General features: G+C 31.5%; 7 protein-coding genes across 9 annotated transcripts in view; 6 read left to right on the forward strand and 1 right to left on the reverse strand.

Annotated features, from left to right (window-relative positions):
- LOC132758432 (uncharacterized) overlaps positions 1-534 on the reverse strand; it is a 1336-nt gene extending 802 nt beyond the window's left edge. Inside the window, exon 1 of the mRNA XM_060750107.1 lies at positions 26-534. Coding sequence (XP_060606090.1) covers positions 26-386 — 361 coding nt within the window. The 5' untranslated portion in view covers positions 387-534. The remainder of the gene's footprint in view (positions 1-25) is intronic.
- A 17050-nt stretch (positions 535-17584) lies between these two features.
- Positions 17585-22288, forward strand: LOC132758423 (uncharacterized). Its single transcript, XM_060750099.1, has 3 exons — positions 17585-18064; positions 18845-21139; positions 21553-22288. The coding sequence occupies exons 2-3, from the start codon at positions 20701-20703 to the stop codon at positions 21963-21965; spliced, it is 852 nt and encodes a 283-aa protein (XP_060606082.1). The 5' UTR covers positions 17585-18064; positions 18845-20700; the 3' UTR covers positions 21966-22288.
- Positions 17833-19248, forward strand: LOC132758412 (uncharacterized). The gene is made up of 2 exons (XM_060750084.1): positions 17833-18064; positions 18845-19248. The coding sequence occupies exons 1-2, from the start codon at positions 17833-17835 to the stop codon at positions 19246-19248; spliced, it is 636 nt and encodes a 211-aa protein (XP_060606067.1).
- A 2242-nt stretch (positions 22289-24530) lies between the features above and the next one.
- On the forward strand, positions 24531-25825 carry LOC132758413 (uncharacterized). The gene is made up of 2 exons (XM_060750085.1): positions 24531-24705; positions 25422-25825. The coding sequence occupies exons 1-2, from the start codon at positions 24531-24533 to the stop codon at positions 25823-25825; spliced, it is 579 nt and encodes a 192-aa protein (XP_060606068.1).
- A 3383-nt stretch (positions 25826-29208) lies between these two features.
- Positions 29209-39165, forward strand: LOC132758424 (uncharacterized). The gene is made up of 2 exons (XM_060750100.1): positions 29209-29662; positions 36881-39165. Exons 1-2 carry the CDS (start codon positions 29347-29349, stop codon positions 37303-37305), a joined length of 741 nt encoding a protein of 246 aa, XP_060606083.1. The 5' UTR covers positions 29209-29346; the 3' UTR covers positions 37306-39165.
- A 1324-nt stretch (positions 39166-40489) lies between these two features.
- Positions 40490-53220, forward strand: LOC132758433 (heavy metal-binding protein HIP-like). 3 transcript variants are annotated; one of them, XM_060750110.1, is made up of 2 exons: positions 40490-40883; positions 42375-43270. In XM_060750110.1, the coding sequence occupies exons 1-2, from the start codon at positions 40571-40573 to the stop codon at positions 42416-42418; spliced, it is 357 nt and encodes a 118-aa protein (XP_060606093.1). In that variant the 5' UTR covers positions 40490-40570; the 3' UTR covers positions 42419-43270. The 3 variants fall into 3 exon arrangements, with proteins under 3 accessions (XP_060606093.1, XP_060606092.1, XP_060606091.1); XM_060750109.1 differs by lacking the exon at positions 42375-43270 and adding an exon at positions 52401-53220 and having other exon boundaries at positions 40496-40883; XM_060750108.1 differs by lacking the exons at positions 40490-40883; positions 42375-43270 and adding exons at positions 49726-50150; positions 52401-53220.
- Positions 53221-71822: 18602 nt separating this feature from the next.
- The window catches only part of LOC132758425 (heavy metal-binding protein HIP-like), a 5530-nt gene continuing 5263 nt past the window's right edge, over positions 71823-72089 (forward strand). The window contains exon 1 of the mRNA XM_060750101.1: positions 71823-72089. This exon is cut by the window's right edge and continues 119 nt beyond it. Within this exon, the coding sequence (XP_060606084.1) occupies positions 71854-72089 (236 nt within the window). The 5' untranslated portion in view covers positions 71823-71853.

Below are 72089 nucleotides of genomic sequence, written 5' to 3' on the forward strand. Positions count from 1 at the left end.
CTCAACACATAATAGTAAAACCTACCATGATTAATGTCTCCGTTCAGCACTTTATATTTATGAACTTTTAGTCTAATATCCGTTCTGTCATCTTTTAGTTTATGAATCATTCCCCCAACCTCTCTCTCTGCTTCTTTCAAAACTTTATTTTCCTTTGGTGGAATTTTTCTCTTTAGTCCAAAGTAATGTTGCAGCCAGTCGAATTCTTTACTTTTCAAATCTTGGAGATTTTTTTCCACTTTATTTCTCACTTTGATCATTTCTTGCTTCACTGTCTTTGCTAAATATTCAAGTTGTGTCACTGTGCCTATAAAATCCTCCTCTTGATTCGCAAAGGAACAGTCACAGACACATAATACAAGCAAAAGTGTCACGCAATACATCATTTTTAATTTGTGGACGGGCACATTGTCTAAACAAATTCATATATTTTGACTAGTAAATATTCAGATCTAAAAACGTCTTTCTTTTTCAAGTTGTAAATGTACTGTTATTTGCCTATTTTTGTTTTGGTTTTTGGGAACATTAAAACATAACATAACACAATGTATCTATTACATGTCAAGTGTAAAGTAGTCGCAATATGGTAACAAAAATAAGCAGAGCTGAATAAATAATACCTACTTTGTAAATGTATACGGATCGCTCTTAAACAATTGTCGACAAATCTTTAAAAATAAGTTCTTCTTCTTAATGTCATAAGTTTTGCTTGCGGTTTTAAATTTTTTATTTAATATCAATTTGAGTTTCAGCTAATGTTAAACCAAACAAGTTGTCTTTATTTTTTAACCTTTAAAACTTTTAATGACCATAATAATGTTTAAAAAAGAATATTAGAATAAGAAATCTCATGAAAACAGGAGACGTTTCCATATTAAGTAATGTATTTCAACTGCTACTTGACAAGATCACTGTAAACTAACAGAAATTATTTACTTTAAATCATCAATGCTATGTAAAACGTATAGATTGAAAATATATCAAACATGCAGTATAAGCTTATGGGTGATGATTTCTATAAATGGTTTATCATTGTTACTCGAACAGTTCATCTCAAATTAATACAATCTAATGTGACATCAAATAAAAAAAATTGATAATATCTCCTCACTTTTTGTGTAATGTTAATTTCCCACAGGCTACTGAAAGTTATTAATAATATTATCATTGTTAATGCAAGTGTATCAAGTGACTAAGAAATTTGTACTGCTACATGGTAACAGTAGTTTTTAACATTATAAGATCTTGTCACATGGTCTATTTCCTTAGGAAAGAATATAAAATCACCATTAAATGATAATAATAAAATAAATAACACATGGGTTTGTGAGTAACAGTAAAAATATCATCCCTCGTAAAAATACTGTTACCTCGGGTAACAGTAAATTTATCATCCCGAGGAAAATACTGTATTTTCCTCGGGATGATATTTTTACTGTTACCTACAAACCTATATGTTATTTATATACTGCTATTAATTTATAATGATAGAGTATGCCTCCAGATTCATGCTAATTTTCATGAAAATTTTGAAAATGTATTTAAAAGTAAAATACTATGAAGTATACAAAGATAATAATTTACACAATGCAAACGGCCCTTACAATCCACATAAATTACCAAAAAGAGGTCAAAATATACATAAATACCTCTTACTGCGTTAGTAAAACAGTAGAATGCTATTGATTGATACTGCAAAATCAGTCATAAATCGCACATTACATGTAAATATTTAATTAAATATTGAATCTTTTTACTTTTCTTATGTTCTAAAATATTTTCTAAAGATTGAATTACTTGAATATTTTGGCTCATTTGTAGGCGTGCAGCTTTAAACGTTTAAGAATCCTACATGTACAATATTAACGTATATCAAATTACATAGACATTCTATGTTATAAGTCTTTTTCAGACGTAAATGTTATGAAAACAGTTTAATTTACTGTTTTTTTTTATAGTTCATCACTGTTTTTAGATTTTTATAGTTCATCAGATATAGCTTTATACACATTCATTCAATGGTTAGCTGTTATCAAATCAAGAAACAATGTGAATCTAGTTTCAAAATACATGTCTATTTACCATAGATAGCAGTTTAGAACAAATACTACAAATTTTACTACAGCAACTGAACAAACTCAGTGAAAAATTATAGCACATCATTTCTGATGATGGGGCAATCATGGGAATCGATACAAAATACAAATTCATTATTATTATTGTACAAAGAATACAATCATCAAATTGTGCTGTTTTAGGTGACTGCGCTCGGTATCCACTATATGTTACAACTTACAAAAGAGCTATAAGATATTGGTTGAAAATTATAAAGATGCCTAACGAAAGAAATGTAAAAAAAAATGTTATATAATGATGCTAAATGATGTCTCAAATGGTTATGTCAACTGGGTTACATCAGTGAAAAACTGTTTAGAAAGATACGGATTTGGTTTTGTGTGGCTTAACCAAGGTGTACAAAATGAAAAAAAATGTATTTTTAATTTTTCTTGTAAATAGAGTGAAAGATATAAGCCTTCAAGAGTGTAATATGAATGTTGACGATAATTCTAAGTTAGAAATTGTTTCAAAATGGTTCTCTACGTTAGTGGATCTCGTATATTTGTATATCGCAAATGATGTCACGTAAAAATATATGCACGGTCGAACAATACCATTTTTATGGAGTTGTAAAAGCGGCAGGGGTATGTGATAAATGATATTAAGTAGCTAAAGTATCTCTTAATGTAACAATTTATAAACTGTCATTGCAAAAAAAAAAAAAAAAAATAACCATATGTGATACGTACCGTACCATGGTTCATATGACTTTTATTTCTTTTTATTTGTCATAGATATTTTAGCAAACAGGTGTTCTTTTATATTCGGTTTCAATTGATGAGAGTCTACCATGAAATCAAGCTTTCTTTTTAAAACATAATATGCTTAAAGTATTACATTTTATATACTGTGTAGTGAAAATAATTTTAAGTATATTTTCATTTTCTCTACTCTATATCTGATATTTATTTTATACATTGTCGCCAAATTTACATCTGTGTTTTTAAGCAATATCTATTGAGAATGGATATCATGAAGATTTTAGCATTGTTGTTGTTTTATTGTCACTGCATTAGAATGGAAGATCACCATGATGATCTTGAAGATCGGATACTTAATGTCCAGCGTCGAATAAATGCACTGTAAGAGGACTTACAGGCTATAGAGTCTAATGCTGAAATGACAGAGACTGACTTAGATGAAAACAAAAACTCTGGAGCAGATGTTTACCAACTTAAACAACATATTTGAAGAAATCCAGTTTCAAGATATAAAAGATAGATTTAGTAAGCATTATTTGAAAAGAGAGCGAAGAAAGCTTTTTAAACTGCTGCAAGAGCCAAATGAAATTGAAAGTTGGAGAACAAGAAGGTAACAAAAAGCAACAAGACCAAAAAGATACGATGACGGATCAAATGACAGAAGATGTTGATCAAGATTTAAACTCAGCTTTGAAATTTAAAGGTATACACGTATATTCATAATTACTTTTACAAGTCGTTTGTTGTGTCTGTGTGTGCGCGTGCGTGCGTGCGTGCGTTTGTGTGTTTCTATTTATAGAGATAGAGACAGACTTTACTTTCACCTTCAGGAAAGGATACACATAAAAGTTTAAACAGAAAATATCTTTACTGTAACTGTAAGCCAATGTTTCCGATTTTGTTTTTGTTTATTGATTTGTAAATAGCCATCATTTCTTATTTTGCTTTATTTTAATGTGTTGAAAAGCAGATTTGTCAGTGAGTTATATAATATTAAAACAGAATCTTTAAAGAAAGCCTAACACGGCAAAATTGTAAAATGTTGCAGGCTCGGTTTGATTAATAATAATAATAATAATAATAATAATAATAATAATAATAATAATAATAATGATAATAATATCTTTATTTAAAGAAGGTTACACATGAAGAACATACAATAACAATCATATATATCTTATTTCCAATGTGGCCTTCTGAAATAGAAAACAACAACAACAACAACAACAACAGGACATGCATAGGTAGAAAAATGAATGTATAATATGTACTTTTTAGAATAATACAACTCAAATACTTTCGACAGACACTCAACAATTTGTTTAAACATATACCTTATGCATCATTCGTTCGTTCGTTCGTTCATTCGTTCGTATATTTATTAATTATTTAATGCATTCATTCATTCATTCACTCACTCACTCACTCACTCATTCAATTATATGGCTTTGTATTTTTAAAACATTTAAGGTTATTAACATTACGAATTTTTAAAGGTATATTGTTCCAAATGTGCATGCCAGAATAAGAAAATGTGTCTTTAATATAATTTGTTTTAGGTCATGTCCATAATACAATATCTTTTCGTGACCTAAATCTTAAGTTATATATTTTGTTGTCGGAAAAAGTCATCAGTTCTGTCATATAAGCCGGTGCCATGTTATTTAAAGTTTTAAAAACAAGCACCGCAGTGTGGTATTTACATCTGTCAAGGAACGGTAACCAGTTAAGAGCTTCGAATAGATTTATTGACGGAGATCTTTGTGGTTGCTGTAAAATGATTTTAGCAATTCGTTTTTGTAATTTACAAACATTATTTATGTAGTTTGTGTTTCCTTTACCCCATATAATACAACAATAGTCCATAATGGGCAATATATATGCATTGTAAAACAATAATTTCATATCAAAGTGCAAAAAATACGATAAGGCAATTTTTCCGTTAAGTTTTTTACAAACACTGTCAATTTGCAAGTGCCATTTTAAGTTGTTATCTATGCAAATACCCAAGACTTTTTGATCAGTTACATTTTCAAGAGCTATTTCATTTATCTTAAGATACAATTTACTTTTTGTGTTGTTCCTATTACCATACATTTTGATTTATCTGGATTTAAGGCCATATTATTTATTTTGCACCATTTGTCAATGTTATTTAAATGATCTTGAAGTTTTATTTCTACTTTTGATATATTTTCTCCGGACTCATAAAGAGTAGAATCGTCTGCGTATAAATCAATTTTTATATCATTACCAATGAAAACTATGTCATTTATGTATATTAGAAATAATAAAGGTCCTAATATTGAGCCTTGTGGAACACCGGAAATTATTTTCATTGTCTTAGATTGAAGATTACCTATCTTAACCAGTTGTATTCTGTTAGAAAGATATGACTTAAAAATCTTAACGGCATTTTCAGAAAAAATGATTAAGTTTAAGTTTATGCAAAAGTATCAACATCTTTTAACCAAGTATCTATTAAACTAATGAGTGCAGTATTACATGAATGACTTTTACGAAATCCTGATTGTTTATTATGAATTATGTTCGTTTTTTCAAAGAATGAGTGTATTTGTTTGGCAATATGGCGCTCAAATATTTTGGATATAGTTGACAAAATTGATATCGGTCGATAGTTATTTGCTTCATTCTTATCCCTCGATTTAAAAATAGGTATAACTCGAGCTCTTTTTAAATCATCTGGGAAAATATTAGATTTAATACTATTATTGATAATTGATGCAATGATTGGTGTAATATAATCTCGACAATATTTGATGATGTTTGGTATAATTCCATCTAATCCTGTAGATTTTTTAATATTCAGTTTTTCAATAATAAGTTTTACTTCAAACGGTGTAATTAATTCAATATTAAATTCATGATATATTAGCTTTTGGTCTAAAGTTTCTTTCATTTTTGAATAATTTGTATTTGAAAACTTTGTTTTATGTATGACATTCGAGATATTGACAAAATACTTGTTTAATTCATTTATAATATTTACATTTCTGTAAATTTCTTTATTACCTGTCACTAGTCTGTCTGGCATTGTAATACAACATTTTTATTTAGATTTGAAACGTCCTTTAAATTTTTTCATAAAAATGCCGGGTCTTTGTTATTTTTAATAGTATTGTTAAAGAAATCTCTTTTACTTTTTTTAATCATTGATGATATTTTATTTCTGAGCAATTTGTATTGTTCATGTTTCCCTACTTTATGATAGTAATCGCGTTCATGTATTAGATATTTTATCTCATCAGTAAACCATTCCGGCCGGTGTTCACGTTTGATACGTTTTTCTTTTATTGGTGCATGCTTTTTCAAGATAGTATTTAAAATGGAGTAAAATAAGCTAAGGGATTCATTCGGATTAATTATGTGCTCGACTAATTCAAGATCGGATAAAGCAAGGTCTATCTGAAAATCAATTTCATTGAAGTTTTTAAAACATCTATATTTAATCGAATTATGTTCATTAATCAATCGGGTACATGCTTTCGTTGATCTTGAAATACATATCGGATAATGATCACTTAATGAGGTATCAGAAACGAACGATTCAATAATATATCTGCTACTGTTTGTATAAACATGATCAATAATGTTTTGGGTACGTTTTGTTATCCTAGTAGGATCTGTGATAAGTTGTTTCAAACCATATTTCGTTATCAAATCATCCCATTTTGTATTTTTTTTTTCATTTTATTCATTGGATAAAAGTTTATATTGACATCTCCTAGAATATGATATTCTATGTTTGATATAAATATTATACTTAGTTGTTTTTCATAATTGTCAATCCAAGATTGGTGTACATTTGGTGGGCGATATATAAAATTTAAAAGAAAAGGTTTGCAATTTGGGTAAATAATTTCCAACCAAACAGATTCTAATTCGTCCATTTCTATATCGTAACGGCGCCGATATGGCACCTTGTCAGCAATATATATTACAATTCGACAACTTTTACGTTCCTTTCTTTCGTGTGTGAAATTGTTTATATTTAATTCATCGTCTGTTGTATCATCACCAAGAAATGTCTCAGTAAAGCCGAAAATATCTGGCGATTTTAATTTGTTTAATAGATTGTATTTTATTTCGTCTCTTTTATGCATTAAGTGATTAACGTTAAGGTGTGCAACTATATTAATATTGTTATGAAATTTGAAACTAATCTTTTACTAGAAGAGTATTCATTTAGGATGGTAAATCTGGACAATATTTCTAAGCTGGTTAAAATGTTTATGTTAACTTTTACTCATTTTTGTTGTAAAACAATTGAGTCATTAACAGTCCAGAATATTGGCACAGCTCAGTTATTTTTAGATTATGATCATTCCTCATTCCAAATTTGGAAAGGTCGCGCAGACAAAGGTCGCGCGACACTTAAGGTCGCGCAATAGGAAAGGTCGCGCAGAATCAGCTTTCCCAGGCATGCTAGTTCCAAATATGGAGAGGTCGCGCAATAAGAGGTCGCGCAGTCTAAAAGTACAAGGTTTAAGTTATTTTTAGCCCTTCAGCATCTCAACTGTTGTTAACAAAGCATAATTTGGTCATATCAGATTTTATGAATGGGATTCCTTACTCACAGCTTTATCTATGTACAGGTTACTTGGTTCAAATGTTGAGCTGTATGTTGTAAAGCTGGAGAGATTATATTTCTGTTGTTTAATGAATTATCAGTCAGTATTATAAGTTTATAGAAATGTCAATCAGTAGTAAGTGTATTGGTCTTATAAGCCATATATAGTACATATATCTTTATTACTGCAAGTATATTTTGCACTATTAAGATGCATTATTGGACAGATAATTATTATCCTATTGAGTGTTCAAACATGTAAATTTATATAACTATTATGTATTTTTGTACTAATGTTTGTATTGTACAACAGTCTGTATACCTGAACCAGTTGCAGGCCATTTTGAAACATTGTTAAGGCATTGTCAGCATTTTAAAAAGGTCGCGCAACATTCAGGTCGCGCAATGAGTTGTGTGCAAAACTGGAGAGGTCGCGCAATAAGAGGTCGCGCAACAGTCTACTTTTGCACACCACCCTAGCTGCGCAAACAGAAGGGTATATAAGCTGGGAACTTTTCTAGCTGAGTTAGTTTTGGAGTTTTTGAGGAGTTTTGGAGTGAGTTGGAGTTGGTTGAGTTGAGTTAGTTAGTAATTGCAGAAATGTATTTGTTGAAGTTGTTAAGGATTTTACTTTGGTTTTGACTGTTGATAGAGAATAAAATGATGCATTATTTTGATTTACTGCAATAAATATAATCCTGCTTTCACTTGGACTTGACTTGTTCATTGTACCAGCATAGAGAAATGGTTGACTTTTAAGCGAAAAAAGTGAATAAACAAAGCTTTTCACAAAAAGGAGGAGAGATTTTCGTAACACTGGTGGCAGCGGTGGGATAAAGACTTTAACATGCTTCAGCGCAGGGATAAAGACTTTGACTTTTTCTACTTTTGAGTGTAATGGACTTACAAAATGGAAAAGGAATTAGAATCATTGCGTCAGACTGTTTCTTTGTGCTGTTTAGAAATAGGAAATATCTCCAAAGAACTAGTTAGTCATAGCGAAAATCTAACAAGTGCATTTAGTGATTTTTGTAACAAAGTGAATGGAATTTTAGAAATGAAAAATAATGAAATCAGTGAATTAAAATCATATAATGCAAAATTACGTGCTTCTATGTTAGACGATGACACTCAGGTTTTAGAAGAAAGTCAGTAACATGGGACCTAAGAAATCTGCTAGATCTGCATCAGCAACACGTCTTGAAAATTCAGAACTTACAATGGATTTACGTCAACAACTTTCCAGAAAAATTGATGAAAATGATGATTTACAAGCTAATTTAACTAATGCATTGGCAAATATTGAGAAATTAAATGAAACCGTCAAAATTTTACAAAGTGAAAAAGTTGGATTACAAGAAATTATAGAAAGTGAAAATGAACAATTTCGAAGAGATAAGGAAAATTTGAACAGTCTATATCATACAACTCAGACGAATAGAGACAGACAAATCCAAGTATTGACAAATGAAATTGATGAATTACAAAATATTTTACAATCAAGAGATGTTGAACTTAGTCGCCTGCAGAACATTGCATTACGAGAAAGTAACCAAAGAAATTCTCGGGATTATCATGTTCCACTACCAAACCAGGTTCTTTTTGATGGTAAAACGTCATACACCGCATTCATACGTCAATTTGCTGTGTTGGCTGAAACATGCCAATGGAGTGATAAAGAGAGGGCATTTCGCTTGCTGAATAGTCTGAGGGATGATGCAGCAGAGTTTGTATTCAACCAGGTCAGTCCTGAAACTCAACAATCTTACACACAGCTTGAGCAATGTCTAGCAGCAAGATTTGTAGAAAGACGTTCTACTGCCTCTTATCTGATGGAGCTCGAAAATGTCAAGCTTCAATCAAGGGAAAAACTCGTGGAGTATGTTGCAGATATAAAGCGTCTGGTTCGAAAGGGCTACCCAACTGCAGATGATCATACTATTGGTACAATTTGTTTACGGCATTTTATTAGAGGTCTGGTGACTCCCAGATGGCTCTGGCTATAGGGATGAAGGATCCAACTAGTATCGAAAATGCACGCGAGATTCTGGAGACGTACTATAGTTTGAAGGATGAAACTAAGGCAAACACCAAAGTTCGAATGGTTCGTCAAGGGAACAACAATGTTTCTCAAGAGCAGTTTTTGTCTTTCAAGAAAGAAATAGATAAAAAATTTGATGAAATTCTGTCTGCCATTAAGAAGCAAGATATGCAGCCAGAAAAATTCAAAAGAAGGGATTTATCTACTGTTGAGTGTTATAAGTGTCATAATTTAGGTCATTATGCACGTGATTGCACGAGTCAGCAGAGTGATAAAAATAAAGCGGAAAACTAGGTGGGACTAAGGCAGACGGCCTTGCGTTAGTCCAAAATCATAGTGAAAAAGTGATAAAAATTCATTTTAATGATACCTGCAATGGATTATCTTTGTTATTACCTGTGAAATTTGGTGATATCAGTGCAAATTTAGTAGTAGATACTGGAGCAGTTGTTACTATTGTTTCTTCTAATATCTATCATAGTGTGCCTTCTGATATTCGTCCATCATTGGAGAAAATTGATCCAAATTTTAAGCTTGAAGTTGCAAATGAAGGGTATCTCCCTATTTTAGGTAAAACTGTGATGAGTTTTAAAATTCATAAGGATATATTTAAGTTCAATGTGTTTATTGCACCAATTCAAGAAGATGGTCTTTTAGGTCTTGATTTTCTACAAGAAAATAATTTTGTGTTAAGCGCAGAAAATGGTTTGCGTCTAAATGGAAAGAAGTATCCTACGTTGATGGAATCTTCAGTTTTCAAAGTGATGCGTGTCAAAAGTTCAAAATCAGTCATTGTACCAGCAAACAGTGAGGTGATAATAGAAGGTAGTTGTTCTGGTGGCAAAATTGATACTGAGTTTGGAATTGTTACGCCATTAAAAAAAGGTGATGATAGTGAAAATAGCTTAATTGTTGGCCATACGCTGGTCAACCCTCATTCTAAAAATGGTTGTGTTCCAATTCGTTTAATGAATATTAGCAATGAAAATGTAAAAATTGAAGCTAATACTACTCTTGGATATATTGAGAATGCTGAAAAAGTTAGTTTTTGTGAGAAAAATGAGTGTTTTGTTAATGAAAAGTGTGACTCAAAGCTTCCATCTCATTTAAATGAGCTTTATGAAAATTCAGTGAAAAATCTTAATTATGATCAAAGAGTGAAACTTAAGAATCTTTTGATTAAGCATTCAAATGTGTTTGCAAAGTCACCAGATGATTTTGGTCGTACATCTGTAATAAAGCACAAAATCAATACTGGGGCAGCAAAGCCTATTAAGCAACGCCCTAGGCGCCCACCAAAAGCTTTCGCAAATGAAGAAGAGAAAATAATTAAAGATCAGTTAGCGGCCAATGTTATTCAGGAAAGTAATTCTCCTTGGGCGTCACCATTAGTATATGTCAGGAAACGTGATGGAACAACACGACCTTGTGTGGATTATCGTCAGCTTAACAACGTAACAGAAAAAGATGCATACCCCTTACCTAATATTAGTGATTGTTTGGAAAGTTTAGGGGGATCATCATATTTTTCGTGCTTGGATATTTTGTCAGCCTATTATCAGATTGAAGTTGATGAGGCTGATCAACCAAAGACAGCCTTCACTACAAAATTCGGTTTATTTGAATATTTGGTAATGCCGTTCGGATTATGTAATGCACCGTCAACCTTCCAAAGATGTATGGAATTAGTAATGAGAGGTCTTCAGTGGGAAATTTTGCTGATATACCTTGATGATTTGATTATTTTTGGCCGCACATTTGAAGAACATTTAGATAGGCTTGATACAGTTTTAACGCTTTTGTGTGAGTGTGGAATGAAACTGAAGCTAAGCAAATGTTTTCTGTTAAAAACTGAAGTGTCATTTTTAGGACATGTAGTTAGTAAGGAGGGAATAAGCCCTCAAAAATCTAAAGTTAGTTGTATTGCAAATTGGGAAAGGCCGTACGATTTAACAACTCTGCGATCCTTTCTTGGTTTTTGTTCATACTACAGGATATATATTCGTGATTTTTCCACAAGAGCTAGGCCATTAAATAGGTTGTTGGAGGCCGGACAACCATTCGAATGGTCTGATGAATGTCAGAAAAGTTTCGACGATTTACGCAGTGCATTGACTGGTGATGAAGTCATGGCATACCCTCAAGATGATGGATTATTCATACTTGATTGCGATGCGTCGAATTTCGGTATAGGAGGAGTTTTGTCACAAATGCAGTTTAGTGAAAAACTTGGACAGTGTATCGAGAAGCCAATAGCATATGCGAGCAAAAGCTTGAATAAGGCTCAAAGACGCTATTGTGTAACACGTCGGGAACTGTTGGCAGTTGTTACATTTGTTACTATGTTTAAACAGTATTTGTTAGGACGTTTGTTCTTAGTGAGAAGTGATCATTCTTCATTAAGATGGATTATGTCCTTCAAAGAACCAGAAAATCAGATGGCTAGATGGCTTGAAGTGCTATCACAATATGACTTTAAGCTAGAGCATCGCAAGGGAACTAAGCATGCAAATGCTGACTTTTTGTCGAGGATTCCGTGTGACCCTTGTTCGTGTACTTGTTATAGTGGTCACTCTATTCTAAGTGAGCTTCCGTGTGGAGGTTGTAAAGAATGTGTGAAAAAGCATGAACAGTGGTCGGAACTTGCAGATTTTGATGATGTGGTTCCACTGGTGTCTAAGAAAGTCAAGCGAGTCAGAGGAAAAGGTGTTCCTGCCGACTTAGTTATGGACTGTTCTGCATCAGTGCTGAATTTTCTGTTTGTTTTTGCGTTGTATCTGGGAGCGTTTCTCAGGCAAATTGAACAGAAATTTCGTGGTTGTGAGAAATTTGTTTCTGTGAGAAGACTAAGGGCAACGGAGGAGAAACGTGCGCCTAAGTCTGGTGCTGCGGATAACATTGATTTAAGTGATGCCACCAAAGAGAAGGATATGGCACAGACATCACATGCAGGAGGTCTGTACCCAAATAGTGACATTTCTTCTGAAAAAGTGTATAAGTTCTCAAATTGGGTAGGTTCGTATACCACAAGTGAACTTATAAAAATGCAGAAAGAAGACAGTGATATAGGCAAAATCTTATTTTGGCTGTCTAGTTCTGATATTAGACCGCCACGTGACAAAGTTGCTGCTGAAAGCCCAGCGACAAGAAGTTTATGGTTGCAGTGGTCTCAGTTGTATCTTAAAGATGGAATTTTGTTTAGGAAGTTTATTCAAACAGATAATGTTACCAGTTATGATCAACTTGTGTTACCATCACTTTTACGTAATCAAGTTATTAAAGCTTCACATAATGCTATTCTATCTGGACATTTAGGGGTCAAGAAAACACTGGCAAAATTAAAATGAACTTTTACTGGTATAAAATGTCATCTTCTGTGAAACTATGAATTAAACTATAGTGCAGCTAGCATTCAAGACTATCAAAGAACTTTAACTTCACACATACAAAAAGAAATTAAACATATTCAAACAGAAAAAAAACAAGCAATGAGTGACTTTCTAAAATGTCTTACTGAACTTAACAAAAGTGTGTTGGAGATTGTGAATTAAATTGAAGAGACAGGGAAAAATTGTTATGGGATTTTATCAATTGAACAGTAGAATACTTATGTTTTATATTTCATAAAAATCCGTAATGCCTATTTGTTAATTTGTTTAGTTTTGCTTATGTTTAATCTGCATAATATCATATAACACTTAGTAGTTTTTCACATGTATTGTTTAGTACCAATATTATTCTTTTATTATTATTTGATTTTTATTTCAATTTCACTTAACAAGAGTTTTCAAGGTTTGCTTCAAATTTAAAAACTTAACATGTGTAAATTAATTGGTTTTGCTTCCGGAGTAAGCAAAGTCCAAAGGTGGGAGAGTGTTATGAAATTTGAAACTAATCTTTTACTAGAAGAGTATTCTTTTAGGATGGTAAATCTGGACAATATTTCTAAGCTGGTTAAAATGTTTATGTTAACTTTTACTCATTTTTGTTGTAAAACAATTGAGTCATTAACAGTCCAGAATATTGGCACAGCTCAGTTATTTTTAGATTATGATCATACCTCATTCCAAATTTGGAAAGGTCGCGCAGACAAAGGTCGCGCGACACTTAAGGTCGCGCAATAGGAAAGGTCGCGCAGAATCAGCTTTCCCAGGCATGCTAGTTCCAAATATGGAGAGGTCGCGCAATAAGAGGTCGCGCAGTCTAAAAGTACAAGGTTTAAGTTATTTTTAGCCCTTCAGCATCTCAATTGTTGTTAACAAAGCATAATTTGGTCATATCAGATTTTATGAATGGGATTCCTTACTCACAGCTTTATCTATGTACAGGTTACTTGGTTCAAATGTTGAGCTGTATGTTGTAAAGCTGGAGAGATTATATTTCTGTTGTTTAATGAATTATCAGTCAGTATTATAAGTTTATAGAAATGTCAATCAGTAGTAAGTGTATTGGTCTTATAAGCCATATATAGTACATATATCTTTATTACTGCAAGTATATTTTGCACTATTAAGATGCATTATTGGACAGATAATTATTATCCTATTGAGTGTTCAAACATGTAAATTTATATAACTATTATGTATTTTTGTACTAATGTTTGTATTGTACAACAGTCTGTATACCTGAACCAGTTGCAGGCCATTTTGAACATTGTTAAGGCATTGTCAGCATTTTAAAAGGTCGCGCAACATTCAGGTCGCGCAATGAGTTGTGTGCAAAACTGGAGAGGTCGCGCAATAAGAGGTCGCGCAACAGTCTACTTTTGCACACCACCCTAGCTGCGCAAACATTAGGGTATATAAGCTGGGAACTTTTCTAGCTGAGTTAGTTTTGGAGTTTTTGAGGAGTTTTGGAGTGAGTTGGAGTTGGTTGAGTTGAGTTAGTTAGTAATTGCAGAAATGTATTTGTTGAAGTTGTTAAGGATTTTACTTTGGTTTTGACTGTTGATAGAGAATAAAATGATGCATTATTTTGATTTACTGCAATAAATATAATCCTGCTTTCACTTGGACTTGACTTGTTCATTGTACCAGCATAGAGAAATGGTTGACTTTTAAGCGAAAAAAGTGAATAAACAAAGCTTTTCACAAAAGTGAAATGATTTCGTAACAATATGTAAACCTCGTTTTTCAAACTTAGAATTGAACAATTTATTATCTGGAAAATTTGATTTATGGAGCGTAACATTATTTAGTATTATTTAGTATTTGAGCCTGTTCATGGACGGAACTGGAATGTGCAAGTTACCGTCCACGCCCCATAGCACCGGCTGAAGCAGAATTCAACATTTAACACGAAAATGGTGAAAATTTCTGTGAAATATATTATGAACATCCGCGTCATAAGTGTTCATAACGATTCCGTTAATCTCATTTTATACCTAGTACTCTGACAATATTTTCGTCTTAATTCATAACATAAAGCCTATTAAGTTTGAAGTGCATCGAAAACACTACAGGTATTCCTATAACTCCGAAGTTAACATCAGAAGTGACAATGTACAACTGAAAATTCTGCAGATTTCTGGCGTTAAATGGCAATGATAGAGCCCTGTCCTACAGTATATAACAAAAATCAACTTTTCGGAAAGAAGACACATAACACGATCTCAACAGACAGGACAACCATTTCGTTTTCTATCTAACCATAAAAACAACCATATCTTTGGATGTGTAAGGCACGATAATTAGACTTAATATTCCGGGATCGGTTATTTCTACTCCAAAGCACGCAGAAAAACCAGATCGCCACTAAACTCTGTGCTATCCTTCTAAACAGGTCTGTTGAGATGTAACAGTCGCCAGTATGACTCATATTAACCCTGCTAGTGCCCACCGCTGGGAGTATTAACGGTGAAAAATACTATAGCAATTACGTTCGTTTGTAGTCCTCCTGGATAGATAACAGCATGACTACACAACCCTTTTTGCAAAAGGTAAATAAAACAAAAAACCTGAACCAAGAAGTGCAGAGTGTGAGACAAAATGCACCTAGTGACTGTTTTAAGGTATCGCCACTTATCTCTTTATTTTAATCCCCTGTGGTTTTTTTCAGGTGTTACGTTTTCGACATCTATGCCCGGGCAAAAACGCACCCAGACCGTGTTATAGGTGCGGTTAATTGAGAGGCGAGACGAGTATATCCAGCAGAGCCCAGGATTTTCAGGCGGTAATCCACTAAGTGAAGACCATCGATATACATATCTAACATCATAAGATATTTGTGTCTTAAATGTGACGTTTAATTGTAGTTTTGCCTGCATAATACTCATTATGATACTGTTTATACTTTAACTATAGTTAAGATTGTTGTAACAAAGTAAATTTCTACCATTCGATCTCATTCACAGGTACGAGTATAGTTTTATCTTCGACTGTACGCAGAGATTTGAAAATATTAGTAAAGCATTTAGTTTGACAACACCGTCATGATTGTGTTTCTACATTGTGACCCCTTCTTTGATACGACCATAAATAACCATTTAGCGGTTTAATACATTATTATGTTTTAAAATATGCATTTGGACTTATTATGTAAAGAAATAAATATATCAAAGTTTCTTACTCTTTTATCTTTGAGAAATATATTTGTTACTCTAGGTACATAACCTTGGTTTTTCATTATAAGATCGATCTTCACTTTGTTCTCGCCCTGTTGTCGTTTTATGAAATACCATGTGAACTGTCGGCGAATTAAAAAGATGACTAACAATTCAGTATCAAATGTTACTTTAATCGCCATACGGAGTAAAACGATACATATTTAGTTACATCTTTCAGTGATAATTTATACTATAAAAATGGAAGTAATCCGAATATATCAAAAAAAATTGTACCAAGTCTGACTGATAGACATATCATTTGAGTATCATTTGATATACTAGTCTGAAATAAAATTAAATGTACTTGACTGAAAAAATCTTAAGTTATACTAGTAATTCATACTAGCTAAAATGTTCGAATAATGTGGTATGTAATTTACACAAAGATGGAGAAAAAAGAGACTGTTCCAAACTGTTCACAATATATGACTTATTAAGAAGTCTTGGGCTGGATCCTTAGTCAGATTGTCATTCTTTTAACAATATTGATGGGAAGAGTTTACGGTCCGAGAGTATATTCCCACAAAGCAAGTCTACAAATCAACAATTGTGGTCCATAATTCACGAAAAGAAATCTCTCTTCAATGATTCCTCTGTATCTTGTACTTTGTCTTGAGCTTTATTTATGTTGACATCGTTTCTCGAACTATGCTATCCATTTTCTCCTCAAGAACTGTCAGTCGTATAGATATGTAATTATTTTCTTTTAAAGACCAAACGTAAGTACGATTATAGACAATAAATGCACTTGCGAGTTTAAATCTGTCATCAATTACCATCATTGCTACATATAAAGAAAATGTGTGCAATTTATTTTCATTTATATGTTTTATTAGTTATCAAAAGCTAAACTTTGTAGTTAAAAATATAAGATATATGATTTCTATACTGTTTTGGTGAGCAGAAAACATATTCATCTCTCATACATGGTCCAAGTCAGATCATATTGTAATATTGGCCATAAATTCTATTCATTTTTATATTTTAGGCAATTTTAAATTATACCCTGAACATTTTTCAGTGTAAACTATTGGTGAATTACCAAAATAATAGTAAATCTTTTGCAATATAAAGCTTATTTACTTCAACTTGAGAGCAAAATATGACGATACTATTAAAATTATCGTTTATGTAACATAATTCTTTTAAGATATATTAACGTAAACTTAAGGTTAACTGTCCGCATATGATAACCTATTAACAGAATTGGCCATGTCGTAGGCTCAAATTGAAGTATAGACCTCTATTTCTAAATCTATTTAGTTTATAAATAAACATAAACCGTATGAAATTCAATTTTAGGGAAATATCATCCGCAAACTTGAACAAGTCACTTTAAGAAGAAAAAAAAGACAATTTCCTGTCGACATTTGATATAAAGATTCCATATATACAACTGCGTATATATTTACAAAGTAGGTATATTGATCAGCTGTGCTGAAACAAGATTTACAAAATACCCTATAATTTAAAGTTGACATGAAATAGATACCTAACTTTAATGTTTTAATTTTCACGGACGATAGAAAAGTACCCTTACACAAAGTAATACAAGTTAAAACAGCATAATAACATCTTAATATTAATTGATATTTATCAAAATATTTTTTTATCATTTAGACTTGTATCCCTGGATTTGTTAAAATTTAAAATGGTGTTTTGTATAACAATTTTGCTTGTTTTATGTGTCTGTGACTGCTCCTTTGCAAATCAAAAGGCGGATTTGGTTGAAACAGTGACACAACTTGAACATTTAGCTAAGACAGTAAAGCAAGAAATGATTAAAGTCAGAAATAAAGTGGAAAACAATCTTCAAGATTTGAAAAGTAAAGAATTTGACTGGCTGCAACATTACTTTGGACTAAAGAGAAGAATTCCAAAGGAAAATAAAGTTTTGAAAGAAGCAGAGAGAAAGGTTGGGGAAATGATTCATAAACTAAAAGATGACAGAACGGATATTAGACTAAAAGTTCATAAATATAAAGTGCTAAACGGAGACATCAGTCATGGTAGGTTTTGTTTAATGATTGTACGTAAAATTCTTCATGAATTTATAAAATTAAGAATATGTTCCTTGTGCGACCTACGCACATCATTTTGATTAATGTCAATAACCAGTGCCAATGTAGTTACCAGGTCTAGTTACAAAATAAAGTTTAAACATATTTATTTTAGCTCATTTCATATAAAAGCTTGAAGCTTATTGGAAGCACCGTAGATTTCGCTACCTGGAACTAACCTGTAAGGAGGATTTATGAAGAAATGAAGTCCTGATCATAGAAGACCTCGAACCAATGAACCCTGGAAGAAACTTTTACCACAAAACCATCGTTTACTAGCTTTATTTGGCTGTTAACTATTATCATACTATGAACAGACTAGCTCCGTTGCATTTTCATATATTTTCTTCTTATATTCTCAAACCACTTGCCCCTCACCGCTGTGGGTTCGAATCCCGACAGGGACTTTGGATTCCTTCATGTAAGGAAGCCATCTAGCTAGCTTACGGAACGTCGATGGTTCTACTCAGGTGCCCGTTCGTGCCTGAAATAATGCACGGAGGGGCACCAGAGGTCTTCCTCCACCAGTAAAGCTGAAACGTCGCCAAATGACCTATACAGTGTCGGTGTGACACCCAAAACAAACAAAACAAAATCTTCTGATATTCAAGTCCATAAATGTATAATGTATAAAATAAATCAAACATCATTTTTTAATATTAAAATAAAACCTTTTGATGGTAAATTTCAGATAGTTTCTTAATATTTACTCTGACTTTTTAACATCAGGTTCATCGAAATCCAAAGACGTTTCCTTTCGATCTAAAGAGCCTTTAAAGACATATCTAGAAGGTGGTGAGAAATTCATATTTACAAACACGCCTGTGAACAACGGAAATACGTATGATAACATCACTGGGGTTTTTATTGCTCCAGTTACCGGAACTTACTATTTCGTATTACAGCTCTGTCTTGGAGGAAATTATGTTGATTTGTCAATTCGCAAAGGCGAGAATTTATATAGCTGGGCACGTTTCTTCCCATATTATTTGTCGTGTCAGACAGTAGATATGTTGACTCCCTTACAAAAAGGCGATGAAGTGTATGCTTCCAAGACATCCTCGTGGGATTACGATATAATGCATGTTGGCAATGATCTTTACAACACTTTCTCTGGAGTACTTATTGCTTGAACTATTCTAAAGTTCCAAATTATCATTATGTCATTCCGGGATACAAGGACTTCCCTCACGTTGTACGTTGTATTACACAGCCAATAAACCGGATTATACTAATACAAGCTAATTTGTATTAATTATACATGCATACAAATTTAAATGATATCGTAGTATGTATTTCAATTTTAAAGTTAGAGTGTTCGTGCCGTTTGATATAATAAAGTAAATTTGACTTTGTTATCAAAAGTATATTTGATTAAACAATAAAAACAGTTGAACCAGAATATGACTGACATTTTTAATTCAACTGGGATACCTATATTGTCATCTAGGATGCTTTTGAAACATTGATAATGGTGAACACTTCAAAGCTATTAACAGTTTTAATCAGACAAATCATATACGTATGTATTTAAAAAAATGTTATACATGCTAGAAAGATATTTCATGTTTGTGTTTCATAAAAGGTTTTTTTTTATTTAATTATTGAAAAGGGTAAGGGTAAGCAATATCATTCAGTCATTAATTCGTTCATGCCTCACTTGTTTCAAGCACAACAATATCCATTTTCAGTTGTTGTTGTAATTTTATGGGTTACCGGTGACGACCAAAACTGTGACACAATTAATTTCTTTTCTTACTTTCTTTTATTATTTGAAAATGTTTTAATAAATGAGTTACGAAGATAAAATTATTAACGAAAGTCTTACAGATTTTATGTTTAATAGTTATTAACTATATTTGAAAAGAAAAATTGAATGTTATTCAGTATTTTTCACGTTTTATTTGTTGTGATATTGAGAGACATGTGTACTATACAATGTAGTTATCTTCCGCAGTATATTTTACTCCATTCAACGAGTTCAATAAATTTATGAATAAACATACACGAGCATAATATTCTATTTATCACATATTCAATAGACTATTTAAAGTGAAAAAGAATATTTTTTCTTTGACACGTCTATTATGATACGCTAACATTTAGTGGATCTTTACGTTAGTGGGTCTCTACGTTAGTGGATCTCTTATAATTGTATAAATATATGCACGGTCGTACAATACCATTTTTATGGAGTCGCACAAGCGGCACGGGTATGTGATAAATGTTTTTAAGTTTGGTATAGTATCTCTTAATGTAACAATTTATAAACTGTCATTGAAAAAAAATATAAAAGATAACTATGTGATACCGTACCATGGTTCATATGACTTTTATTTCTTTTTATTTGTCATAGATATTTTAGCAAACAGGTGTTCTGTCATATTCGGTTTCAATCGATGAGAGTCTACCATGAAATCAAGCTTACTTTTTAAAAACATAATATGCTTAAAGTATTACATTTTATATACTGTGTAGTGAAAATAATCTTAAGTATATTTTCATTTTCTGTACTCTATATCTGATATTTATTTTTATATATTGTCGCCATATTTACATCTATTTTTAAGCAATATCTATTGAGAATGGATATCATGAAGATTTTAGCATTGTTGTTGTTTTATTGTCACTGCATTAGAATGGAAGATCACCATGATGATTTTGAAGATCGGATGCTTAATGTCCAGCGTCGAATAAATGCACTGAAAGAGGATTTACAGGCTATAGAGTCTAATGCTGAAATGACAGAGACTGACTTAGACGAAAACAAAAAATCTCTGGAGCAGATGTTTACCAACTTAAACAACATATTTAAGGAAATCCAGTTTCAAGATATAAAAGATAGATTTAGTAAGCATTATTTGAAAAGAGAGCGAAGAAAGCTTTTTAAACTACTGCAAGAGCCAAAAGAAATTGAAGCTGGAGAACAAGAAGGTAAAAAACAACAAGACCAAAAAGATACGACGACGGATCAAATGACAGAAGATGTTGATCAAGATTTAAACTCAGCTTTGAAATTTGAAGGTATACACGTATATTCACAATTACTTTTACAAGTCGTTTGTTGTGTCTGTGTGTGCGTGCGTTTGTGTGTTTATATTTTTAGAGATAGAGACAGACTTTACTTTAACCTTCTGGAAAGGATACACATAAAAGTTTAAACAGAAAATATCTTTACTTTAACTTTAAGCTAATGTTTCCGTTTTTGTTTATTGATTTGTAAATAGCCATCATTTCTTATTTTGCTTTATTTTAATGTGTTGAACAGCAGATTTGTCAGTGAGTTACATGTATATGATATTTCTAAACTATTTTAACCTGTTTATTGATATTCCATTACATTCAACATAGCTTTATGATTGCATCTGTAAACCTACGTTCCTAACCGAGTTACATAAGAAGTACAATGTACACTGAATAAGTCATTTTCTTTGCAGATTTTGGCGTTGTGTTTAGAGCGTCTAAGTTAATAAAGACATCTTTCGGAGAAGACACAGAAAACACTCAGAAGGAAACCATCGTTTTCTCTAACATAGAATACAATATTGGTGAAGGCTACAACTCAACTACAGGGATATTCACAACACCAAGAAAAGGCACATATCTGTTTACTGTCCAAGTTTATATCAAGTTTCATTATCGCATTGAGGCTGGAATATTTGTAAACGGTGAAAATACCATCGCAATAACTTCACTGTCTCCTGGAAATAACGCATGCTACAATTTCGAAGGAATAACGAACCTGGAAAAGGGAGATGTGGTACAAGTAACGCATTTGTATTCTAAAGGTGATCGTGGATTGGATAATGTGTTAAACTCAAACTTCTTTTCAGGTGCAATGATAAGATAACTCGATATACATATCTAACATTATAAAATATTTGTGTCTTAAATATTTTAATTGTAGTTTTGCCTGCATAATACACAGTATCGTACTCTTTGTACTTGAACTATATATAGCATTGTTGTATAATTTTCTGTCATTCGATCTTATTCACAGGTACGAGTATAGTTGTATCGTTCGACTGTACGCAGATATTTAAAAATATCAGTAAAGCATTTAGTTTGACAACACCGCCTTGATTGATTTTCTACACTCTTGTGGTCACATTCTTTTATACGAACATAAATAACCATTCAGCGGTTTCATACATTATTATGTTTTTAAATAGGCAATTGGACTTATTATGTAAATAAATAAATATATCATAGTTTCTTACTCTTTTATCTTTCAGAAATGTATTTGTAACTAAAGGTACATAACCTTGGTTTTTCATTATAAGATCGATCTTCACGTCTTTTTCACCCTGTTCTCGTTTTTTGAATTACAATATGAACTGTCGACGAATGACATTATAGTATCAAATGTAACTTTAATTGCCAAACGGATTAACACGATACATATTTCGTTACATCTCTCAGTGCTAATTTATACAATAAAATGGAAGAAATCCGAATATACAAAAAAATTGTACCAAATCTGGCCGATAGACATATCATTTGAGTATCATTTTATACAATATTAATATTAAGTCTGAAATAAAATTAAGTGCACTAGACTGAAATTTTTTAAGTTATACTAGTATTTCATACTAGCTAAAATGATATGTTCGAATAATGTGGTATGTAATTTACCCAAAGATGGAGAAAAAAGAATGTTCAAAACAGTTCGGAATATAAGACTTATTAAGGAGTCTTGGACTTGGATCCTTAGTGAGATTGTCATACTTTTAACCATATGGATCGGAAGAGTTTACGGTCCGACTGATAGTTTTCTTTCTTTCAGACCCCTTAATTAATCTGTTGAATTTGTGAAAGGCATTAGCACAGCTTTGAATTGGGAAGGGTAATTATAATTGTAAGTAATTTCAATTAAAAATAACGGACATGCAGACTTTCCTGGCTTTATATTGCTGGCGGAGGTATTAAGCAAGCTGTTGGTTAAGGCTTGCAAATTATCATGGTGTGAACTTATTTTATTCCGAACATTTTGAACAAACAAAATTATCATACAATAAAGAATAACACAATACAGTGCTGAAAAGCATCAGATCCGAAAGCATTAAATGCTTATAAAAGCATTTTCCTAAAATCGGGGTATTACTATAAATAAGACGGGTTTTAAAAATGTTTGAAATATTAAACAATTATTAATAACATATAGTAACTGCTCTATCTGAAAGGAGTAGAAAAAAGGGACTTATTAGATATAATGCAATAATTGTCGTGTTAATAAATGTACTAGTATTCACTTTTAGACTTTCATAACTTGAAATAGTAGATGTAGCATAGACTATGAAAATCGTTTGCTATCTCGGATATATATTTGAACTACCTGAAATATACTGATGTTGATGTCGTCACTTATGTTTGTATCGCCGTTAAGTAGTGTATGGAGAGTTATATAACAGTAATTTGAAAGTGTGTGGAAAAGGCTGTCTGTGATAGTAATGTATTGTTTGCATTCAAAGAAAAATGATGGTTAGTTTCTGGAAGTCCACAATGGCATTGAGGTGTGTTACAGTATATTTTCTGAAAAGATGGTTTTTAAGAGAACTACACTCTGTTCGAAGACGAGCATGGTATATTTGCCATTTTCTGATACCTGTATAGAAATATTTCGGATACTTTTTAATGTTTCTATTCAAAAGACACTTTAAAGAAGATAACGAAGGGGCATTTTGTATATCAACTGGTAGTTCATTCAAAATATCATGACAGTATATAGTAGAATTTTAATCAATTTTCAATGTTGAAAACTGATCAATTATTGGTAGGCAATAGTACAATGCCAATTTTGTGCGCAATATGGACATAATGATAAAACACTAATACTTCTGTATTCTTTTCACATTCCTTAGTTGATAATGTGCATTCAAGCGGAACAATGTTTCTAATTTCTTGCCGATTCATCGGCAACTAACTAAACTGCCTTTTACAAAATCAACTTCATGAAATTCAGCTTCGCGACTTCACGTTTTGAACTTTACGACTTAAGTTCTGCATATATATATTTAGTTTATAAATAAATATAAACAAAATGAAATTCAATTTTAGGGGGGATAAAACATTATCCGTAAACTTAAACTTTTTAAGAAGAAAATAAGAAAAAAATCCTGTCGACGTTTTATATAACGATACGTATATACAGCTGCGTATCTATTTACAAAGTTGGAATTATGCTGAAACAAGATTTGCAAAATTCTTCATTTTAAAGTTGACATGTAATAGATACGTAATTTTAATGTTTTATTTTTCAAGGATGATAGAAAAGTACCCGTACACAAAGGAATACAAGTAAAAATACTATTTTTTGACAGCAAAATAATATCTACATATTTATTGATACATTGTATGTATCCAAAGATATTTTTTATTGTTTAGACTTGTATCCCTGGATATTTTAAAATCAAAAATGGTGTTTCGTATAACAATTTTGCTTGTTTTATTTGTCTGTGACTGTTCCTTTGCAAATCAAGAGGAGGATTTGATAGAGACAGTGACACAACTTGAACATTTAGCTAAGACAGTGAAGCAAGAAATGATTAAAGTGAGAAATAAAGTGGAAAAAAGTCTCCAAGATTTGAAAAGTAAAGAATTCGACTGGCTGCAACATTACTTCGGACTAAAGAGAAGAATTCCAAAGGAAAATAAATTTTGAAAGAAGCAGAGAGAAAGGTTGGGGAAATGATTCATAAACTAAAAGATGAAAGAACGGATATTAGACTAAAGGTTCATAAATGTAAAGTGCTGAACGGAGGCAAAAGTCATGATAGGTTTTGCTTTATGATTTCACGTAAAATTCTTCATAAGTTTATATAATTAAGAATATGTTCCTTGTGCTACCTACGCACATTATTTTGATTAATGTCAATAACCAGTAGTAGGTAGTTACCAGGTCTAGTTACTTAATAATGTTAAACATATCTATTTTAGCTCATTTCATATAAAAGTTTGAAGCTTATTTGAAACACCGTAGAGTCCGCTGCCTGGAACTAACAAGTGTGGAGGATTTATGAAAACACGAAGTCGTGATCATAGAAGACCTCGAACCCAAAAACTCTGGGTTTAAAGGAAGAAACTTTTACCACTAAACTATCGTTCACTAGCTTTATTTGACTCTTAACTATTATCATACTATGAACAGACTAACTCCGTTGCATTTTCATGACTTTTTCTTGTTATATTCAAGTCCATAAATGTATCATGTATAAAAAATATCAATCATCATTTTTTAAATATTAAAAAAAAACCTTTGTTCGAAAATTTAAGATTGTTTCTTAATATTAAATACTTTTAACACCAGGTTCATGGAAATCCAAAGACGTTTCCTTTCGATCTAAAGAGCCTTTAAAGGCATATCTAGAAGGAGGGGAGAAATTCATATTCACAAACACGCCAGTGAACAACGGAAATACGTATGATAACATCACTGGGGTTTTTATTGCTCAAGTTACAGGAACTTATTATTTCGTATTACAGATGTGTCTTGTAGGAAATTATGTTGACTTGTCAATTCGCAAAGGTGAGAATTTATATAGCTGGGCACGTTTCTTCCCATATTATTTGTCGTGTCAGACTGTAGATATGTTGACTCCCTTACAACAAGGTGATAATGTGTATGCTTCCAAGACCTCCTCGTGGGATTACGATATAATGCATGTTGGCAATGACCTTTACAACACTTTCTCTGGAGTACTTATTGCTTAAACTGTTTATACTTAAGGATTTCAGTAGATTTCCACTTATCATTATGTCATTCCAGGATGCAAGGACTTTCTTTAAGTTGTATTACACAGCCAATATACCGGTATTATTAAATAAGAACTAGGTCCATTTATTCATATATGTCTTTATTATAATGAACTTTGACCATGGTCAATCTGAAATGAACATATTAAGGATAATTCTAACACTCCTCGTGATTTTGTCACTATCATGACTATAGACAAAGATGAAAAAGACTGCCAATAAACACTGGTTAGGGGCTACTTGTATATGCGGTTGTTATGTTTTCTCCCTCGATAATATAGTTTACAAAGCCTTTAAAAGCAACAATCATAAAGCATTTTTATTTATACACTCAGTTCTTATATTTTTTAATTTTCATACAATACCGAAATAACATGTTATATACACCTACACCACAGATATGATCCATATCAGTTAATAAATATTTTCACAAAACGTCGCCAATCCGTAGGCAGCGTAATGACGTCATCCTAAGAATAAAACTCATCGTCATTTCAAACATACAAGAATGATAAATGGGGCACTGATGTAAACACAATGCAATCCATTCTAATGCATAAGTTTTTTGTTGTTGAAGACTTGATAAAATATTTTTTTCTTATTATCTCTTTTGTTTAATAACTTCTTTATCTTAGCAACATTAGGGTGCGGAATCGAACAGCGTTATACGAAAATCGGCACTGCAAGTCAATCCCCCTTGGAAAAATAACATAAGTGATATTCCTTATTTTATCTTGTTAGAATCGAAATAATATCGGTCTGAGTGTTGTTTATTAGCTATTTTACACCGGTTTAGTCGTTTTACTGCGAAAAAATTAACCACTCAGGCCTACGGCTTTCGTGGTCAATTCCTAAACCGATGTTAAATAGCCGATAAAATGCGCTAAGACCGATATTATTTCTTAAATGATAAATTGTATAGCACAAGCTAATTCAAGCTTATTTGTATTAATTATATATAAATGATATCGTAGTGTGTATTTCAAAATTTAAAGTATGGGTTTTCGTGATGCTCGATATAAATAGTGTTATTAATGTGACTTTAGAACTATCAAAGAACGATAAGTGTGAGTTTCAGAGACGTGCATGATTTATTCACCAAAAGAATTTTCAATTTGGCTGCTATTGTCAAACTTAGATTAGAATTAACAGTCATGGGGGGTAAATATCTAATCTATTAACTCACAAATAGTCCCTAATGCTAGAAAGATATTTCGTAATATGTATAATTCATGTTTGTGTTTCATGAAAAAGTTTTAAGTTTTACTATTAAATAGGAATAAAGTAAGCAAAGAGATAAATATCATTCAGTCGTTAATACGTTTATGCCTCATTGGTTACAGTACCAGTGCTTTCTATTTATCTTTATTTATTCTCCTTTTGATTTTTATAATTTCTTCATTTAGTGAAGTATGTGGTTATAATTACTAAGAATGTCTTTGAGATTTTTTTACCTGGAATTGAGTAATGCCTGTACATATGGATCACAAGTAAATGCTTTCAGTCTCATGAAGCGTGTTGTTGTTCATATGTATTAACGGGGGACGACAAAAGCTGTGACACAAACCTTTATATGTGAGAATAAGGTGCATATTAACAAAACATAAACTTTATTTAGCATTAAACATATTATGCATTGTTTATACCCAACATGAAACAATGGTTTAATTGTATACGATATGAGTACAGGTTAACTTGTGTTCCAGAAGAATAAAGTATCTAATTCATACATAGAATATATTGATGGAAATGTTAATTAAAATAACTCTGGTTCATACTTGAATTGTATAAGAAACATGTTCTTTGAACAACAAAAATGACCTTTTACATAAAATATACCGGTATCTGGTTTAAAAGAGGATACAATCTTACTTTTATACAAACATACAGTACACAAAATATTTGATCTACATAAAGGGCAGATAAAATGGTTTTTGTGTTTGCATATAATAACAATGAACTATTATTTGATATTATATATTAAAATAACACAATTTAACTACCCTTTAGATATCAGGCAAATGGGTAAGCTTTAGATACCTTTTCATTTTCTTTATCCACAATAACATTTGAAGTTAATATGCAGGTTCCTATTTGTTTGTATTCATTTTTGTTTTTAAAACATTTCAGGCGTGTTCAAGTTGCAATACTTTGTATTTTATATTTTATTCACAAAATATATATCCACCGTAAATATTTTGAAAAGTTAAGCAGTTATATGTGTGTTTTGTTACACGGTATACTTTTCATGTTTCCGGTATGTCAATTGTAAACGGGACAGTTATAGAACAGTTAAATACTGTCTACTAGACTACTACTTCAACACATAAAATTGGCCTCACGGGCAGTATCAGTTGTAGCTGCACCTTAAGTTTAAAATAATTTTCGATTTGCTTCACCCCGGTTCCTCGTCAATTTATTGGTCGAGAAAATACTTAGGTTGTTTTGACTCTTGTTGTTCGTTCGTTCGTCCGTCAGTCAATGGCAATGCCAGGGATATATTAAAATTGTATTTATGTACCAATTGGCATTTAGAGGTTATTCATTAAAATCCCGTCATTTTGAGTTTTAAATTTTACTTTGTTTTTTAATAAATTTACTTTGATGTTAAAATACATGTATATCAATCAGTAATTTGCTGTGCTGATTGCTGTACCATTTTAACATAATCAAAAGAAAAATAACCCCTGATGCATTTCTTTTTAAAATAAGTCATTTATATTTTTTTCGCTGTTTTGAAACACACGACATTTATAATTTTGGTTTAGTGACTTGTACTGTACAAAATATTGTTGAGTTTGTGAAGACTTCTCAAAAAATCATTTAACATAAAATATTATAATCACACAAAATGACTTTCTTAAAGGCTTTTCGTTTATTTATTATAATTTTTCAAACAAATATTGATGTATTCATGATTTTATCTATAATCTATAATTCAATTTGTCCTGAAATCAAAAAAAATTTGAATTACTTATCAAAACGATTTTCCATCAAGTTTGATTTTTAAAATAAAATTTACAAGATCTCAGCGTGCGTCTGAAGTATTTTTTCTAGTTCAACAATAATTCTAATGAACTCGGTAAATATCTGGTATGTAATGTGACAATGTTTGATAACAGAGCAATGAATTGCATTTTAACTGACACAAAGTGACACTAAATGTCGTATTAATTGTAGATCTGTTAATCGATGAAATTGATGATAACGACAAGATTTGTTACTAAGATATAAATTTCAAAAATGTAAATCTGCTCCTGTAGAATAAAGAGAACATTTTACACATTAAATGCATCCATGCGTTTCAAAATTGAAATCCATATTTAAACAAGATGTTAATCAAAGTAAAACGATAAACACACTAAGACCACAAACATCGCTTCATATTTCTGATTTAAACTGTATCCAAATCAAGATTGTTTAATGCACAAAATACTGTGATAAGAAGGAAGTCGATTCAGTTGTTTCACGTTGCCATCATGAAAACATATTTAATAATACTAACTGTTATTATTGCATGCTCATCGGAGCCACACTGCTCTATATATCACTATGAGGAAAAATTGCTTGAAAAGATGATCAGAACAGAAATCATTGTTGAAAACATAAAGAAACAAATGGATGACATAGCAACTAGAGTTACCGGGGCATTAGCAAAACTTAACGAAGATACAGCCACATGGAAAGGGGAAATAGAGGCGTTGCAAGAAAACAGTGAGGCAAACCTAATCACATTGCAAGAGAAAGCAAAGAGCGAGTTAGACAAAAGCATGCAAGCAGTGCAAGACCTTAAAGGTAATCTGTCTTATTATGATTGTTTTACTTCATATTTTCACACTTTTCAATGACGAAACTACTTTTTTAAGATTTTCCCAAGTGGTACCTCAATTTTATTCTTACTGACGATTCTGACAAGGTCGGATAATGTGACTTTTTCTTCTACTACAATTATTTGTTTTTAGCATTAAAACAAGCGATCATTCATATTTGGTTGATCAAATGAATAATATCACTGCCATTTAACGGTGATTGTCGAACTTATTTCTCAGCCCAAGACTTTTTGTATTTTATGAGCAATTCGACTGAAATGAGGCCACCAGCAGACCTGGGGTAATCATTAATTGTAATCATTGATTTTTTAATTGATTACATGATTACACTGTAATCATCATGTAATTGATTACCTTGTCCAAAATTGATTACATTAATCGTAATTAATCAATTACAGCTGAAATTCAGTCAGTATTTATGATTACAATTTGATTGACATTGATTACTTTCAGATTTAACAGGAAACTATTTTAATGCAAAGGATGCCTTTATTTCACATGATGCAGTTTATCTTTTGTATTACATTTATAAAGTAAAAGCCCTTTATAAAGACCATCATCTGGGCTGGACCAAAGTGGTCTAGATTGTGGGGTGGTCTTAATTGTGAATATTCTCATCATTGCTTACATACTTATGACCATGATCTATTTCAGTCATTTTAAGCTAGTAGCTGCTACAAATACAATATTAAAGACATTATAAAAGTATGCTATGATATTTGATGAGAGGAAAGGATATTTTTGAAGAAATTTAACATACAATTCTCTGGTCAGATTTCAATATCAATTGTAATATGATGTACATAAATCACCTATCAAATAAAACTTAATTATTCACAGAATAAATTTGCTGAAAGCAACAGAAAACCACTCTAAAATTAACCTTCTCATCTTATTTCATACAATGGCCCAATAATAACAGTTTTTCACACCTGACATTAAGTGTCATGCATTTTAGCAAGAAAAGTTTCAAAATTTATTGGCTATCGACATGTAAAATGTTTTTGGCCATATTTAGAATAAACATAATATAATGGCAGGCAGACATATTGTATAATATATACAAAAGCATACAAACATCATACAAAGTATTACAAAAATTAATATTTCAAACATTTAAGAAACTAATATTTTCCAGGGTTTTGTTTCTTAACGTAAAAGCATCTTTAATGTATTTAGCAATATTACATATTTTTTTTGTTCTTAGTTGACATATAACTATTAAAATATTCTTACTAGGCCAAGGTACATAACAATGATATTGTATTCTAATATTTCTTATTTACTACTCCAAAACATTAAACGATATTCATTTTCAATTACATTTTGATTGCACAGTTTACACAATCGGTTTTCTCTAACTATGCCACTATAACGACCTGTTTCAATTTCTAAATGGTGTGAGTTTAATCTAAAACGAGCTAAACAGGTTCTAAGATTGTCATTTTCAATTACATTAAGATAGTTTTCAAATTTAAACTCATTTTGAAATTACAATGATATTCAAGTTTAGGCATAGATCGTATTGACGCTGACCAATCTTGTAAAACCTGATCGCGTAAATGATTCTTAAACAATGGTAGATATTTACAACTGTCATCAAAGTTAAATCGTATATGAGTAAATCAATGATGATCATTAATAGAATGTATACGAGAAGCCCAGCAGCTATTGATATTGTGGTCAATAAGATCTCTTTACATAACATAAATGGGAGAAGAAACATTTTTCATAATTTTTAGCCAAAATTTTAAAGATCGTTCTTTACAGGTAACAGATAACGGTAATCTACCCAGTTCTCCCAGTACCGCATAGTTAGGGGTTTGTTGTTTTACACCTAGAACATGCTTACAAAATCTGATATGTAATTTGTCCACTTCTTTATAGTTATATACCCCCCAAATCTCTGAACCATATAACATTCTAGCAGATCATAACAACAAATTTAATATCGAGATAGGTGTTGACTTTAATATCAGTGGTCTCAATAGCTGGGTCAAATTAAAAATAAAGCAAAGAATTTGGACCAGGGCTTCCGTTAATGGAAGTTTGGGAGTCATTTACTCCTTGCTTTTTGGCTTGAAACTTCCAAAAGTTAATGTTTTTCCCTCTTAACATATATAGCATGACATTCAACAGTGGGTCCAGAGATTTTGCAGTCTCTGACTTCCAAATTTTGAAACTTAGTTGAAGCCCTGTTGGACTGAATCAGGTGGTCATAAAAGTGGATAAGCAGTTGTTCTTAATTCAGGATCATTTAACCGTTGTCAGGAAGAACATTGTAAAAAATAGTTTTATTAAAGGGGTGGTCTTAATTCAGGGGTGGTCTTAAGTAGGGATTCTACATTGAATGTAATCAATTATCAATCAATTACTCTCTTAAAATAATTGTAATTTAATTGATTACAGAGGCAAGTGTGAGTAATCAATGTTAATCAATTACAATAAAATCTGAAAGTTTTTGTAATTAAATCAATTACTGATCAATGTAATCAGCCCCAGGTCTGGCCACCAGTGGGAAAAACATTTTAATATTAATGTAAATATTAAGGAAATTTCGTTTTTACTTGTTTTTAAGCATAAAATAAAAAGAAAATGTGTTTGTTGTGTAAGATGTAATTTTATTTAATCTCGTGAACTATATAAAAGGATTCTCACTCTTGGCTACGCCACTTGTGAGAATACTGTTTTTAAAGCCAACTCGATGAAATAAAATACCATCTTACACACAATCAAACAAATATCCTCTATATATTTTGGAATTTCAAAGTGAAATTAAAAAAATATAATTTTCAATTGCGGATGAATAGAATATCTCTTGATAAAAGTGATAGGAAACACACATTAATCTGCATTTAAGAAACAAAACAAAAATTGGTAAAATTTTACAGAATTATTTTTCAACAAGAACAATGTGACGTCATGTTTTGTTGACACCATAAAATAGAGCTCATGTTGTTAAGCGGCAAAAATCAGTAACCCTTAAAAACATGAAATAAATAAAATTTGTTTCTTTTATCTGAAAAATCAAATTATATTTCACTCGTAAACACCAGACCCATATTTTCAGTCGTGGCTACGATGAAAATATTACATCTGGTCTTCACGAGTAAAATGTATAAAGGCTTTAAAAGTTTTTTTTCTATGAATTAAGGATCTATTTACATCAAGTGGTATAAGATAAATATTTCACTAGTGGCGAAAGGCACGATTGAAACATGATATTTTTATATCACAAGGTGGAAATAAATCCAGTATATATAGAAAAAAACCCCTGAAGTTTCCGTTTATTATCTGCTTTTCCCCCATTTTTAACCTTAACCTTTAAAATTCAAAAACCCCTCCTATCAATTTTGAAACCACGACTGAAAATGATACTTTTGTATCACAAGGTGAAAATAAATCCTGTATTAATAGAACACCTTGAAATTTCTGTTTATTATCCACCTTTTTTCGTTTTTGACCTTACAAAAGCCCCTTCTTTAATTGTGTGTGTGCGCTCATTAAAAAAAAAAGTTATCTGGTAAGACATCTGTGAAAACACGGAATTATGTTTCAATGCAGTAAAAAAAAAGTATTACAATGGAAATACAAAACATTAAAGTCTGCATTTAATTTATGAATATTTTGAGGATATTTTTTTCCGTTTGAGTGAAATGTGGAGTATACGAGGGGTGTTCGGGAAGTTTAAGGACTTTTGCTGTAGTTTGATAAATAATAGGAATTGAAAAACAAGAAAAACACCATAAAAATATTTCTTTTACAACCAGCTGTAAAAATTACAATGAAATACATCAAACAAAAAGTAAATTACAAATAAAACAAAACATACACCGAAGCATACCCGGAGCACGCTAACGTCACGTCAGTGCAAAATATGTCAACGTCAAATTTCCCCGATAGTCATATCGACTCACTTCTGGACGTGATCTCCATTCACAGCGATACATTTTCTATGTCGTACGTGTCCTCGTACCAGATGTTGTCGAATGCCGAAACTATTCTCTGGGTTTCAATTTGTAATTCCAACCTGGAATAAGAAGCGTCGACCACGCAGCTGTGCTTTGATTTCCGGAAAAACTCGGAAATCCATCGGCGCAAGGTCCCGGCTATAGGGTGGATGCACGAGCGTCTGGAATCCCAGGAGGCTGATTTAAAAACTAGCGATCTACAGCATGTTTTGTTATACTAGATGCTTGAATCATTTTATACGTCTACGTTGGTCTCTTTTTTATTCCTACACAAAACTTGGTGATTACCCTGACTTCAACGTCACCTATTGACGTCATTTTTCTCTTGATTTGTGTAAGCACCAGTGATGTTAAAATCGTTGTTATTCAAACAATTGTAACGATTTACGAGTAGAATTTTCAGGAAATCACGTTGACGTTGAATTTAACGCTCGTGCGTTTTCGTGACGTTATCCATTGTAATTTAAGAACATTATAATCAATTAAATATATCGGTACCATTAACTTAATTTCGATAAAATCGGAGTGCTCAGGGTATGCGTTATGCGGTTCCTATAGAAACAGTTGTCTATTCTTGTTAGTGAGCGTTGTACTAAATATTGAGCACATATTTAAATTACATTTTGTGAAATATGGATAAAAACGCATCATTGAGGAAAAAAATACAGAAAAAGTCCTTAAACTTCCCGAACACCCCTCGTATTTTCACGAAACAAGATAAATTTCATAAAATTATAACCTTCCTACTTTATTTCAATTCAAAAAAGAGAAGAAAATATAATTTGTTACGAAAACAATTTCAATTCAAAAAAGAGAAGAAAATATAATTTGTTACGAAAACACCCATTTTCATCGCAGATGCAATTGTCCAGTAACAGGTAATACATGTACATTGATTATGTATAGATGCATCACGCAGTTAAGCACACAATTTATCACCATTTTTAACTGTATTGAGAAAGATAACCACATAATTTCTTATTTAATTAAAAAACCTAGAGTTCCGGATTGTCACAGGAAAATGACTCCGCCCACTTTCATCTTTGTTTTCATATTTGCTAATATATATATTTATTTTATGCTTTTCAGTGGATTACTGATTTATCTGTGAAAATTATATTTGATAATTTCACAGTGAAAATTATCAAAATATAATTTCACTTTTTTAAATGACGAAACTACTTTTTTAAAGATTTTCCCCATGTGGTACCTCAATTTTATGTTTACTGACAATTCTGACAATATCAGGCTGTGAAAAAAATAGCAAATCTGAAATAGATAAATAACTTAAATGTCAAAAGTAATAAAGAGAGCAAAACTTACTTCTATTCCTTCAAATTCCAATCACAAAATTTCGTCTTTAAATTTTTTTGTTTCGTTTTTACAGTCTGAAAAATACATTCCTTCCCCATGCTAAACTGCTCTTGATGACATTTGGGCATATTAAAGTATCCTACGAGCAATAACTGCCGTATGCTTTATGAAAAATTGAAAAGCATTGACAGCCATCACTCGTAAAATAAGTAAAATAACCCAGCGTTCCTTATAAAGCCTTAGCAAGCTTCCAAGTTTTCCATTTTCCTAGCTCCTTTTCTGAATGTTTTCACTTCTGTCAACACTTATTTTTTGTCTGTTACAATCCTCAAATAAGTTTTCTTTCTTTTAAAAAGGTGTATGACTAACAAATCCAAATTATATCCTTCTGAATCTTACACAATTATTTTCCTCCATGAAATACACAACTTTAAAAAAATGGCTGCCGCTTACATTTTACAAAGCCAGGTCTAATATAAATTCGCAGTAAGTAACAGAAATATGGATGGATGGTTGGACTTTTTCTCCTACAAGAATTGTTTGTTTTTATTATTAAAACAAGCGATCGTTCATATTTTTTTAATAAAATGAATAAATATCACCGTCATTTAACCTTGATTGGCGGACTTATTTTCTAGCTCAAGACTTCTTGTTTTAATGAGAAATTCCCTCTAAATGGGGCTCTCAATGGGGGAAACAGATTTTAATATTAACGTTAAAATTATGGAAATTTCGTTTCAACTTGTTTTAAAGCATAAAATAAAAAGAAAATTTGTCTGTTTGTTGTGTAAGATGTAATTTTATTTCATCTTGTGAGAATACTGTTTTTAAAGCCCACTCATGAAATAAAATTTCATCTTACACACAAACATACAAATATCCTCTATATAGTTTTTAAAGCACCATATTTCTTGTGCAAATTGAATAATTCGCAATATTTCATGTTTAAGGAAATAACAAATTTCGATCTTACATGAAAAACAAACAAATAAACATTTACTGCCTTGTAATGAAAATCAAAGTACGGAATGGTAGACTATGGAAAAACTCACATACTACTGCAAAATCTTTATTATTCGTGCTGTACTGATTTTCGTGATTTTCAAATAAGTTTTAGATCAAGCAAAATTTATTTCGTTGGCTGTTATATATTTTTGTTTAATATCTTATCTGCATTTTACTTCCTGGCAAAAACAGACAATGTACGAAGTTAAATTAAAAAACACGAAACATTCTTTCATGACGAAATCACGAAATTTCATACATACGAAGACAAGTGAATTCGCAGTATACTTCATGTGTAAGAAAAATAAATTAATGTAGCTGAAATTGTCAAATATAAACGCCGTGGTTGAGTTCATGGTTGTTATTTCGTTTCACTACCAGTTCGCAATAAAGACGAAAAACACTTTAAAAAAATATATTTCCAGGCAAATATTTTTTTTCTCAGAAAAGTGTATCTTATTGATAATGTACAATATAAAAACTGTAAATATATAATGTTATACGTACGTTATATTTCGTGTGACATTGTTTCTATACGAACATCGTGGCAAATGAATGAGTACTGGTATTGGTTCTGGAACATATTGTATTCCAAAATAAAAGTACTGGTACTGCGTCAAAATCAAGTATTTTATTTTATAATGCATTTTCATTCATGATAATGAGATAAGATTTCATAACTACAAGATAATTTTCTGGTTGTTGCGAAATACTTTGCAATTATAACGAGATAATACCTTTCCAGAAACACAAGATAATTTTTTTGTTGTAACTACATACTTGATGTCATACTTGATGTCATACTTGACAATATGTTAACTGTCTCTATTCGGTTTTTGTGAAAACTGTTTCATTAAAGTATCGTTTTTTTTACTTGTATTCGCTTATTTCAGATAAAGTTGTGTCACCAAATATTGCATTTCATGCGAAGAACGTGAAAAATAGAAATCCCGTGGCTGGTGATACCATTGTATTCACTGATATTCTCCTTAATCTTGGCGAGAGTTACAATACTGATACTGGAGTATTTACTGTTCCACTTGGAGGCATTTATCTGTTTACTGTTCAGTTATGTATTTATAAGAGTCAACCATTTGATTATGGATTAATTATTGATGGTGTTTATATAGATAAAGCAAGATATCGACACAACAATAATGGAGCTTCCTGCCACAAGTTAACTACAACAATCTCAGTAAAGTCAGGGAACAAAGTTTGGGTAAAGGTGATATATCGATCTGGAAGCGGCCAAATTTTACTTCACAGTGACACAAGCTATTGGACATCATTCTCCGGAGTTCTCATTCATACATATTGATTCAGTATGTTCAAATTAAAGTATACATACAAAGAAGTATAACATTTACTTGATTATATTTTAACGTTTGGATTGTATTACTCAGAGTGTTTTAATTGATTATATTTTATATTCATCCTTTTCCAATAACAGTGCTTGTTTTTTAAAAATACTTCTAAGTACATTTTCTATATTATAATTGCAATAATGTGATATATTTTTACAATAAAATAATGAACAATTTTGACTGCACAATAATACATCATTCATAAACAAATGGAAATTTTAGCAGACCGAAGTATATAAAATGTGAAAAAAGATATTGCAAACACACAAACATTTTATCAATCTTATGTTTACATGTAATTATAATCATATCAAATAGTTTTGATAAGATAATTGTATTTAAATCAAAGAAAACCTATTAGTATTTACCTGTAAGATCCAATTGTACATGTTTTTCACGTGTTAACATCAGTTATTATTCATATTTCACTATGAAGTACCAGTTATGATCCTGAACATCAGTAGTCATTTATATGCCACTCATGAGGACCAGTTGTTACATTTTCAAAAATCATTAAAATATTGTTTCCTGCTCCTCCATTTTCTACTTTCATTTTAATTTGTAATAAAACGTTAGAAATATATTCCTGGTTCAATGGTGGAAATGGGGTAGGAATATTTTTGTATGTATGGTTTGTTACAGCGTGCGAAAAAAATAAATTGGCCGTGTTTATCTATCTTAAAGAGAAGATAAGTAATATAAAATATCATTAATCCTCCATAGGAAAGTTGAAAAATGTAAGAAATATTTTACTGTCTAGCATGAACATTATTTCCGGATATTCAGCTTGATAACGAAAGTTAAAATTGTGTTGTCAGCTTATAATGAATTTTGCTGGGCCAGAATCCCATAAGACTATTATTCGTTCTATTGAAATACTAAAGCCTCAAATGCATGTTATATTTTTCTTTTTCTGGACTTCTTTTTAGAGATGCTGTCCCGAATATCAAATACTCAATGTTGGTTTCAAAATAAATTATGAAAGTTCATTTTGATACAGAGATGTTTCAGCAAAATCACCCACTGACTCACTCACACAAACACGTACGTGCGCCACTGACACTCACTCACTTACTCACTCACTCACTCACTCACTCACTCACTCACTCACTCACTCACTCACTCAAAGGAACATGCACATAATTCATTTTTTTAAACACAGCTAGTTGTTCTTGCACTTGTTATAAAATCTTAAATGCATCAACACTTGATATTAAATTTTAGGTTGAAAGGTATTTGTATGTTAGAGATTTATTTAACCATAAAAAATCAGTCTAATGATAATAATAAATGCCAGTTTAATTATAAATTATAAACATATGTTGTGAAGTGTTTTTCGACCATATACAACCGCGTATTTACAAATATTTAAACGCTAACATAATATAGCACACACACACAAGTGTTTTGTCTTTAATGCGTGAAGTTCAACGGTTGATGTGGTTCTTTTCTCAGCTTTTTTAAACATATTTATTATTTGTGCTCGTTGACGAAACAAGCTCTTGCAACTGATGTTAATCACGTTCGAGTCCCCTTCCTGATACAAACTAGTACTGATGTCAAATGAAGAAACATCGTCGTGACCCGATTATGGTTCGATCCCATGATCCCTGGGTTGAGAGGCAGACACCTTAACCACTAGGTCTACGCTCCCCTTTTTTCATTGATATATGGCCACACGTTAAGGAGAAGAATTCTATAAGACCTAGTCTTTCGTTCTAATCCTCTTCATTGAATATTGTTAAATTTTGTATGTGTATATAATTCAAATGTTATTATGTACATATTCTGAGAATAAATATGTTTAAACTAAACCGAGTAATATCTATCTACGTATTCAACCTGCTCATCTGGCGTTGTCATCTATAAGTAAATCTTAAAAAGGGAATTTACCTGTGTTACTAAATCCCACCAAAGCATAATACCGAAAGCATGTTATTGTTTAGAAAGGTTTGCCTGAGACGTATAACTAAGAATAACCAGCATATCACTTGCTTTACTAGCCTCAGTGACAAGGTGTTAGACTTTCAGTTACATCCAAATTGAAGATTTTGTGTCCGATGTTTTAGTGGTTTTTTTCTTTGTATGAATTTGATTATATTTTGCAAAACTTAACAATTATGTGTTATTTATGAGAACTTCTATGTAAGTCGTACATATTGATTAAATGAAATGTAAAAGTTTTATATGTATATTTATCAAAATTAATAATTTATGGAATTTAAAATAAGGTAGATTTATCAACTCATGTTTCAAATAATTAAAAGAAATAACGAAAACTCCCTTATGAATAATATACAAAAGATTTGTCAAAGATTGGAACTTGCAACTACGTGTTAACAACTCGTGAGTCTCATGTGAATAATGTCATACAATATCAAGATAAAGATAAGCAATGAGATCTTTTATATATATCTTAATTTAAGTTGACTCTTACTGTTTTATTATGATTGACACGTATAAACACTATTTAGTAAATCAGCTAGTGACATTTTCTTGTTTGTGTAAAATTATGTATTATGCACACACGATGTGTTTATCAAATGACACTGTAAGTTGTTTTGTTGTTATTCTGAAAATAAATATGCATGTTTTGGTTTATTTTATTATCTTATGTATAGCCTTATATCCATCAATTTGTGGTGACATTGAAAAGACACGAATATAGAATACATTATATAAATAATCCTACATCAAACATACGTATCAGTTAAATTAAAGTTACAAGATTTAAGTGTTTTAAGGATATTCTTTAGTTCAGAAATTATTCTCATGAATTCCGGTTGTCTATCTGGTATCCGTACTTTTCATGTATTTTATGTGACAGTGTTATAATGTCCATTTCAATATCAAAGCATTAATTTCATGAAAACCAAGCCATTAAATGAATGATTTACTGCGATCGCAGCAAAAACTCCAGCATTTGCCTTTTGAAATCGATATCAATAACGAAGGAAAACAATCAAAACCATTTTGTCTGAACAAATATAACCGAAGTGTAAATTGCCAAAATTGTTAACCCGTTCGTATAATTTAGCTTAGTAGATTGACATAAACACTTTGGCAACCGTAAACATTCTTAATTAAAGTAAATGATAGGCTTTCTAAAACCACACGTATTTTTTTTTTTAAATCTAAATCCGGGCTCAAACTGAAATTGTTTATAACTAAGATACTGTGCTGAGAAGCAAGTCGATTCAGTATTATTTAGTTGTCATCATGAACACATATTTAATAATACTAACTGTGATTGTTGCATGCTCCTCGGAGCCACACTGCTCCAAATTTCACTATGAGGAAAAACTGTTAGAAAAAATGATCAGGACAGAAATTCTTGTTGAAAATATGAAGAAACACATAGATGATATAGAAGCTAGAGTTACCGGGGTATTAGCCAAACTTAAGGAGGATACAACCACATTGAAAGGTGAAATAGAAGAGATGCAAGAAAACAGTGCAAACCTTATCACATTGCAAGAGAAAGCAAAGAGCGAGCTGGACAAAAATATGCAAGCAGTGCAAGACCTTAAAGGTAATTTGTCTTATTATGATTGCCTTACTCAAAAATGATTAATTTCAATTTAACAAAACCCTTAATTTAAAAGAACGGAAATATTGTACATAAATTCTTATTTGTAAGAAAATACATAAGTCATTGGTTTAAATAATTGAATAAGCATCAATTATCATATTTGTATAAAATTTATTGTAGTATAACATGCACTTTAGTGAACAGATGAATTATATTTTGATAACTTCACAGTGAATATACCGGTATATAATATAAGCTTCACTGTAGCTGGAGTATATCTGAATACGGATGAAAAGAAAATACCTTATTAAGAGGAAAACGGGAAGCATACACATGAATAACTGCATGTATCATTTTAAAAATCTAAAAAAGTACTGAATTACATTCCAACAAGAACAATGTGACGTCATATTTGTTTACACGCAGTAAAAATCAGTAAACGTGATTTATTAAATACCTTAAAGCATGAAGTTAATAGAAAATTTGTTTCCATTGCATGTAAGATCAAATTATATTTCGGTCGTGAACACAAGATCTATATTTTCACTCGTGGCTACATCACTCGTGGAAATTTTACATCTGGTGTTCACGAGTGTAGCAGAGACGGAAGTTTTTTTCTATAAAAAAGGATCTATTTTCATCGAATCGTTTGAGAAATGTTTCATGAATGGCGGCGACCACGACTGAAATATTGTAATTTTCATAGCACAAAAGGAGGACAAATCCCGTTGTTATAGAAAAACGTGGAAATTCTGTTTATTACATACTTTTCTCTTGTTTACGCCTTACAAAAGAATATATCATTTAGTATTTTGTATTGTAATTAAAAAGAAAATTTTCTGACAAGAAATCAATGAAATACAGATAATATGTTTCACTGCAGTAATGAGGTACTTTAAAATTGAAAATATTGAAAGCGAATATACGCATTTTGTTTCATCAATATTTCATTTAAAACTGTAGCTTAAGGTATTTTTGTATTACATTATTTTTTTTTATAATCATTTGGCAGAACAGAATCCTACAAATTTAAAAACACACGGAAATGTCTTTAATGACGAAAACACGGAATTTCATGCCCACGAAAGTAAAAAATTCAGATTACCCATCATATATTAGAACAATGAGATAACGCCGCTGCAATTTTCTTTCAGATATAAACGCCGTTATTGGGGTCACTGTTGATATTTCGTTACTTTTCTAGTTCGTAGTTAAAACTATTAGCACTGATCAAGAAATTTTATTCAGCAAATCCATTTTTTAAGAATCAGATTTTTTTTATAAATACATGATATTAAAATATTACCTTTATTTTATCACTTAACAATATTTCTTTACGAAAACCATGGCAAATTATTGAGTACTTATTGAACTGGAATTTAATGACTGCGGAAATAAAAGTACTAGTACTGCATTGAAATCTAATACCGTACTTAATTGTAAAAACTGTTATATTGACGTATGTGTTTTACATGTATACGTTAATTTCAGATAAAGTTGTGTCACCAAATATTGCTTTCATGCGAAGAACGTGAAAAATATCAGTCCTACAGATGGCGATACCATTGTATTCACTGACATTCTCCTTAACCTTGGCGAGAGTTACAATACTTATACTGGAGTATTTACTGTTCCACTTGGAGGCATTTATCTGTTTACTGTTCAGTTATGTATTTATCAAGGTAAGCGATCAGATTATGGATTGGTCGTTGATGGTGTTAATGTGGATGTGGCAATATACCAGGACAACTATCATGGTCATGCATCCTGCTACAAGTTAACTACAATAGTCTCAGTAAAGTCAGGCAACAAAGTTTTGGTGAAGGTGATATATCGACCTAATAGCGGCCAACTTTTTTTCACAGTGACACAAACTATTGGACATCATGTTCCGGAGTTCTAGTTCAGACAGATTAGTTCTGTATATTCAAATTGAAATAAACATATTAAAGAATACAACGTTGACAAGAAAACGTTGACTTATTTATATTTTAACGTTTGTCCAGAATGTATAAATTTTAGTGTTTTAACTGAATTTTCTTCTATTTTGCTTTCGGTAGATTACAATGCTTATTTTTATATAATACTTAAAATATTATTATTAATTGCAATAATTTAATATAATATGGTATATTTTTCACAAAAATAATGAACAATTGTTTCTATGGCGGTCGGACGAACAATTTTGATAGCGCAATAAGAACATCAATCATAAGCAAATGGAAATTTCAGCAGACCGTCTACACACCATTAAATGTATGTAAAAATGTGAAAAAGATATTTGAAACACACACATATGTTTAGATGATATATCTTATCAAATTATTTTAATAAAATATTTATGTAAAACGATAGAAAACCTATAAGCCAGTACCTGTAAGATCCAATTAAACATGTATTTCACTTACGAGCACCAGTTATAATTCATATTTCATACTTGAATTATAATCTTGAACAACAGTAGTTAACCAGTAAAAATATATTCCTTATTCAATAAAGGAAGAGGGGTATGTGTGTTTGTATGATTTATTACAACGTACGAAAAAAAGCCAAAATAATATTGGCCGTGGTTATCAAACTTCCAGAGAAGGTAAGTAATTTAACAGTAAACACAGGTAATGGTCACGGTTAACAGTAATTATCGATCCTCCATAGGAAGGTTGAAAATGTAAGAAATATTTTACTGTCTACAATGAACATTATTTCCGGAAGTTCAGCTTGATTACCAAGTTAAATTTGTATCGTCAGATTAGCATGAATTACTAAAGTGCATTGTATCTAGTAGATTTTGCTGGATCAGAGCCGCAAAAGGCAATTATGATATACCTTCCATTAAAATACAAAAGCATATTCTTCTAACTGGTTTTATTTGACTATATGATTTGGATCAAGGAAAATATGCGGAAGTTATATAATACATTTACTAAGTTGCTAAATTTAAGCTCAGTTTAAGTTCGCTTGATGGCTCAAGAGTCTATGTATTATTAGATTAAGCGTAAAGTCTAAAACAGACGTTAACAACCCATACAAAATCACGTATGAAAATATGAATCATTCAAGCAATAACAGACATACGAATGTAAAATAAATTCAGTTTCCAATAAAAGATATAAAAAACTCTTGGATGAAAATATTAAATCATTTTAGAAAATGTGGCAACCGCTGTCACGAATGTCAAGTACTCAATATTGGTAACGAGATCAATTATGAAAGTTCATTAGGGTACAGAGATGTTTCTCCGTTTGTTCATATTCTTCTATACATTTACACTCACTCACTCATTTACTCACTCACCAAATCACTCACTCACTCACTCACTCACTCACTCACTCACTCACTCACTCACTCACTCACTCACTCACTCACTCACTCACTCACTCACTCACTCACACACTCACTCACACACTCACTCACTCACACACACACACACTCACTCACTCACTCACTCACTCACTCACTCACTCACTCACTCACTCACTCACTCACTCACACACACACACACACACACACACACACACACACACACACACACACACACACACACATAAGTGAATGTATTAAACTTAACGGTTATTGTTGATTTTTTTCTAGAGATTATTTTTTTTCAAAAAGATTTAATTACAATGTACTACATAAGTGGGCAAAAAGATATCCCCTTCAGCAAACAATTTCATGAAATATCAAGTTATATAATATATACATGTACAAATGTATATATGTGATATGCCTCCGTGAAAATACCGCTTAAGGTAAAATATCTTTTAAATCAGATTAATTAGTTAATTGATATTCAATACTCAGTTATTTTGGATTCATATTCGTAATTAGGTTAACATCTCTGACTTTGGGAATCACATGATTTTTCCAATCTCAAGTGATAATATGAATCATTCATTGCAGCAGAAGTTAAAAAGAACGCCGTCATCCGGAAGTTGTTGGTAACCACACTTTTCAGGCGTCCTTTCGTTATCTATTGCTCAAAATTATGCTTTGTAGATATTTGACACAAAAAGAACACGTTTAATTAGCACATGATTCGAAAGTTAATAGTATCACATAAGAAAATATAACAATGTACATAATGACGTCAGCAACAAGAAGATACCGGAAGATGCCCTGGTGGCGCTGATGTACCATCTGGTTGCGATGGCTGGAAAAGACTGAAGAAGAAATTTCATACTGGAATAATATTTTTTTTCAAAATATTTCTTATCTTTTTTTAGAATGAATTAATATTTAAGCGATTTGATATATAAATTAAATTTCTGTTATAAATTGAGTGCACCAAAATGTTATGGTAATTATATAACTCTCCTTGTCACGAGGACATATATGCACGTACATTTGGCCGGTTAAAATTAATCTGAAATAATATGACTCTTTTCTAACATAGAATATCATAACATAGAATGTCTTTAGCCTGTACCGAAAATAAATATTAAAAACAAAACATTGAAACAACCAACAAAGAAAAAAAGGAAAGAAAGTAAAGACAAAAACAAACTAACTATGAAACTTTAAAAACAAGCAATTATCATAGTATTGCAAGGAATCCATAAGTCCCCTACCGATTAGAACCCCAGCAACATTCTAAAGGGCCATTGGCCATTCACCTATGTTTCAATTTTTCTCTATTATAGGTAAATTTGTTGGAAGTGATCACAGGAATTCCCGTTTTTTATGAACAGACAGACAGACGGACTGATACCCTTCTAAAGTTATTTTTTTAAACATCTCTGTTACCAAAATATAACATTTTTAAAAGCAAAATTCTTAAAGAGGAGATAACTCTTGAAATAAAGAACAAGACGTCATACATGATGTGAGAGTTAACAAAGAACAATTAGTAATAAAGCTGTTCATAATGAATGTTTATTTTGAATTTGAAGTAAAAGGAAGTTACAAGAATGAATAAAGAAAAAATCAAAGTTTAAGGAGAAGATAATTCTGGAAATATGGATACTAGATTTATAAACCTTGTCATATTATTATAATGTGGGGATTTGAAGTAAATCCTGTAAGTAATGAAGAAGTTAGAGTATACCAATTTCTCGAAAAAAATCTAAGTTCAAGGGGGACATAATTCTGGAAATAGTCTTGCTAGAGTATTTAACCTTCTTACAAATCATATATATATATATATATATATATATATATATATATATATATATATATATATATATATATATATATATATATATATATATATATATATATATATATATATATATATATATATATATATGAAGTATAAAGAAGATACATTAAGAAATAAAGAAGTTAAAAAAAACTTTTTTTATGAAAATTGCAAGTTCAAGGGAGGCAATTCTGATAATTTGTGTGCTATAGTTGTAAACCTTGTCACATATGATGTGGTTGATGACCAGAAAGTTATATTTGAAGTTTGAAATTAATACCTTAAGAAATTAGGAACTTAAAGTGAAAAAGCCGAAAAACTAGAATCAGAAATCTTGACGAGGTTGCCGATGTTTGTTAAGTATGACAACTCTCAATATACTTCCTATAGTCAAGATTAAAATGATGTGTAAAATTTCCATACTACCATCTATCCATATTTTAAGTTTCATAAAAAAAATTCAGCTCTTTTTGACTAATCAATGTATTGTTATATTTGCCATGTTTAAGCCTATTTGTTGCCATGGCAACCAATATGTAGTCAAAATAGGAAGAAAAGAAAAATACATGCATCATCTCCAGACTGCCATCTATCCATATTTTAAGTTTCATAAAAATATTTCCGGTACTTTTTGCGTTATCACTGGATCCAGTTTATGTGTATAATTTGACATATTTTTAGTCTTTTTGTTGCCATAGCAACACGAATTTTCAACAAAGGAAGAAAAGAAAAAGACGTGAATAATCGATCTCTATACTGCCATTTATCCATATCTCTAGATTCATAAAAGTATTTTCAGTATTTTTTGCGTTATCTCGGGATCAAGTTTTGTTGACGGACGGACTGACAGACAGACAGACATACAGACAGACAGACGGACGGACGGAGGGTAAACCTAAAGTCCCCTCCGGTAAACCGATAGGGGTCTAACAACCAATGTGAAGTATTTCTGTAATTATATCGGTAAAATGATGATGATGATAAGAATATGAATAATAAATATAGGTACACAACTTCCACTAACAGCCTTACCTGACCGTTCATATATCTGTTTTTTCTCCTATATATCGAAGTTGACCGTCGGGAGTCTTTGTTCGGGCTTGCAGGAGAAATCCCTTAAACTGAGCATTGAAGCGCCCCCTGAATCCTCGAATATGAACTGAAAACACGACAGACATTGTCATAAAATAACATTATAGCTATAATTTAAGAAATAAATAATTCGAAAGCATGCGACGTCTTTGATAATTCCAACACAACTATATAGAAGACAATAAGGTATTTTCACTCTAGGAAGGTGCATATACACGCGTTTATATTCTGTATTTTCGTTATCCTTTAGCTTTTTACTCTACCTCAATGCATTGAGAAGTTACAGCACTTTGAAATCAGATTTGATGGAAAAAACAATATAATAAATAGTGATTTTTCGCAATTTTGAGACGTCCCCAGGTTGCCATTGTAACAGAAAAATTAAGATTGAGCATGCTGTTACAGAGGTTATGGTTCAGTCAACATTTGTTTCATCAGTATTGAAGCATTTTTCTTAGTTTTATAGCAGTATGAACTTGTAACAGGAGGCTTTTCAATGAAAACGGCCATTATTCACAATATGCTCATGTGGTAAAAGGTTAATAATAAAACAGTTTTTTTTTCAAGTGCAATGTATGTTTATCACGGAATATTTACAACAAAAAGCAAATTTGTAGTGTGATGTGTAAACGTGTAAAGTTACAAAATTCCTTGAGTGTCTCACTCCGGCAGAATGGCATATTTGCAAGTTTGTACACTATTTCTCATGGTGGCTGATTTGGTACAATTTGCGCGTTGCGTTGACGATAGCGACAACACAACCTATTTCATTATCGCGTTTTCGTCTTGTCGTCCTGTCACTAGCAAAGCGCACCAAACGGCGCGTTGTCGTGCGGTGCGTTATCGCGATGTCGTTTATCTCATACATATACCTAAAGCCAATCCTTCGATATAAGCCGAACGAAAATGTGACATCGCGACAACAAGCCGCTCGACAACGCGCCGTGTGGCATACATCGTAAGCGACAGGGCGACAAGACGAAAGTCCGATAACGTGCCGTTTGGTGCTTTGTCTTGCTGTCGCTAGCGGCAACTTGTCGCACAAAAGTATTCAAAATCAGCCACCATAATTTCTTTATACTTCAGCTAAATTTTCTGTGCCGTTTGTTACGTATGGTGTCTGATTTGTGCAATTCATGTTTTCGCACCGATACCCCACCAAGCGAATGATCGAGAACAACTTACAATTTAAAACGCTGGGGTCGCGGAGCGAAAATATGCTTATTAGCGAGGGCGCGTAACAAAGTTTAATAAATAAAGCTTCACAAACTAGAGAGATTTGTCGTTTTGAGTTTTAGGCGGAATGCCGCCAATCCGGAAGTGTCAATATTCTTTAAATGAGACCCGAGCTAAGGCAAAGGTCAAGACTAAAAATGTCCGAAACAAGATTTTGTGACATGTATTAAAGTTATGATGTTCTGCAACTAAAACTGATCAACCCTATTGGGCGTCACTGAACGACAAGGACGGCAAGACAATGTAATATGTAAATGTTTCGACGAACTTTCGTTATTCTGGCACATGGACTACTTATCTTATATTGATAAGTTACCACTTTGAATAAGTTTACAGGATGCTCTTTGCAACACACGATTCATTCAAGTTTCTAGATCTTACTCTTATTACAAACAGATGATATTCACGATTTTGTTCGTAAACATGTACCTTATTAAGACGACGCAATTGAACTCATATTTCATACAGCTTGCAGTTTAAGTTCTAATTTTGAGCCAAGGAAACGCTGCTTGCCCTTGATCTTTTCAAGAGGCAGAATTTTAAATATGATTCTCATTGAATGAATTCACATTGATTACACCCGGAGTAACACGTTTTTTAATATTTTATACCTTCTTTGAAAATTTCGGATGAAACCTGCCACATTACATTTCATGCTCGCTCTAGAAATTTATCATCCTCCTTACAATGACAAATGTACTCCGTAATTCAATTCATGGTCATTTTCGAATGTTTTGGTCATGCACACAAGTTAAAATGGTCAATGAAATATTTCATATTATTTACGTTTGTGGACTATTACTGTTACTGACTATAACTAAAGCAACGTTAGTGTGTTTAAATTTCTGTCGCACACATGTATATTTTTATCAGAGTAGGCCGTATGTTACTAAACATTTTAAAACATACATTTTTATTCGTATATTTATAATGTCATGCAAATCTATTCAATTCAAAAAAAAAGAAAATGAATTGCTTCTAAATGACCCATATCTAGCTTGTTTTCAATTAAATTTAATCTACTTTATTGTAGCGTCTTAAACTTATCCTCCAGTTGATCAATACATCATGAATTCTGACATTGCAGTAATGCTCCTTGCCATATCAAAGCAATTCATTTCATTTTCAACAGGTACAAAGTGGCACAAACCTAAAGATTAATTGTAGATATATTATCCTTTGTAGCATTATCCTGTTGAAATTGATAAAAATGTCTATGTTAAAATAAATGATCTTGTTTGTACAAACAATATTGATATATGAATTGATAACAATTTATTCTGCCGTAGAATAAATGAAAGCAACACTAACCCCCTCCCTGTGTTTCAATATTGACATTTTTATTAAAAACAAGATCTTAAAGTAAACTGGCAAACACACCAAACCACAAACATCGCCAAATATTTCAATCTAAATCCGTGTTCAAATCGAAATGTTTTAATGCATAAAATACTGTAATAAGAAGCAAGTCGATTCAGTTGCCATCATGAAAACATATTTAATAATACTTATAGTGATTGTTGCATGCTCCTCGGAGCCACACTGCTCTAAATTTCACTATGAGGAAAAATTGCTAGAAAAGATGATCAGGACAGAAATGTTTGTTGAAAATATGAAGAAACAAATATATGACATAGAAGCTAGAGTAACCGGTGCATTAGCTGAGCTCAAGGAAGATACAGTCACATGGAAAGGAGAAATAGAGACAATGCAAGAAAGCAGCGAGGCAAACCTTATTACTTTGCAAGAGAAAGCAAAGAGCGAGTTAGACAAAAATATGCAAGCAGTACAAGACCTTAAAGGTAATCTTTCTTATTAAGTATGCTTTAATTAGTTTAAAGAATAATTAGTTTTAATATTAAAGAAAAAAAAGAGCTTTACAAGGATATGCAAGGAATGACCAACCTGGAATGTAATCTGTCTTGTTTTACCTTATAATATTTGTTTTACAAAAATGTACTTTATTTAAAGTTACATAATGCCCATCTAAGGGTAAATAGTGAGTAAACAGGTTAAAATCAAAATAAGTTTACATTTGTCATGATTTTTCTTAATATTATAATTCACTTTGCATGAACTATTGATAAACCATATGGCCCAATGAAATTTCTAAAAAAAATCCGTTAAGTTCGATTCATTATTATTAATCATTATTTAGTGAAGCAGTCCTTTTATAATGTATGCAAATTATTATTTTATCCTAAGCATTTTCCAATATTCATTGTTGGTCAATCACCATTATAACAGTCAATCTTATGAAATATATAATGAATTCAGCTCAACTTGACAATGAAAGAATGAGCATAATGTCACTTTAAACTTTCAGTGTCACCAATTCTTGCCTGAAGAACTTCGATTAAAAAAGAAATGAATACAGCAAGAATATTGAATATATATTTTGATTGTGTGACAAAGTGCATTGCATCAGCGATCTTATTTAAATATGCATCGATTATCATACTCGTGAAAGACAGATAAACTGTTTTAATTATCAATAACGAATCATGAGGGAATAAGGTAAACAAAACTTTGTTTCTTTAAAAAGAAACACTCACTGCATAATTGAAAATCAAAGTACATAATGTAATGATGAACTTTGGTCATTGGTTACTGAGTATTTGCCAGACAAAGTAAACCAATTATTCTACATGTATCAGAACATATTAAATTGCATTGGTGCAATGCAATTAAAATTTGCACAAATCCATGGCGGTGTTGATTGAATGATTGAAAGGCTCCATCATGCTACCAGTTCGTTATAAAAACCAACCAGACATGAAGAAAAAAAAATAACACGGCAAATGGTTTTAGAAAAAAGAACAACATGTACCTTGTTGATGTTATACCGTTACTCCGTTATTTATTTTCTTTGACAATGTTTCTATACGTAAAGCATGGTAAATGAATGAGTACTGGCATTGGAACTAAATGACTTCCAATGTAAAAGTACTGGTACTGCATCGAAATCTAGTACTGGAACTGGTAATGCACAAGTTGGCAAATACTTGTAATGGTACTGCGCATGCTGGCAAATGTTGATACTGGTACTGCACAAATCGACAAATAATGGTATAAGTACCACATCCAAAGTTCTGATGCATCTCTAATGTTTAGTGTGACTCACAATTTTTTTTCTAGATGTCTATATTTTTAATTGTGTTCTTCAACGCAACGTATATTTTGTCTTTATGGTGACAGTTGATACTTGTCGTTGGGTCGTTTGTCCCAGCTTTGAAATGTTTAATTCATCGCGCATCATATAAATAATTAAAACCCGTGTTAATTCTTTGATTCAGTTTAACTCACCTATTGCTGGCTGTCCCTTTTGTTGCTGGTAGAATACATAGGTTTAGTAATATCATGATTAATATTTATGACTGCATAACATATAGAAATAAACATACCCAAATGAACGCCCAAAACGGCAAAATTGACAATGTAAGAGGAAGTTCGACTTGATGAGCATGTTCATGAATGGTATTTGAAAGTGCAATTTACCTTCCACACCCCTTACCACCGGCTTAAGCAGAATTCAACAGTTAACATAATAAAATTTTGAATTTAGAAACATCCACAGATGATACTTTATTTATAAATCACATAAGAGAGCTTCCTTAAATATCTCGCGTTTACGTGCTAATTCTATAGTAACTACGACATTCTAATAGAAACAACGAGATTTACCCATAACGCAGTCATAATATTTTCTTGTATATCAAGATAAACCGCCTTTGGAATTTGCATTACCCCATGTGTGGCATACTTTGGTAAAAATCTTGCTTTTGCGCCTATATTTGAAGTTATGTAGTACTAAATTTTATCATGCATTATTTTCATGATAACGTGATAAATATTTCGTTACTTTAAAATAATGTTCTTTTATTTACGAGATGCTTTGTAGTTATTACGAAACAGTAATGTACTAGAACACAAGAGAGTTTATTGTTACAACTAGAAAACTTGATCGAAACAATATGTTTACTTTTTCTCCTCGACTTTTGTGAAAACTGTTATACTGACGTATGATTTTTACTTGTATACGCTTATTTCAGATAAAGTTGTGTCACCAAATATTGCATTTCATGCAAAGAACGTGAAAAATAACAATCCCGTAGCTGGCAATACCATTGTATTCACTGACATAGTTCTTAACCTTGGCGACCGTTACAATTCTGATACTGGAGTATTTACTGTTCCACTTGGAGGCATTTATTTGTTTACTGTTCAATTTTGTAAAAATAAAGGTCAACGTATTGATTATGGATTGGTCGTTGATGGTGTTAATAGGGATGCAGCAATATACCAGGACAACTATGTTGGTCATGTTTCCTGCTTCAAATTAACTACAATAGTCTCAGTGAAGTCAGGTAACAAAGTTTAGGTGAAGGTAATATATCGCTCGGGAAGCGGCCAGATTTTACATCATTATGACGCACAATGCTGGACATCATTTTCCGGAGTTATTATTCATTCAGAATAATTCAGTATATTCAAATTGACGTTTACGTACGAAGAAATACAACTTTTACTTAATTATATCTGAATTTTTGGATTGTATTAGTTATTGTGTTTTTAATTGCTATATGTTTGTATTCTATTTTCTTTGGATAACAATGTTTCATTTAGATATATCCTTGAAATATTAATTAGAATAATGATTTTGTTTACATTTACTACACTGTGAAATGATGACTACATGTAATTTTAAAAAAGTAGACGAATTATGCGCAAATTTTGTCAATCATAAACAAATGAAAATTTTACCATTCTACACTCTATTACAAGTAAAAATAAATATTAAAGATAATTGCAAACACATCCACATATGTGAAAGTTTATGTCTAAAAGTAATAAACAATTTTATATATTGTCCTTTGTAATATGATTATATATATATGTAAAAACAAGAAAGTCTATTAAATTTATTACTTGCAATATAATTATACTCGTATTTCACTCGGGAGTAAAATAGAATTATATTTCACGTTTTAACACCAATTGCTATTCAACACCAGTTCTTATCATATTTTACCCACGGAACCAGCTACAATTTCAATTTCGCCCGTGAACGCCAAAAGTTATCGATACATGTATTTTTACATATTTTATTCACGCGTGAAAACAAGCCGCTATCAATAGTTATTTTCTTGAACACTAGCTTGCATTCATACTTCACTCGTGAACACCAAGATTTGTTTATATTTCACTCATGAACACATATTTAACTTTTGAATATCAGTTGTTACGTTATCAATACTCATGAAAGTATTGTTACCGCTGCTCCCACATTAAGTCAAACTGAATAGAAAAATATTCCTGCTTCAATGATGAAAGAAGGAAAGTCACTATTTGTGTATGTATGGCTTGTTACAAAGTACGAAAAACAACAAAAACAATTAACATTGCTCGTGTTTACCAAACATCTACTGAAGATCAGTAACCAAAGCAAACATATTAAATGCTTAATGGTCAACAGACCTCATCAATCGTTCATAGGTCATCAAACATTCACAGGGGAGTAAGTATGGACTGTCTGATTTCCTTACAGTATGTAAGCCTATAAATTATAAAAATATTTTAATGTTTAACTTGTATCAGTTTGTGTTTGCTGGATCACAGTCTCAAAACTGTGTTATACGTTCTTCTACAATTGAAAAAATGAAACACAAGTACTTTATATTTTTCTTTTACATTAAACATGGCTAATATCTTAAACCATATGAATAATTTCAGCTAAGTTTATATTAGTTTGAAGCCTTATTAGTCTTTGTGCTATTAAATGAAATGCAAATAGAAATAGACGTCTGAAATAGACGTGTACAAATATCTTTTATCAACATACCATACAAATCATGTATATAGAAATATGAATCATACAAACAATAACAGACAAACGGGTGTTTATTAAATTCAATTTCTAGTAAAAGGCATTACTCTTTGATTATATTTAATCATTTAAGAAAATGTGGAAACACGTTATTTCATTTTTTTTCTGTGATGAACGTGTTATATTCAATTTCGTTATGGCATTAATTTTGATTGAAAATTCATTTTGGTACAGAGATGTTTCTCCATTTATACTCTGTCATATGATATCCTTGCCACACTTGTACACTCACCAACTCACTCAAATACTCTCACACTAACACACTAACATACTCAGGCACAGGCACTTCCAAATTCTTTAGATATTCAAATAAAATATAGCTAGTTGTTCTAGGTCTTGTTACAGATACTTATGAATTCAGAACTAAAACATTTCGTTCACTATATATGTCATTCCTTATTACCAAAATAAGTTGTGAACTGTTTCTTGGCTAGATGTACGTAAGTACGAAGGCAAGCACACCGAACACATAAATGCTAACATAGAAAGGCACATTTACACAAGTGTTTTGTCAAATCGTAAAGCTCAAAACGTTAATTCGTGAAGTTAAATTCGTGAATATTAGGAGCTGAAACTGTTTAAAACAGCAAACGAGAAGCCTAATTGTCCAGATATTAATTTATAGATGAATAAACTGCTTATTACATGCAAATAAATGTATTTCCAATTAAAGTAATCGAACCATTCAGTTGATACTGTAGATGAGAGAATCATAACATTGAATACATGCTTAATAAACGTTCATACGCTAAAGGGAGAAAGAGCTGTAGTAACTTTTTAGTGTGTAAGCCTATGTACTGAATGTGCTTATTTTGTCAAAGTTAATTAATTTTTTAAATTGTGAAAATTGACACAAAAATGACAAGCGTTTAAGATTAAATATTAAATAAGAATAGGTTAATAGAACAAAATAAATTTTAAATTGCAATATATATACACTTAAAGACGTACATTCAGTCTCTTATTCACGAAGTTACAACTGTTCTAATAATTAAAATTAAATATATATTCCTACATTTTGTGTAATGTAAATCCATTGTAACCATTGTTTATATAATTATAAACTATACGAACTTAAATGCATTACTGTTAGTACATAACTGAAACACCATTAAAGTTTTCATACTCTACGCTAAAAATGAATAAAAGTTTTAATATAATAACTCTATTATAAACTAAGCAAGTAATGATCAATTTGGGAACTTTATGATCTAACGCATACACTAATAACACAAGTCTGCAAATCAACAAATGTGGTACATAGTTCACGAAAAGATAGTTTGTTGTGAATGTAGCATAAATAAATTTCAAAAACAAAGTACTTTGAATCGAATATATACACCAGAAAATGTATTAAAGAATTTAACCTTGTAGCTATCTGATAATGTAGTTATAATTTGTTTCACGTAAACGACGACACCCAGATTCAGATTTGCAACAACTGGTAAGTTCTTACATGAATCTTATGTTGGTGATAGCTTGGCCTTAGCAATACATTCGTCATTAACATAAATCCTAATGTCTAATGCTCTTCCGCTTAGAATATACAGTTGAACCGTTAAGTAATATATGCCAGCTAATATACCTACAAATGAGCCATATCTTGGGTTATATCAACTTCCAGTGTTGATTTTACTTCAGGAAATATTATAGTTTCACCGTCAGAGTATCGACATTTATTCAAATGTACATCATAGAAGATAATTCTAGATTTTGAAACATAAATTGAGAAAAATTAAGACTTTGTGAGAATTTTGCTACAAAAAGCAACAGATAATTTCACATACATCTTTACCGGATGATGCAACCTGTCCTGGCCACCATCAGTGTCAGTCAAATGTCTAGTCTGATCATCTGCTTTTCTTAACTGAATATGTTCAATGCTGTGCATCATTTCATTGAGTATGTCGCTATCATGTTTAAATTATTTTCTGACTTATTTCATAATCAGTCTAAAATGTTTCATTGTTTCCCTTTCAGCAGAATAGTATATAAGAGAATTGATTCCCCTGTATTTCGTGCTTTGTCTCGAGCTTTGTTTACTTTGATAATTGTTTCTCGAACTATGCTCTCCATCTATGTAAGCATGTGCTCAAAAACTGTCAGTATTATAGATATGCCATTTGTTTTAAAGATCAAACATAAGCACGATTTAAGACAATAAACGCAACGGCGAGTAAAATCTTACATCAATTACCATCATTGCCCCATATGAAGAAAATGCGTGCAATTTATTTTCACTTAGATTTGTATTAGTTATTAAAACTAAACTTTGTACTGTAAAATATAAGATATGTGATTTCAATACTGCTTTGGTTAGGGTGAGCAGACATGTTTTTTTAATACATAGTCATCTCATCCGTTGGTTTTTAAGAAATTTGATTTAAGGTAACCCTGACGGACTTAGATATATGTTATCAACCTTTAAGCGAAACTAGCACACCTGTGAGTTTTGAAATTTTTTAGATTGTCATGATTCTAATCTTGTAAAAAAGAATATTTAATATATTTCAAAATGTTCGAGACCTTATAATTTAAGTATTATTAATGCATTATACTTAAAGATATATCTGTGAAGGCTTTACAAAAGAAATGATTGAGTGGATTAGAAATACGAAATATATATAAAGCTATTAGAGATTGTTCAATTCATTAAGTTGATATCGTATTATGTTGTACACTCACTAAACAAGCAATTAGGTCTTTAAATAAACGTTCGTAGAATGTTAATTATGACAATGTATGAACAGAAGAAATTATCCTGTACTTATCATATTGAAACATAGACCATTAGTTCTATTCAATTTGTTTTGTTTTATGTAGTTGTAGAGGAAGTCCAAAACGAAAAGAAAAAAACGTGAGTCCCTTAATTATCACAAACATTTTTAGTATACAGTTATTTCATACGTGATTAAGGAACAGTCAAACTGTCGGCCTGAGTTGGGGGATAGTGTTTTGAACTCCTGCCCGAGACCGTAGGCTATCGTCGACATCAAGGGACAAGGGACAACTGTTTGACTGTTCACAAATCACGTATGAAATAACTGTTTTATTACCTGATCAATTAGTGTTTTTACGCTTCAAGAGGAAATCTGCTATGACGTCAAGCACGCGAGGGAAACAGTCGAAACTATTGACTGGTCAACAATTCGCGTAAGTGGATATTTTTAGAATTTCAGAAAACGGTATAAAATACCAAATTACATTTATTTAAGGTATAAGATAAAGAAAATAAACTCGAAGTCAATAACCATAATATATATTAATATTTTTCAATGTTCAGCTAATTAATTTCAGCTTGACAGCAAAAAATGAACATACTAGTATATCGGTCGTTTATGTAACATAATTCTTTTTAAGATATATTAACATAAAAAATAAGTTAACTTAAGGTTAACTGTCCGCATACGGTAACCTTTCAACATAATTGGTCACGCCGTAAGCTCATTATGAAGTATAGACCACTATAATATATATTATAAATAAACATAAACAATATGAAATTCAATTTTAGAGAAATAATATATCATCTGCAAACTTGAACGAGACACTTTAAGAAGAAAATAAGACAAGTTCCAGTCGATTTTATAGCAAAATAACATCTAAATATTTATTGATGTTTATCAAGATATTTTTTTATTATTTGAACCTTTAAAATTAAAAATGATGTTTTGTATGATAACTTTGCTTGTTTTATGTGTCTGTGACTATTCCGTTCCAAATCAAGAGGGGGATTTGTTAGACACAGAAACACAACTTGAACATTTAGCAAAGAAAGTGAAGCAGGAAATGATTAAAATGAGAAATAAAGTGGATAAAAGTCTCAAATATTTGAAAAATAAAGAATTTGACTGGCTGCAATATTACTTTGGACTAAAGAGAAGAATTCCAAAGGAAAATAAAGTTTTGAAAGAAGCAGAGAGAAAGGTTGGGGAAATGATTCATAAACTGAAAGATTACAGAACGGATATTAGACTAAAAGTTCATAAATATTAAGTGCTGATCGGAGACACCAGTCATGGTAGGTTTTGTTTAATGACATCTTGAAGCTGATAAAATTCTTCATAAGTTTATGCATTTAAGAATATGTCCCTTGTGCTATCTATGCACATCATTTTGATTCATGTCAATTAGCAGTGCCAATCTAGTTACCAGGTCTAGTAACTTAAAATAGTTTAAATACATTTATTTTAGCTCGTTCATGATAAAAGCTTGAAGCTTATTTGAAACACCGTAGAGTGCGCTGCCTGAAACTAACTAGTGTGGAGGATTTATGAAAACACGAAGTCGTGATCATAGAAGACCTCGAACCTATGAACCCTTGGTTAAGAGGACGACACTTTTACCACCAAATCATCGTTCACTAGCTTTACTTAACTCTTTACTATTATCATACTATGAAGAGACTAGCTCCGTTGCATTTTCATGTTTTCTTCTTCTTATATTCAATTCAATAAATGTATCATGTAGAAAATATATCAAACCTCATTTTTTAAATATAAAAAAACCACTTTTGTTCGTAAATTTCGGATAGTTTCTTAATATTTAATCTGACTTTTTAACATCAGGTTCATCGAAATCCAAAGACGTTTCCTTTCGATCTAAAGATCCTTTAAAGACATATCTGGAAGGTGTTTTACAAACACGCATGTGAACAACGGCAATACGTATGATAACATCACTGGGGTTTTAATTGCTCCAGTTACCGGAACTTACTATTTCGTATTACAGCTATGTCTTGGAGGAAATTATGTAGACTTGTCAATTCGCAAAGGCGATTATTTATATAGCTGGGCACGTTTCTTCCCATATCATTTGTCGTGTCAGACAGTAGATATGTTGACTCCGTTACAAAAAAGGTGATGAAGTGTATGCTTCCAAGACATCCTCTTGGGATTACAATATAATGCATGTCGGCAATGACCTTTACAACACTTTCTCTGGAGTACTTATTGCTTGAACTGTTTATTCTAAAGTTCCAAATTATCATTATGTCATTCCGGGATACAAGGACTTTCCTCACGTTGTACGTTGTATTACACAGCCAATTTACCGGATTATACTAATACAAGCTAACTTGTATTAATTATACATGCATACAAATTTAAATGATATCGTAGTATGTATTTCAATCTTAAAGTTAGGGTTTTCGTGCCGTTTGATATAATACAGTTAATTTGACCTTATTATCAAAAGTATATTTGATTAAACAATAAAAACAGTTGAACCAGAATATGACTTTGACATTTTTAATTCATTTGGGATACCTATATTGTCATCTATAGGATGATAATGGTGAACACTTCAAAGCTATTAACAGTTTTAATCAGGCAAATCATATAGTTATTTTTTACGTATCTATTAAAAAAATTCGTTATTCCTGCTAGAAAGATAATTCATGTTTGTGTTTCATAAAAGGTTTTAAGTTTAATTATTTAAAAGGGAAAAGGTAAGCAAAGAGATAAATATCATTCAGTCGTTAATACGTTCATGCCTCACTGGTTTCAAGCACAAGAATATGCATTTTCAGTTGTTGTTGTAATTATATGGATTATCGGTGACGACCAAAACTGTGACACAATTAATTTCTTTTCTTACCCTATCCCTACTTAATAATCGAACTTTTAACTTTTGATAAAAAACAAACCTTTATGTTTGAGAATTAAATGCATATAATTACAATGAAATGTTTTTTAATATTAGTTTTGAAATTCCACATTTTAACTCTTCTCTAGATCTCATGCAAATAGATGAGCACAAATATTATCTTTTATTATATACTCATAAATGAAATATTGAGAAATATTGATGAAATAAAATGCGTATTTTCATTTTCTGTATTTTCACTGTAAAAATTTATTTTTCACTGCAGTGAAACATATTTTCCGTATTTTCACTGGTGTCTTGCCGGACTACTTTCTTTTAAATTCTGCCAGTACACAAAATTTAAGGGAAAGTCTTTTAAATTTTAATGTCAAAAAAGAGAAAAATGTATATAATAAATAGATGTATATAATAAATAGAAAATTCACGTTTTTTCTATAAATACATGATTTATTTTCATCTTGTGGCATGAAAATTACCATATTTCACTCGTGGCTACCGCCACTCATGTAATATTTATTTTCATACCACTCGATGAAAATAAATCATGTATTTATAGAAAAAACTTGAATATCCTCTATGAGATACATCATTTTTATTTTACCCATCAACAATAATATTTGAAGTTAGCAGGAGTGGATTAAAGGGGCAATATGCCCTGTAACACCGCATGGCCAATGTGAACTTATTTTGACTTTCATCTGTTTCATCACTTTGGGGTCAAACGCACTTTGGTGTCAAAGTTTGACACCAAAATGCGTTATACAGGTTCATATGCATATCTTGACATCAGACAAAAGTAACATACTTTGGGGTCATAAAAATTGAATAAATAAGATCGAATTATAGTGATATTTTTAAATAATATCTTGTACTTGATGCCAATCGTAAAACGAAGTAGGCTAAATGTATTACGTGTGCTAACAATAGCAGACGATTGATTGTTTTAATTTGTTGTATCTAATGGTTGCAATTTATTATGGTTATAATATTCAATTAATTGTCTCATAGGATATTATCTTAAAAGTTATAAGATATTTTGATATGATTGATGTGTATTGTGTGTAATTATACATAAGATGACATATCCATGAACTAGCGATAATTGTACAAATTGTGTGTCATACATATTTCCATCTACATGTTGTAATTAAATTCCAGTCCCTTATACGATATGATCTGTTCAGGACCCATTAAAATATGTTGAACGGAGGTTACCTTTCTAAATTGATTAATTATAGTTTTTTCTATGTTGAATGTTGTAGAAAAAGACTTGAATTGAAGGTATTCAGGCTGTGTCAATTTGCCCCTACTGGAAAAATGTACCATTTAATATGGCTTCCAAGATGGATACAATATTATAAGAATTCGCAATGCTTAACAAGATCTAAGTGTATAATTATCTAAATGAAAATCCAATTATGGTAGGAATTATTTTCAATCCCGTATATTTTGTAATTTTCGGAAAAAAAGATATCTCGTCTCATTTCAAAATGGCAGCGGTTTTAGGTTGTTCATCAAACAGACATGTTTTTCAAAACCTGAAGTATTACCCAAATTAATACGTAAGTTTATTTTGTTTCAAAGTATAAACTGTCCCGTGCTATAAATAAACATTTTCATCAAATGGCCGCCGTCATGACAAAATGACCCTTCGGGCAATTTTCTTTCGATTTTTTGGTTTCATAATTTTCATAGAAACCAATTATTACAGATGATTTTACTTTTTATTTGACGAAAAAATCTTGAAAAATGTCAAAGATACATATTTTTATGTACATAGACCAATGTGTTGCTCCGACGTCGACGACGACGTTTGTTTAAACGCTAAAAGCAAGAGGATGTCGGAGGCTATTTAACACTTGTGACAATTTATAGTAAGTCATGATGTTGGCATTTGAGGTAAAAAAATGAACAATTAGGAAATCAAAAATCCATTTAGAACTTCAAATATACTGTTAAAGCGATCCTATAAACACTTGATATTCACATTTTAAGTTACTCATATCTCAAAACAGGCATGTTATACTATTCGTAAAAGTGTTCTATTTGAAATATACATGACCAACAAATTGCTTACATGAGTCATTTATGGGCTAAACTTAGGCAAACAAATAAGGGCCATCCATATGGGATACTGATGGGAAAACATACAAAAGTATGATTGTATTGAATCCATATAGGAAATTTGTGTAATTTTACAGGTTCAATGTAAGCATTCAAACATCGTACTGAATCTTAGGAAGTACACATAGGGGCAAGCTGGCATCTAAATGAGTGAAATATACACTAAATAAATAATAAAGTATAATTTGTAATGACTTCAATTAATTTCACATGAATGTACGTGTTTATGTTTATTTTCAACATATGCATCAATTTTTAGCTCCATGATTCCCTAAATGGATCGATACGAGCAAGCCTTGCTGTAATTATATTCAGGACGGACATTGTTTAGCAGTGTTCAGCCATAAACTATAAATAGATTTACACATTACCTCCCTTTCCGGATGCGATAAATTTGTTTATATTGGTTACTAACTTTTACTTGACATGGTCTTACAGCGTAAAATCTTTTTTGTGTCTTGCGTATCATGTCTTCCCGTGGGAACACCACGAACTGGATAATTAAAAAATATGATAAACAAGATCATCAAGGAAAGGCAGCGTTCACATTGATCGCATGTAAGGGGAGATTTTTTACAACCGCCACACGGCCCAAACAACACGGTTGTGAGCATAAAATATGATAAACAAGATTATCAAGGAAAGGCGGTGTTCAATGAACGCAGCCCCCATCCAACCCAGTAACAAGAGCATGAAGACTGGACAAGGAGGGGGGCACCCACATTGAACGCCGAACAATCCCTTTAGGATGAAAATATAACAACATTGATTGCATGTACGGGGAGACTTTTTACCCGACTTTTTACAGCCGCCACACGGCACAAACAACACGGTTGTGAGCATAAATATGATAAACAAGATCATCAAGGAAAGGCACACTGTGACTGGCAAAATGTTTTAACGGCCCGCTCTTGAAACCCCATGCACTTGTGCAATTACAATATGATGAGCATTGGACGCAAAAAATTACAAAGATACAAGAACTGCCAGAAGCGGTGGCAGTGCATGGGAACGTTTCGTCTCCCTCCTCATATCAATCAAACCAACTATCCTCAAGATGATTTGAGGAAAGAAGTGAAAACGTTCCCAGATTTCCTCACTGCTGTAATTATCTAGCGGGTTCGAACGATCCCGAAACACCCGCTGATCAAATGGTAGGCTACTCAAATAGCGCAACCGACGCTGCCGTGACACATACTCAGCCATTTTTCAGAGTGTATTGTGGGATTGGTCACTAATTTGATCCAACTAAATACGAAGATCAAAATTTGGATCAATTTGATCCATATTTTCGGATCAAATTTGATCGTAATTCTTTGTGAACACCAACTTTGATCTTGATTCGAAAATTGATCCAAAAACTTGATCTTGATCCAAATATAAGGATCAGAAATGTTAGTGAATACGGGGCCAGGTCTAATATAAATTCGCCATAAGGTCGGATGGTGTGACTTTTTCTTCTGATAGAAGTGTTTCTTTTATTACTTGTATTAAAACAAACAATCATTCATGTTTTTTGAAAAAAATTATATCACCGCCATTTAACGATGAATGTCGAAATTTTTTTTCAGCCAAATACTTTTATTTCATGAGAAATTGGACTAAAATGAGGCTACCACTGGGAGAAAAACAAATTTTAATATTATGTTATATTAAGGAAATTTCATTTTAACTTGATTTTAAGCCTAAAAAAAAAGAAAATTTGTTTGTTGTGTAAGATGTAATTTTATTGCATCTCGTGAACTTTCAAAACCTTATTCTCACTCGTGGCTACGCTACTATTGAGAATACTGTTTTAAAAGCCCACTTGATGAAATAAAATTTCAAACAAACAAAAATTCTCTATATAATGAACGAAAAATTATATTTATTTCCATTCTAACACGTCTAGAAAAAATACATGTATAATAATTATTATATAGTTGGACTTTATGTTTGGTGGTTAAATTGTTTTCGCAACAGAGTTTCCAACAGAAACATTCTTTAAAGGTTGAAAAAAACACTGTCTAATAGAATAGTAGAATAACAAATTTTGAAATCGTTGATAAAACTTTGTTTGTTTATTGTAATTCTCAAGCGGAATACAAAAAAATAATCGTGAATTAATAGTGAAATTTAACTCGTTTGCGACATTGCAATAGCATTTTTGATTTGCTTGTTTGTGCACGTGCTGTTTCGCGCTACATTGTGACGTCACGTAAACAAAACTTTAAACGTATGTACAGTGTTAACGACTAAATATTTGTGTCCGGGTTCATTTTCTTGGTTAGGCCATTTTCTTTCATTCTAAATAGTTTTCACAACAAAATTCGACAAACAATTGTTTTGTTTTCTATTTATCAGATTTTTCAAAATGACGCCGTCAATGTGTCGGTTTGAAAATACAGAGGGAGGTAATAAGAACGGCGAGTGCATTGTTATAGAATAATGCATTATAATTTTGGCCTTCTTTTTCTATATAGGACAATTTCATTTAGTGTTAGAATGTTGTCTCTTAATACAAGAATAAGATTCTTTTCCAACATCCAACAATGTGTCTTATCGTTTTATATTTATACTCATTTCATCAGGCGAATATCTGAAAATGTATGATTCACAGATTATCAAATTCATTTATCTCTCTCGTAAAATGGTGAGAAGGAAGCCTTAACTTTGCGATTGATTTTTCTCGATTACGTGCTTCTCAGAAATAAGTCTACATGCCATTTAAAGTCTTCCGAAAAAGAAAATATCTTTCGAACACATCGCCAATTAAAAATAATCCGTAGTTAGAAGGATAAGGCCGATAATTTGAAATGGAGACATAATTTAACAACATCGCCATTGAAGTGTCCTAGAGCTGGGCGTGACCTAATAAGGTCACGTGATCTGTGTCCCATCAAAGAGTGCCAGAGAATGAAAGTTAAGGTAGAAAATATCTTTAAATGTAAAGAAGGGATAATGTAGGTAAAGCTATGGTTTAAATAAAAAGGTAGATTCAAGAGGGAGTCTACAAAATATTTTTATGTGAAATATATACGTTATATATTCTGTTTGTAAAATAAATCTTGAAATAGTGTGATCCCTTTAAAACACTTAAAACAACAAAATAACATGAAAATCGAAGACCCGGTTTGGTTGAGTTTGTACATGAGGAATTTTGAAAAATGCAACATCTGTCACAGAACCTAGCACCGGCTTGAGCAACTCTTAATTTTCAACAATTAAATGCGCTTCTTTCAATGATATCGAATTACCAGAAAGATATAACAACACTGACGTGAAGTACTGGACAACTTTTTACAGCTGCCACGAAGCACTTGAAATCTGCTGCTGTTAAGTATAAAAATCTGGAAAAAGGGTTATCCCTCTCAAGCATTAAAAATCAACAAAATACATGAAAACTGCGGATTCTGTTTAAATGAGTCTGTACATGAGGGATAATGAAAATGAGCAACATCATCCTCAATGCCCATTAGCTCCGGCTTGAGCGGCACCCAATTTTCAACACTTAAAGATATACTATGCTTAAATTTGCCATTATAAATTATTGATAATTGCTACACAGTCTTTTTGTAAAAATAAAAAGAATTTGTTTGACTAAACAAAAAGTAGATATGTTATGTTTAAAATTCTACACACTGTAGGTGGTCACAATAGGAATATATCGTATCATCAAGAAAAGCCTTGTAGTTTTTTATTTATATTTTTTTAAAGAAAAAAACAGAGAAAATAAGAATCCGGAAAAATTGAAAATGTTGCAGGCTCGGTTTGATTGAGTCTGTTCATGGACAGTACTGTCAAGCGCAAATTTCACTTGCCCTGTGATAGGGAACGCAGCCTTCCATACATAATTTAATCATTCTTTTATTCATATTAGAAATATTCAGCATGAATTTCAAAGGTGTCAATCAATTTCTGTGATTAATATATTTAACTGAAGAATGAGCATGGTATATCTTTAATGTACTGCAATCAATAATCACGACGGACCTGCAATATTACACGAAAATTTCAGAATCTTAGTTGTCCATACATTTAAACCAAGAAATATTATGTTTTTGGTCCGGAAAAAAACTGCCATAACTAAACTGGAATATTTATTGCATCAGTGATATTCTGTTTTGTTTTACAATTACATCTTAAAATTATGCATATTGACATATAAGGTTGACATTTTATGCTGACAAACAGTTAGACAACAAAGTAATGAATATCCTGATCTTATTAGATGTGTTCCAGGCTGCAGATACGTATATGCTATATTATTGTTAAGAAGTGATGTAGAACCTGCGAAAACACTTTTTTGAAATATTTATCGCACAATGTTTCCTTTATCAGTAATACATTTACGAAAATATCATAGCATTGTTTAGGATCAATATGTTCTTTATTTACATGATCAAATCGCCTTAATTCAAAATACTTATTAAAAAATATAGTCATTATATACATGATACGACTGCTTTGAAGTAAGGCATAAATGCACGCTTGTAAAGTGTTCACTTAAACGAAATAGCTAGGAATCAATCTGCAATATTTGACACAGATTTCATATTGGTGAGTTTTAAAGTTTAAAAGAACAAATACAAAGAAAAATCAAATAAAAAATAATGATTTCAAAAAGTATTCAGTATACATGTACATTATATACATTTTCTTTGCTTCTGATATATCCATGTGCTTAATTTACTTTTTTCGAATCATATTTCAGATAATAGTGGCCTTACGTCATATGACGTCATATTACATAATCATTGCATATATCGTATATTAAGCATTTCCAATTGGTATAAAGTAAGAAGACGATTACGACTTTTTATCATTGACCCGGTTGCAGTCAAATGTTGTAGATTATAATTACAAATATTTAACAACAACATAGTACATTTAATTACTCTCAGCTGAGATCTTTTTATTGCCGTTTGTCCGTCTTTACATGCCCAGAGACATTAAGGAATTAATATCTTTATAAAAATATTAAATCAATTCAGGTAAAAAGTGGGTGCTGTGTTTGAATTAACTCATTTTGAGCTATATTAATCTAATCTGTGTAGATTTCTTTTTCAACCTTGCATATATTTTTACAAAAGAAGAATGGCCTTGCAAATTTTGTCTGCTAGCAAGAGGTCCTTCAGCAATTTCGTGTAAACCCTTTTGAATCTCAACACTGATATTATTCAAATATTTTATCTTAGTCAGACCATGTTAGTTTTAACTTGTTTTCGGACGGGCCACTTCATGATCAAGGTCGCAGATAAAGAACAAAGACTTAGACTACAGATACTATAGATAAGTTTTCCACTCTTTAGCACTTGAGTGAATACCATGACACTTGAATCAAATGTTTACCTCGTTAAGACAACGAACACAGCACTTAGATTAAAGACAACCCAATGTAGCTTAAAGCTTGCATTTAAGACAAAGAAACACCGAATCATCTAGTTCTCCAGAACACAGAAATTTTATGTCATTTAAATTTTTAACCATGCTGAAAATACACATAATTTGCAATAAACCTGTTACGGTCAAAGGAATGGAACCAGGTAGTAATATGGCAGGGTACTTCAATAAAAAAATATTGAGATAACAACGCGAATTAAAGAAACTTCATGTTGCAGATCAATGTCACAAATGATGGTCAAATTCTTTATTCACATATCCACATATCGCATGATGGTCAATGTCAAATGTTTTTGCCTTACACAAATATATATCTGGTTCCTGGCATCTGTATGCAAACCTTTTTAAAACTTTTAACGAAACTTATTTCAATGAATAAGAAACTATCACAAATATTTCTTTGGATGCACTTGGATGCACTTATCTAAAAGTAGTCCTATCTATATCTACTTTTGAAAGACGCTGTACGAACTAAGCTGTGTCTCTGATACTATGCATTAATAGCAATAGGATGTTATTAAGTCAAACGTGAATAATCACATATTTTTCTAGGACTCAAGTTTGACAACAAACAGATGACAACATCAACAAATCATTTATATTCTTTTTTTGTTTGAGGCAAAACAACATCAAAAACATTCCATTTGTAATCTTTTATTATTTAAAGCCATAAAACTGGCGGGATTGGTCATGACAGGGCGGAAACGAAGATCCATTAGACAAGCACATATGCAAATAAAGAATCTCTAACCATACACAGTTATTATTAGTATTTAGTTATTTCCCTAAAACCCTTACAATTTAATTGTCGCATTTTTTTTGTCGCAAACTGGCTCATTATACATATTTCATTTTAAAATGGAGAAAATATGAATCCCTATAGAAAGCAAAAAACGAGAAAATTGAAAAGGATGCAGGCTAAGTTTGATTGAGCTTGTTCATGGGCGGTACTGTCAAATGCAAACTACCGTCATCGCCCCCTATCACCGGCTTAAGAAGAATTCAAAATTTAATCATGGAAATGGAGAAATTTTAGTTTATAAACATCCGCAGTTGTGTTTATACAGCGGTAAGCGTGGAACATTCAATGTGACACTTTTGTGCTATTCCGTGAAAAGCGGCGTATGGTCTCCAAGTAAAAGAATGTGTGTGCCCGAAACGAGAAAACAAGTCATTGCGGTATATACGTATCAAATTACGAACTTTATAAAAGCATTATACTTCCAAATTCCTGGTAATTTTTATGAATTTAAAAACGAATTTAAAAGAAAAGTATTGTGAAGTAATCCAAAAATAAATATAATTTGAAAACAGCACTTATAATTTACGTCAAATATGCTAAAATAACGCGTACTGCATTAGTCACGGTGATAAATACTGCAAATAAGTAAATAATCGCACAAAGTATGTAGATTACTATTTGAATCGTGTTACTTTTCTAAAATCATAATACATTTTCATAATATTTGCTTGAAATATTTTAGCTCATATGGAAGCATGCAACTTTAAAGGTTTTATGAACATGCAGCAATATTTCAGAGGAAATCCAAGTATATCAATTATCTAGATCTAAACTAAATCATCATTATTCTGAGTAACAACCGATTCTGAACATTTGTCCCCATACGTGGCATCAGCGAAAAAGGTATGCATCCTACACTACATTCATCTGGCGGTACACATGCGTTATTGCGTATTTTTTTGTTTTGAAATACTTCTATTTTAGTGTATACAACGATATGGATATGGACATTTCTGCTAAAATATTTTGTTTCAGTTTTGAAAAAGTATACATACAATATCTATATGAAATTCATGTCGTCACCTCAATGCAGTAACGTAATAAGTTCTTCTAAATTTAATAGGAGTTAATCAGTAATTGCACTAATGGTAGAGCGAATGGCGCATGCACATAACAATCGATAAATAGTAAAAACCCTTCTTAAACTAGCAGCATTACGGAACATTTATTCTGTTCAGGTGCAATATTCATAGCAATGTCATTACAAAGTTTTCAAGAATCGACAAGTGTTATGGAAACAATATGACTTTTCTGTTCAATTTTGCTTTAACACAGGCATGGACATTAATCTTGACAAAACAGTGATAATTGTATTTCGAAATTGAGGTCGTCTTTGTAATCATGAATCTTGGTCTTTTCGCGGTCAGCCTGTAAATACAACTACTGTTTATAAATATATGGGTTTGTTATTGACGCCACAACTATCATGGAATATAGCTCATGATAAATTAAGCTTCACAAGCCCAGAGGGCAATTTTTGCCATCAAAGGTTATGAAAAGCCATTTGGTAATTTTCCCATAAAGGAACACTTTAAAATATTTGATGCAATGATCAAACCGATCACAGATTTGGGGGTATGAATTTAGTCCAACAATAGAATCTGTTCATAAATATTCTGCAAAGGTTTATTGAATGTTCGAAAAAATAAAAATACAAGCATGGAGTTAGGTGAATGTGGTAGACTCCCACTTTTATGGAACAGAATTAGTGCATTTATTCTTGGTGATTATTGCTTGATGATACTGGGACTTACATTATGCTTTCTTCTATACTTCGTTATGACAATGGAAACCTACGTTTTGCTGAACACAATCATGCATTATGATTATACTGAATGCTCGATCATGTAATTGCAACTTTATGTGTTCCTTTCTGAACCATCAAACTCACATAGTTTAATAAACTAAATGTTTAATCGCATTTTTTAAATACAGCGTATTATGTGTTTAAGATAACATTCTTTGCTTGTTCTTGATATAAGAAGATGTAAAATGGTATTCTCCTGTAAGTACCAATATTTTGCTATAAATCTGCCACTTACATTGTCGACACTATTTTACAATAAATAATTGACTTTGGTCAATACTTGGCGAATTTGAAGTGTCTTAGCATTAATATGCTTCAATATATTCACTGATTACAAATATAATGCAATACATGATCACTGCGCATCGACAACGAAGATGACAACGATAGCAATATTAGTCGCATGTGACAGTACGCACTAAGCAGTTGGCGGTAAGCATAATGCAATATTTGTTTTCATATTATGACAGCAGGTGTCGCTTTGTCGGTACATCCCGTTATTTTCCGGATGGTCCCGCTATTTTTGCACGTTCAGTAAACAAAGTTACGTCCCTTTTATATGGGGGACGTATACCGAACAGTGTTAGTTGGGGGCTGCGCCGCGCCTGACCAATTTAATTTTGTAAATACGTACTAATGTACACTTTAACCTACACTAAGTGGGCACTATGAATAGATAGTGTTATTACAAGAATATGGCAGTTTTTTAAGAAAGGCACAACTTTACTGGACCATAATAAGGAATGCAAAATACAAATAGTTATCGGCATGATAATATTAACAATGCCAGTAGATGTCACTATTAAAGTCATTTTAAAAGCTTATTAAATGTGAAACGCTACTCCTAATAGAAATACTTGTAAAACATAAGAAAACATATGCTAAATTTTGATGTTCAATTTTGTCTCCAAAATCATTTAACTTATCATGATGACTGTGAATATCATGCTTTTTCCATTGTAACAAATAATTAGAAATTAGAAATTACATAACTTTTATGAAATACTTTCATCAAATGATAATTTAATAATTAAGAAAAGCTGCTTATATTTACCACCTTAGGATCTCTATAGCACAGTAGTAATAATTGTAATGAGAATTTGTCAAAACTTGTAAACGACACAACTTAAAAATGTTAAATATCACAATTTGTATGATATGTATTTTGGGTCGGTGGCCTTTATATACTAAATAAATCTTTTGACTTGCCTTGCCTTGTTTATAGATTTAAAGAATACTTTATAAGACATAGCTTTACAGTCACGAATAGTGCAGATTTCTCTACGACTTCGAGGGTTGTTTCTTGATCATCATTCTTGTTCATCATTACCTCGAAATCTAGTTGAAGATTAGTAATACTCGGGGCGGGCCATTGGTAAAAACAAAAACTTCCGTATAACATAAAACCAAAACCAGCGAGTAGGGAGTCTGAAAGCATTTTCAATATCAATTATTCAGGTAATAATTTCACCCAAATCTAGAACCTATATATATATATATAAAACCGGGCTCAGTTTTTTTACTTTATTGAAGCGTCTTAATACTAATCTTTAACTGTTTAAAAGTTCTCTTGAATTCAAACTATTCAGTAAATATCTTGTATGATTTTATAAAATTACATGACGGATAAGTTGTCGCCTTAGCCTTTTAGCATTGATAAGAATGGTTTGAAAAGACATCATCTTGCTTGTTTGTACAAACACAAATGATAAATCAATTGATAAAAATGTGAATATGCTCCTATTTAAATACAATGAAATAAAATCAGTACTATGAGAACACTTACGGCCACAAAATGTTTGATTACTGATTTATCTTTTTTAAGTACATGATAACGACACCGAGACCACATGCACAAACAGTATTTAAATAAAAAAATATTTTATAAATACTGTGATGAGGAGCAAGTCGAGTCAGTTGTTTTACGTTGTCATCATGGAAACATATTTAATACTACTAACTGTGATTGTTGCATGCTCATCGGAGCCACACTGCTCTAAATTTCACTATGAGGAAAAATTGCTTGAAAAGATGATCAGAACAGAAATTCTTGTTGAAAATATGAAGAAACAAATGGATGACATGGAAACTAGAGTTACCGGGGCATTAGCCAAGCTAAACGAAGATACAAC

Source organism: Ruditapes philippinarum, unplaced genomic scaffold (assembly GCF_026571515.1).
Source record: "Ruditapes philippinarum isolate M1 unplaced genomic scaffold, ASM2657151v2 ctg644_1_1_1_1, whole genome shotgun sequence".
Classification (NCBI taxonomy): Eukaryota; Metazoa; Mollusca; class Bivalvia; order Venerida; family Veneridae; genus Ruditapes; species Ruditapes philippinarum.

Coding starts and splice junctions, on each gene's coding strand:
- LOC132758412 (XM_060750084.1), top strand. CDS start 17,833: ATGATTAAAGTCAGAAATAAAGTGGAAAACAATCTTCAAGATTTGAAA. Junction 18,065..18,844: donor AAACGGAGACATCAGTCATG/GTAGGTTTTGTT, acceptor TTTTAACATCAG/GTTCATCGAAATCCAAAGAC.
- LOC132758433 (XM_060750108.1), top strand. CDS start 49,835: ATGAAAACATATTTAATAATACTTATAGTGATTGTTGCATGCTCCTCG. Junction 50,151..52,400: donor AGCAGTACAAGACCTTAAAG/GTAATCTTTCTT, acceptor CGCTTATTTCAG/ATAAAGTTGTGTCACCAAAT.
- LOC132758423 (XM_060750099.1), top strand. CDS start 20,701: ATGGATATCATGAAGATTTTAGCATTGTTGTTGTTTTATTGTCACTGC. Junction 21,140..21,552: donor CTCAGCTTTGAAATTTGAAG/GTATACACGTAT, acceptor TTTTCTTTGCAG/ATTTTGGCGTTGTGTTTAGA.
- LOC132758413 (XM_060750085.1), top strand. CDS start 24,531: ATGGTGTTTCGTATAACAATTTTGCTTGTTTTATTTGTCTGTGACTGT. Junction 24,706..25,421: donor AAGTCTCCAAGATTTGAAAA/GTAAAGAATTCG, acceptor TTTTAACACCAG/GTTCATGGAAATCCAAAGAC.
- LOC132758424 (XM_060750100.1), top strand. CDS start 29,347: ATGAAAACATATTTAATAATACTAACTGTTATTATTGCATGCTCATCG. Junction 29,663..36,880: donor AGCAGTGCAAGACCTTAAAG/GTAATCTGTCTT, acceptor CGCTTATTTCAG/ATAAAGTTGTGTCACCAAAT.